A 70993-nucleotide genomic window follows, 5' to 3' on the forward strand; every position below is an offset into this window, starting at 1 on the left:
GGGAGGGTGCTGTACCATGGCCCCACTCAGCATGCCATGGAGTACTTCCAGTCTATTGGTGAGCATAACTAACAGCAGGGCCAACTGCAGCAGCATCTTTAGTTTGCACTAACCTGAATGAAATGCCAACAGCACTTGATCAGAATTGAACACTGTGTATTAGCAAGCAGCAATTTTAACAGGCTAAGCGTTTCTCTTGTTTCTCCTCTGGACCTGTATGTGCTTTTGGATGATAGGCCTGACCTCTAATCAGCTGTTCCTTGGCTTATCTTAATTAGACAAAGCCCAAGCTAGAGCTGAGAAGGGCACATTGCCAGCTATCACCTTCCTTTCACTGGTAGAGCTGTCCAGTAGTGCCATTCATCTCTTGGATAAGCACAGACCTTTTGAAGCCTGCAGTGCTTACAGTACAGGCTGCTCAACGGGCACAATAATGTGCCTGCGAAATGTCAATCTGCGCTTGCAGCCCAGAATGCCAACCATATGCTGGGCTACATCAAAAGGAGTGTGACCAGCAGGTTGAGGGAGGTGATCCTGCCTCCCTACTCTGCTCCCATGAGACCCTACCTGCAGTACTGCATCCAGCTCTGGGGAATCCAACATATGAAGGACATGGACCTGCTGGAGTGACTCCAGAGGAGGGCCATGATGATGCGCCAATGGCTGGAGCACCTCTCCTATGAAAACAGGAGGAGAGAGTTAGTCTTCTTGAGCCTGTAGAATAGAAGGCTCAGGGGAGACCTTACAGCAGCTTTCCAATACCTGAAGGGAGCATACAAGAAATCTGGAGAGTAACTTTTGATAAGAGCAAGTAGTGATAGGACAAGGAGTAATGGGTTTAAACTGAAAGAGGGTAGATTTAGATTAGATAGTGGGAAGAAATTCTTCACTGTGAGGCTGGTGAGATACTGGCGCAGGTTGCCCAAGGCAGTTGTGGCCTCCCCATCGCTGGCAGTGTTCAAGGCCAGGTTGGATAGGGCTTGGAGCAACCTGGTCTAGTAGAAGGTGTTGTTGCTCATGGCGGGGGGTTGGAACTGGATGAGCTTTAAAGTCCTTCCAACCCAAAGCATTCTATGATTCTATGATAGCTATGCACAACCTTCTGCCGGTCACACAACCACCACTTAAAGCTTGTAATGCTGTTACCACAGGCTATGAGTGTGAGCCATACAACAACCCCGCTGACTTTTTAATGGACATCATTAATGGAGACTTCACTGCAGTGGCACTGAGCAAGATCAATGAAACTGCCACAGGTATGAAACAGAGAGCTGAATGAAACTGTTGTCATATGTATTTTGTCAGAAGAAATCACTTGCAGGTGTCAACCAGTAACCATATTGTACAAGTGTATGATTGTTTGTATGCATGATAGTATCACATACTGATGATCCATGGTGCTTTGTAGGAAACCCCCCCATAGTACTCTTAAATCCTTTTTGTTTATGCATGAAAAATAATTAGCATAACCTGAAATAAGTACCAAATTCACATACAGTCCTACTACATAAAATATTCCTGTCTTGTGTGAGAATAGTTTGCCTTTCATAAACAGATATTTCGTAATTTATCATTGCTATCCATTTCTTCATACGTATACAGTGATCTGCATACTTTTGTGTCACACTCAAATAACAAGATGTTAAAGGTGAAAGAATATCTTTCTGCGTTGAAGGTACAATACATGGGAAAATAAACTATTTTGTTACTTCTCAACATGGATAAAGACCTTTCACCTTCGAGGCAAATGAACTGGAGTCCTGCAGGAGAGATGGTAAACCAAGAGAGTTGTTACAGTTAGGGACATAATTTGATGTGGTTCTGGCCTGTATTTTTTACCTAATGGAATAGTCTATCTGTTATGAAATTACTGTTTTCCTTCCTCAGAGTAGGGTGGGAAAGGAGGGAAGAGATAGGGGACCAGGGTTCTGATGCTGCTCTGAAGTTGTGGTAAGGCAGAAATGATCACCTATGTTCAATAGCATGTTTTTTCATCCTGTCATCTGTTGCTACTCATTAACAGCACACTCCTTTCACATGAATGAAAAGGGAAATGTAGTATGAAGTAATGAATATGCTCTGTGCCCAAACACAGATTTTCACTATATCTTTACCAAAGAAGCAACATTTTACAAAAATGCTGTCTGTGTTCAGGGTCTGACTAATGTTGTAGCTGCCAACACATTGTATTTGTCATTGGAAAAGCACACACTGTACTACAGTTGAGATTAAAAGGAGTCCAGCTAAAATTTCTTGGAGACTTGATAGACTCAAAGGTTTTACTGAAGCAGACACATGCAGGATTACCTGGATCTAAAAGTCTGGGAGGTGTAGGATTGTCTCATCAGATCTGCAAAACAGATCACTTACAGAAACCCAAGGGGGGTGGGAAATCACTTCTTGATGAAAAGTCAGACTGTTGCCAGTTTGAAACTTCGTTGGTGACAAGGGTTTACCTACAGTAGTCTGCTGCGGGACAGGTTGCACTGACAAACATAGAGGTTTGGTCTTGTTTATGCTGACTCTTCTGACTTGTATGCTATGAGACTGAGTGCAATGAAACACTGAAACTAAATGTACACATTAATCCTGCTTCATTAGTAACTCTCCCACCCCAACGTAACTCTCCTGGCTGAGCTCCCAACCAACCTTCCCATCCCTTACAGAAACAGTTGTATTTCTTTCAATTTTTTTTTCAGCAGAGAGCACTGAAGAACACACTGGATATGGTAAAACCTTGGCTGAGAAGTTAGCAGAAGAATACTTCAACTCTGCCTACTACCAAGAAACAAAAGCTGTATTAGAGAGTATTTCTTCGGGAAATAAAAATAAAACAAAAGCAGTTTTCCAGCGAATCACATATGCCAATTCCTTCCTTCATCAGCTGAAATGGGTGTCCAAGCGCACATTTAAAAACCTGGTAGGAAACCCTCAAGCTTCCATAGCTCAGGTAACACTATTTGTATATATCCTTTTGTGATTGATACACATTGCATTTATTCCACTCCTGTGTTAGATAATTCACTGGGACAGTTTTGACTCTTGATATTTTAAGCATCTGAAAGAAGAGTTTTCAAGGTCTGGAAATCTGATTCACTAGAAGATGTCCTAAATGCTTCCAAATGAGCAGCATGAGGGACTGTTCAGTAATCTGTTTTGGACTACTGAAAGGCTGGGAGGCAAGATCTTGTCCAGCAGGGTATTCTGCTGCTCTCCACCAGGAACAGGGTATCTCCCAAGTAGTTTCACACATTAACTCAAGAACATTCTTCAGACTCTACTTCAGGCGTGGCACTGTGGGGTTTGGCCTCAGATTTTCTTCCCTGCCAGGGAAAGTTAACAGACTACACTTGGATACCTAACTGAACTTCAGCACACAATGAAGTGCTGCAGTTTGCTCGAATGTAAAAGTATTTTCACAGTCTCAGAATGTGTGTGTCATTTGGTCATTTCACTGTTCCTAATGGCAATGATGTCTTTTGGAGAAGACATGATGAAGACTTCAGTAGAGACTAACACCTGCCAGTGAAGGCGAGTGTGTTCTAAATGACTGGCCCTCTTAGTGCTTTTCAGAAGAACCAACACCGAAAATGTTGATTTCTTGAAAGCTGCACATTGCCTTCAAAAACAAAGAATGCCTGGCTGCAGAATGACTAATCACCAGGAATCCCCTAATTCATGGGCCAAACTCTGTAGTCCCAGCACCATCTAAATTCACAATTCTAGAACAGCCAACAGAAAAATTGATCCCAAGCCAGGGATATAAATTATCTTCACCATGATTTATACAATGAGTGAACAAACATCCAATGTGGAGAAGAAATGAGCCCAGAATGCCTGAGGTTAAAAGGCTTTAAGTATGTGTGTGTGCCTGTATGTTGATACTATGAAGATCCTTACAAATTGCATTGTAAAAGCTTGACATTGTGACAAGAATTAGATTCTCAAGGATCTCATAATGCTCCAGGGTTAATGGTCCTGACTTGTTTCTCACGATCTCTTTTATCTCCCCTCCCTCATTAGGGATGGATTTTACAAGAATTCTTTTAAGAGAACATGGCTCATTAAGCCTTCTTTCAATAATCTGCTCCAAATTGGTCTTGATATGATCCCTGCTTTCCACTGCAATTGGTTTAGGAGCCAAATAATCCCTGACATTTGCTCCTTTCGGCAGGATCTTAGCCATAGGGTACCATGGATCAAATGCTTTATAGTGTTAAGACTCATGCATTGCTTGGGCTTAAAAATGTCAGAACTGCCTGATTCTGTCAGTCTTGCTGAGATTTTTGTCATTTGCATTTAGTGTGATGTACACACTTCCGTCTTTTCAATGACATCCTTGAGGCAGCTGGTGTCTTTGCTATTTAAATGGTGCGCCAGACTGCGAATACCAGGACACTTATAGCCTGATCGTGGTATCTTGCTCATGTTAAAAACAATCCCATGAATAAGATATGTGATAGAGCCTTGCAGTTACACACTGTGAAGCATGTAAATAAACTGTCATCCCCAACCCAGCAGTCAGGAAAGGCTTCTTTCAGTTATTGTTTGCCAAGATCAAAGTAGCATTGAGATGGCTCCAGAGAAACCCCTGCAGAAGCTCTTTACTGGAGCCACAGTCAGCCCTTGAGCTGAAGCAATCCTTATCACTGAAAACAGATGGGGAGTCACTGACTGTCCCAAGGAGGATGAATGATGGAGAGGATAAGCAGGGAGAGAGGAGTGGTGTAGCAGTACATCACCGATTAACTTAATCATGACATCCAAGAATGGCTGAAACAGTGGTGGTGGGAAAGAGCATGGCTGATGTTCCCCAGATGTGATGAGGGGTTCCTCAAAGGAAAGGTGCTATTATCTATTTCTAACCTGCCCCACCAAGCCTCTGCTATCATCCTCCTCCCATAGCTGATGCTAGCCACACTCACCCACTATGTATTTCAAACTACTGAAGCACTGAAAGCAATGAGACTAATACTTGTCTTCTATTTACGTTTAGCTGTGTGTTACGGCTTTCCTTGGCCTGGTTATAGGTGCTATTTTCTTTGGACTCAAAGAGGACTCTACTGGACTACAGAACAGGTTAGTCAGTTTAGGTAATGGATATTCAAAAATTTGAATCCCTCATCACTGTGATTGATAGGATAACAAATAGCTTGGAGGATGAGAAGGAACCCGTGAGCTCTTTATGAACTATATTTACCTCTCTAACGCAAATGCTTCCCTTCACACCAGTAGCTAAGGCCAAGCCTACATTAGTGACTTCAAAGTGAGGATGCCCTTCTGCCTCTAGGAAGGTCCCTGCAGAACTGACAGAGAGATGCAGTTCTGCCCTGTCCTGCCATGCTGTAACCTGGACAAGCAGCCCAAATGAAGTGAGTAATGCTACTTCTGTAGGTTGACATTTTTCAGTGCCAGTCAGATTGCTGAAAACACTGAACAGCAGACATCATATTAAAAAGGCTTAATTCAGCATGGCAGAATTTAAATTCTTTTCTGCAAAGATTTCCCCAAGATAAAAAGATTAAAGATTCAAGTATATAGATTTAGCTACATAACCTGGGTAATTAAAACTTTGCTCTTGCAACTACTTCTGTATATGCACTTGAGTTAACTGGCAACAAGTCAGAGGGTCCATCTAAAGCCAGATTCTGCAATTATTCTGGTCTGTGTATGATTTTGACAGCTGTATGTACATGATCTGAAAAATGGATTTGTAACTAAAGAAAGCTTTGGGTTCTTAGTCTTGGGACACTCCATAGCGTTTACTTTAAAATTGCCCAGTTTTAAATTGGATACGAAAGCCTTAAATTTTAGTGGAAAAGGTGAAAACAACTTCTCACATTGCTTACTCAGTTCCTCACAGTTTTCATCTGACAAATGCCTCACAGACTGAGAATTTTTAATGTGCCTTTTCCCACGGAATTCAGGGTGGGAAGTCACATACTGCTGAGCTCCAGGCACTACAGCTGGATTTACATACAATGCAGCAGAACACTACACTTACATCACATCTTTAATAACAGCTTGCTGGTTTGCTTTTTGTAGAGTGGGTGCAATGTTCTTTCTGACAACCAACCAGTGTTTCAGCAGCATCTCAGCTATTGAACTCTTTGTTGTGGAGAAAAAGATATTTATGTAAGTAAAACATACAAAAATGTTATCAGGGACTACTCTAGAGAGCTTGTTTGTTTGCCCTGCTGTAGCCAGTTGTCACTTTAAGTACACCTAGTGCAGTTTTCAAACGAATCCATTGTTAGTGCTCATTGCAAATGTACTCTTTTAGCCTACTAGTGAGTTACCTGCAAATCCCCCAAACAGTACTTATCATTGCAGACAGCTCAGAGTTTAAAATTATTAATATATGTGGCAAAAAATCCCTGAATACTCCATGTAGGTATTGATAAGTAAGTTTGTGATTAGCTAGTGAGGGCAGTAAATATTATCTAATTGGAATCTTGCAAGCTATGCAGATTACACTGTACAGAAAAGGAAAATTTTTTAAGCTGTACTCTCTCTGTTTCGAAAACATGACACATATGTTTACTAAAAATTATGTGCACAAGTATCCATATTCATTTGCATAGGAAAAGGGCATCATGGCTATAGTATGTGGCTTACTGGTCGTTTGCATTACAGTCCAACCATAAAGCAACTGATTTTTTTCCACTTTGGGTTAGAATAAGTCTTGCTATTTCTTAGTGATGAAATTTGTAATATGCTGTATGTTTGTTCCAGACATGAATATATCAGTGGATACTACAGAATATCTGCATACTTCATCTCAAAACTAATGGCTGATTTAATACCTATGAGGACTATACCAAGCATCATCTTCTCCTGTATAATTTACTTCATGTTAGGCAAGTATAGTCTCCCACAGACAATAAATCAATGAGGCATTAGCATTTTATATATGTGCATGTATACATGTATATTTAGATAGGCCAAAGTACTATACAAGCATGGCAGTGGTTACTTTGCTTGCTTTCATCATAACATGCGATTTACAGAAAAGACACACTTTCAAAGGTTTAAGCTTTCATGTCTGAATCTATGACATGTCTTATCTCTGCTGCCTCTAGAAGGAAGTGTGCCATTACTACATAGGTTTGGTTTACTCTTTTCATTTATGATCATCTTAGTTTCCAGTGACTTTTGCAAGATACTTTTTACATCCTTGCAAGAACACCTATCAAGGAAAAAACATTGTTTTAAGTTAATATTGTGTGATTTAATACTAGCTTGTTTCTGGTGAAATGCCTTCTGGTTAGCGAGCAGACTTTGCTATCAAAACTATAACCGCCCAAAAGCCACTGGGTCTGTTAGGAAAGCTTTCTGCTGGAAACAAATGAAGTGTTATACAGCTGCTGCTCATGGAAGTACACTAGAAATTCCTCCTTTGATAGACAACTTGAAGCCGCAGTAAAGGCTTTGCCTTAGTCAGACTGTGTGGAGTACAGTACTGTAATTTCTACCCATTCTGCTATCTCCAGTGCTACTGCAGTTGCAGACATACTACTTACTCATCCTGTCCTCTGTTGACAGGGCATGTTAGACAACATGCATTCTGTAGGCAGGACATACTACCTAAGCCAGAAGAGTATTCGGGTTGTGGTAGAGCTTTTGGCAGGATTATACTGAAACCATTCTTGTTCTGATCTTTAAGGTTTGAAACCAACAGTAGAAGCTTTCTTTACAATGTTGTTTACCCTCATGATGGTGTCCTACACAGCCACTTCTATGGCACTAGCTATTGCAGCAGGAGAGAGCGTGGACGCTGTAGCAAACCTGCTCATGACGATCACATTTGTTTTTATGACTGTGAGTAGCATTATTCAGTATTCTAGACTGCATTCCGACATCTAGCTATCCTGTCAGAACAGAGTTCAGCTGAATTCTGCAAAAAGACCATGGGGTGAAGCACGTCAAATACTTTTCAGATTTGAATATTTGGAGACTGTAGTGTTAGGTATTCTGATTTGTCCTTTTAATTAACAAGAACTGTAGGGATTGGGTGTGAGGGGGAGTGAGAGTGGTTCCTCTGCACTCTTCTCTGTGGTTCTGGCAGCCAGCATACTGCCTGAAGAACAGCAAAGCAGCCCAGAGCTGCATTTTGCTTACTCTCCTTTAGCTTTGCCAAAGGCAAATTTGGCTGGCTGAGGACATGACCCTGCTCTCTCTCAGGCAGTTGCTCTCCTCAGCTGCGGAGCTGACCATCAGTCTTGTTAGAACCAGACAACACACAAACAGGTACAGTTAGAAGACAGGCCTCACAAACAATGGGGCAATGCTGAACCAAGGGCTGAGACCCACATTGCCTCAGACTCAAGGCACACAAGCAAAACCAAGTGCACAAATTCAGCAGCTCCTTGCTATACCTGAGTCACAGCAGACAGTTCAATTGAACCCATGTGTGGCCCACAGATGGAAAGCATCTGGATTTGGTGCATATGTGAAAGCATTCCCCATTAAGCATTTCAGGAGAAGGACCACATAGGGTTATGGCCCAAAGCTGGGTAGCAGAAATGATTCCTACCCTTTCCCCTGTTCTTCCACTGGAAGAGCTTTTTCCTCTAGAAATGCCTTCCCATTGTTTTTGATCTGACAAAACAGAGTTAAGAGCTAGAGAAGAACACCAGATAACAGTATGTAATGTGTAACATGTTGTTGTTGTTATGGCTTTTTTGTAATCCTTGTATCTAGATTTTCTCTGGGTTGCTGGTCAACCTCAGAAGCATCCTGTCTTGGCTCTCGTGGCTCAAATACTTCAGCATCCCTCGATATGGAATGACAGTAAGTGCTGTATTTACCTGGGCACAGATTTGGAAAAGCTTTGTTAGAAAGGAATGTCTTTATTCATGGTAAAGAAAACCTCAAACTTTATGGGCTAATGAGCAAAGAGCAAGCTAGTTAAATACAGCAACCTCAGAACATAGGGCAGTGTCTTGAAACAAGAAGAAAGGCTTCTCATAAACCAGCACCCACTGCTGTTTAGAACTCATTTCTATTAACACCAAACACCCATTTTGGAAACACCTCACATGAGAGAGACACTAAACTACTACATCCATAGAATGCAGCTGGACAAAAACAGTACAGAGTAAAGAACAATGTTAACCCAAAAACCCAATTCTTCTCTGTTCCGTCAGTAAAACAAAAACTTGTTAAGCTAAAATTTTTCTCCTAATTCTTGATAATTTGAGGCAGGGTTATGTTTTGCAAAGGAATCTGGGCTTTGATATGCCTGTACAGAAATAGTCTAGCCTGAGGGAGGTGTTGAAGCCTGGCAATTGAATTATATCTCATGTTGTTAAAGTATCATTATGTACTAATTTCAATAGTCATTGTTTCTTTTCTTTTAAAAGGCTTTACAGATCAATGAATTGACTGGTCTGAACTTTTGCAGCAACATCAACAACACAAATTTAATCAGCAACAATAACTATCCACAGATGAGCCAGCGGTAAGTATTCTGGTACATTAAAATGAATCCCACCACTGGTAACTTACAGAGTCTTAGAGCGTTAGTCTGTGAGATACTCACTAATGACCAGCAGAATCCCTGAGGGTTTATGTGGAAAATGAAATTTTCACTGGTTTGTTTTTTTTTTTTTTTTTTTTTTTTTTTTTTTGCATTTTGTCTGCAGAGAATATTCTTCTTATAATTAGCATTGATAACACTAGAAAGATCTGGTGGTGTGCTTCTCACTTTAAACTGTGTTTTCCTGAAACACACACACACACACTGCAGCCTCACAAAATCCGTTTCAGCTTCCTACAGGAAATCATTGTAGCTAGAAGAAAAACAAATTTGCAAATAGAAAGTGAAATAGCAACATGTAGCTGGTGTTTGCCTGGCCTGCTATAGACATAAAACCACATTGCAACTTCTAGGGTTCTTCTTGGGTACTTCAAACTGACGAAGTTTACAAATGTGTGTGTATTTCCCATAGGTGGTGTTTTGGAGAGGAATATCTGAAAAATCAAGGCATTGATGCAAGTAGCTGGGGCCTGTGGCAGAACCACCTGGCTCTCGCCTGCATGACCATAATATTCCTTACCATCGCATACCTGAAACTGCACTTCATGAAGAAGTTTTCTTAAAACCAGAATAAAAACCACAGTCCCCACTGTTTAGTAGTCTGATAAACTGTGATCTGACTTGATTCTTTTTTAAGAGACCTTCCTTTGTACTGTTGTTTACGATTACACAAATCAACAACGTGAATGCCATCCTTGTATATTAAATACTTAGTATTAAAGTACTTTGCTGATGTGTAGCATTCCTCAGTTGTCTTTCCCAGAAAAAGGATACAACTATTCATTTCTTCAAGAGACTGCTCAGACTTTCTGCATGTTCTAGCTGTGAATTTGTTAAACAATGAAATTGATATTTAATGGCTTAACCTGAAAACCAAAACTAATGATTCATTCTTTCAATTAGCACCTACACTCACTGGCAAGCCAACTTTTACTTTGCTTTTACTTCATTTACGTCTCCAGATTCCTTTCAGAATAGTTTAATTTCGTCTTAGGGTCTTAGATATTTTTGCTGCAAGGGAGGATGCACATGGGCTCTCTGAATGATAAATGTACCTATGGATACGCAGCAGAGGTAAATACCTGTTTATGACCCCCAAGGGACATATTCTGCATTAAAATTAACTGAGTCATTTTATGGAGACTTGAACTCAGATGTCAAGTATTAAGCTTACTTTAATAAACGTCTGTAAACTCGTTTCCGTAGATCGGTATCTATATACAAATATGTATAGAATATCTTTACATATATTGATATATAGATAATTTACATACATGGAATTCTCCTATCTCACATCCCATAATTCCATGGAAAGGATTTGGTTTAGGCTTAAACAACACAGCATTTAGGACAGCCTGATTGGTTAGATACATCTTGAACATGTTGCCTATTTGCTTTTTCTAAAGTGTCTTTTCTGCTTGAGATCTGGGAGAACAGTCACAGTATTACTCTGTTCTGTGAGATGTGACCCTAACCAGCTTTGTCTCTGCTTTGTTTTTAGGATTTAGCCAATCTCTATTTTCACCTGCTTCACTTATATTGTTGTATTTTGTAAATAATATATGCGCTTTTTTAAATAAAGAGATCCCAAATATTTCTGGAAGGCAAAAAAACCTGAGGCTAAGCAGTAGTTTCAATGAGTCTTTCTTGGGACAATATTTATGATGCTATTTTAGCAATCAAACCATCAACAGGCTCAAGTTTATTTAGTTACTTGCCAGGAGAAGAATTTATCCTCAGGAAATATCATGTGAGCACTAAATCCCAACCTACTCTTTTGCTCAGATTTTACATAAGCATTTAAAGTCAATGGCAATATATTCATAAAGGCTATTTAAACATGGAAAAGGTCATCAGGATTCATACTGGTATGCTTCATACTACTCAGATTCGCATGCATGAGCGTTATTAATTATTCACAGCACGATTTTTCACAGAAGGGAGGGGAAGAAATGATAAATGCAGAAGTTGAATGACTGTTCTGTATTTTGTTTTACGTTCAGGATGGCGAGGCAAGGCAGGACCTGTCTCACTATTCCATATTCAGTGTTTGATAGGAAGCCAGGAGTACCACGGCCCTGCCCATAATATCTGGCAGTACTTCAGATAGATCAGTGAGCTTTCAACAATTGGGGGTTCTGGTCACAGTGACAGGCACTGACTAAAACCTTTCACCTTGCACCCTGTTGGTTGTGTTTATAATGAAATAAAATACTAGATTTTCATTAGAGCCCAAGTGGTTATGCAAGGTATCGCTTAAATGAGCTGTAGCTCCCTCTTACGGTGAGGTCTGAGGCGTTACACTGCTGTGTAAACTGCTGTTTGAAGACAAGACTTCCCCATACAGCTTTTCAGGAGTAGCTGCATTAAAATGAACCAGTAATTGGATTTAGATTCAGGTATTCTGGATTTAATTCAGATATTCCAGCTCTATTGTGAAATGGTTTGCAGGGAACAACTTACCTAAATATCCTGATACTCGCTCACTGATTCCTGCAGTGGGAAGGGTCTGGTGAATAGTGTTTTGCACTCAGAATGTCCTGCCTCCATCTTCAAGGTTTGGTAGGACAATCGTTAGAAGCACCTAAGTGAGTTGCAGCTATGTGGAGCAGATATATATAGGCATGTTATTTATTGTATGGATAGTTCTGTTTCTGAGTCAAAGGTGCATTTTAATACTACTTTTTTAAATCTATGGGGAATGTATTATCTCCAGCCTTATCTGAACTTGGCAATAACTCCACTGTCACTTTCCATATTTCTAATGCAATGAACCAACATGCTGGAACTATTAATAAATTTTAGATCCAATCCTGACCTGAAGGCTTGCCCTTTGCTATTTCTGGCAGTGCAAGGTTTGATGCTGAAACATGTACCTCCGAGAACGCACCATTGTTCCTGGTGGTAAAATTCTGATCGTAAAATGTAAATCTGTTTAACTTCATCTGTATTTTGTATTTACAGATTAGACTGACCTCTGGTTTCAACTCAGGGTTTATCTTTCCAGTGCTTAACTCTGTATTTTACCTTTCACTTCCATTTAAGTGCCCTGTGTCACCAGAGCAAATCCCAAGAGTTGTTGCCCAGGAAGAAACCTCTTCATCTCAATGAAAGGACAGACTATGCTACTCCTAAGTGCATCACTTTTTAGCCTATTTGCTCCCAGTGATTTTAATGAGTACCCATACACTAATGAACTGACGGCAGCACAATCTAGCCATCAAACTGTTAGTTGAGCTCTGCAACTCCACAATGAGATACATAAAATTCTATACCTTAGTTCCATGAGCAGAAGTTACAGTACTCATGTCACACTATGGGCTTTATATTAACATTTCCTCTTTTTATCCAGCATTCTACCTTCCATATATATATCTAATTGATATGACTAATAAACTGCATGAAGTTGATCACTTGTGGCAGACTACTTTCATGGTTTTCCCCTTTCATTTGGACACTGACTGGTACAATTAGACTTGCACAACCCAGGAGATACTTAATCTCTACATGCACTATAACATGTACCTTTATGAACAAGGAAAGCAGAAAAAAGGGGGGGGGCGGGGGGGGGGAAATGGTTAGTAGAAGGGAAATGAGTCCAGAATGACCAAGGTGAAAAGGCTTCAAGTACATGTGTGTGACTGTATGCTGATACTACAAAGATCCTTAATAATTGCATTGTAAAAGCTTGACCTTGTGACAAGAATTAGACTCTCCTAGTAACCCAGGGTTAATGGTCCTGACTTGTTTCTCACAATCTATCTCCCTTCCCTCATTAGGGATGGATTTTACAAGCATTCTTTTAAGAGAACATGGCTCATTAAGATTTTTTTCATTAATCTGCTCCAAATTGGTCTTGATATGATCCCTGCTTTCCACTGCAATTGGCTTAGGAGCCAAATAATCCCTGACATTTGTTCCTTTCGGCAGGATCTTAGCCATAGGGTACCATGGATCAAATGCTTTATAGTGTTAAGACTCATGCATTGCTTGGGCTTAAAAATATTGGAACTGCCTGATACCGTTTTTTTCCTGAGATTTTTGTCATTTGAACTTAGTCTTACACAATTGTGATGTACAGAACTTAATCATTCTGATCATATCACTAACACAGTTGAAAGTGTGGTTTTGTGTTTGAAAATCCCCGTTTCCATTTGCTTACATTTAATGTTTGCTTACATTTTTAATAAAAAGTCTAGGAAACTTTGAAAGACTTACATATATGTAAGTTTGATGTGAAATGATTCAATCTGGTTGAAGATTCTGCTTTTACATCCCATCTGAACTACTTTAGAATAATTAAAAATGGATCACAAGCTGAAGGTTGTTACTTTCTAAAGAGGTACTGTAATTCGTTTGAATTGATTAGTTAGAAGAAGCTTTACTATAACCTTACAAGCTACTGCTTTTAACTTTTATTGTTGTTAATACAGAAAGAAAGGGGTTTATTATATTTTCAGCCCCAGTAAGTGAAATTAATTCTTTGTTCCTTGTAAAGAATGCCCCATTTGCTGTAATTAACAGCATAGGCATTGCTAAATAGCAGGGGTCCTGTATATTTTACTGGCCCTTTTTCCTCCTCAGGGATATAGTAAGAAGTGTTTTTCCCCCCACATACCTACATATACCAGGTGAGGTATTCATTTCCGCTTGGTATGAACATTTGTTTCATTCATTGCCTAAATCACAACTCTTCCATTTGTTTGATCAGCTGTTACAATCTCTCAGCCATAAATTCTGTTACTAGCAAGCACCTTATGTTATTGGTATGTAAGAGGCAAGAACAGATACTAAACTGGCTAGATACAACCAATACCTCCAAGCATGCTGCCCCAGTGCTGCTTGGGAAGCAGCTTCCTCCTCTGTGACTTATTTTATGACAAGTAATTGACGGAGGTCCAGTTTTCAAAGTAATAAATAATTACAGGAAAAACATCCAATTCCAATTAGGATTTCTCATTTTTTTAACTTGAAAACTGCATCTTCTTAAGTGACTTCAAAGTACTAGTTGAAAACTGTGTGTGTTTCTCAATGAAGATGGGTTCAACATCCCAAGCCTTCTATCAGTTATTGCTTCCATTGCAGGCCCTGTTGTGGTTAAAGGGCAGGTGAAATTGCAGCACCTGCTAAAGAGATCACAAGTGACAGATTTGATATACAGTTCTCAACAGAATTATCATGTGATTCCATAGGGATCTAGCCTTGCCACTCACTCATCACAAGGTATAAATGGCCTTAATAAACCTTAAGATAATTTACAGAAGAAGTTTGCTGTGAATTTACATTTACAGTACTCCAAAGCTGGAACTGTGACTGTTAACCATTTTGCCATCTTTTGAGACTTCTGTGCTGGTAGATACAATAAAAACCTTGTAGGCCATATATTCACTATCTGGGAGGAAAAAGCATTTGTTTAATTCGGGTTTTCTGGGAGTCATCAAGGGAATTGTAGAGTAGAATCCTACTTAGAGAATGAAAGCCCATTCCACAAGGAATTTTGATGATAAGAGAGCAATAAAGATATTTCAGACATCCACTAGAGAATAAGGGATTAAGATAGCAACACGACAAAAATTAAATATTGTACGTCTATCTCTTTTCATCACAGAGACCAAACAGTTACAGATTAAAAGCTCAAAACAACACTTCCCTTACATGTGGGAACAGATGGGTAAGTTCAAGGGCAGTAGTCTCCACTTGGTATTGTCAGACATGTATCTTGAATAATGTATGGATTACTGCACTTCCAATTGCCATCCCTCTTTGCTCTTACTGCATATTCTATATAAGCAGGAAACAAAGCCCCATTGGTGCCTAAATGTATAAGTAACAATTGCTCACAGTGGTTTTATCATAACTTTAACTTTTTCCCTTTTTTCTTTTTTTTTTTTTCTTGTTTAGATTTACTGGAGTGGCGTATTTGAATACAGAAGGCATCCAAGTGATTCCCATGGGATATGGAAGAATTATGGGGCTCCTACCCCAAACATGCCTCTCAAACTGCAGTTCCTGAAGTTTTCAAAAGTCAGCAATGCTACGGCATACACACAGTATGAAATAAAAAGAGGTTCCCACTTTCCACATGCTGTGACTTCTATAACACACTAAGGGCTTGCTTAATTAGCTTAATCAACTCAGCATGTATATATTTCATTAAACACTAAGATGGATTTACATTAAGCACTCAATTTCATGAATAAGACTTTTGACCTGGTGAGACAGCTGCCCAGACAGAACTATGGGCCTGGGATTTCAAAGAACCATTCAGTTCTCCAGATGGTTAGGACTGCCTGAAACGAAGGGAAAAAATTAAGGGAAATAGAGAAAAAGAGAAGTTAATTTACACAGCAACTGTGATGTAATAAAGGGACGGAGTTACCAGCTGCTACCTGAAATGGCAGAAAATAGACCTGTGCGTTTGCACAAATGCACAAGAGAAATAAACTATTAAAAACTGCTTGGGCAATGAAGGAGCCGGATCAGCCCAGTCCCCTCTGTTCATTTACACCCTCTACTCCTGTTTTATGTGATTAGGTAATCTGAGAATAATGTATGAGACAGCAGTAACGCACACAAATAAAACATAGGATTCTTAACGTTCTGTTCTAAACAAACCAAGTGTTTGGCACAAAGATTGCTTCATAGATTATATAAAATGTTTATTAGGAAGTAAAGTGCTCAGTTTTACAGATCAATACAATCTTGATCATTGTAGAAGGCTTGCATAATTAACAGCTTCCTAGTAAGACCAAATACTGCACATTACTATGCAAAAACCTTCCCTTTGTAATATGTGACAAATGGCATTCTAATCTAAAGTGGAAAAATGAAATAATAAAATGTTTATAACATTTGTCAAGTGGCCATGCACTCACTGCAAGGCCACTGTCAACACACACGGGTACCCCATGAAAACTTACTGCACTTCAAGATGAAGTTTGTTATTAAGTAACGACACGTTACAGAAATATATCTCAACAAATACAGCTATGAATGCAAACACTTTCCGAATAAACATATACTACAAATAGAAGATTAACTGAATGAATTTACATTTTGAAAGATACACCTTTACAATAAACCTATTTAAAACCATACTGACAGGTTTAGTTTTGCTTTCTTTCCCCCATTAAGGCCCTGCCTCACCAATAGATGACCACCAGATCCCTGCTGCCATAAACCTCAGCATGCCACATGCCTTACTGGCTGCAGGCACAAACCCAAACACAGAGTATTCCAAGGAGGGCTCCTCCTGATTGCTGGACAACTCCAGCTGGGTCATTTGGCCAAAATCTTTGATTAAGTATATGATTATTAAATACTATTTTAGCATTTAGGTAACTCTGAACCCTAGAAACCCAATATTAATTACATGTTACACACATGTAATTAGTTAGCATGCCTCAAAGTTTAAACTGTAAGTCATGCTACACACCAAAGCACTATCCATTCTGGATATGAAGACTACGCATATTTAAATCGCTTTGTATTGTATTTTCTGTTTTCCTTGCACACCAGCTGGCCACGTGTTCAGCTAGTGTTCTTTGGTTGGTTTGTTTAAAGTTACACATGCCAGTTCAACACAGAAATGCTTTCTTCGGGAAGACTTCTAAGGTCCAAAATGTTTCAACTGAGGCAAGACAGAGCTTAGTCTAAGAGTCCTAACCACTGTGCTGTGCACGGTTTTGGGAAGCTGACAGGGTTTCTTGTGAAACAGTATGAATTTCTTCCTAGTACAGGAACCACGGAAAGAATAAACACTTCACCTGTGCTGTGAATCACAACTTGTTTTCCCACGCTGGTCTGTGCTCGAGCCAAAGCTACTTAGAAATCCCAGTCCCCGCAGTGAACTTCCTCCTGCACCACTTATATTCAGTTTCTGTGCATATGGTTTCTCATAAACTTAAAAACAGGGAAAGGAATTAAGTCTATTTAGTTCTGGCAAGTTCTCTGGTTAGAAAGAAAGAATTCTGAGTCACTGTACATCCAGGCAATGCAATTGTAAGATCATATGCAGGGCGTAAGCTTTGCCTAAGCAGCACTACCACAAGAATGAGGTGTTAACTTCTGGCAACAAATGCTTTTTGAAACAAAAAGCACCAACATAACATACATATGCAACTTATACTTTGTTAAATAGGCATTTTTCCCTCTATATACCCTGCTAACAGCTAAGATGTGTTTGATTGTGTAGCTTTCCATTTTCCTTTACAGCAACTCTAAGTCTTCAAATACAACTGCCATCTTCAGGAAAAAAAGCACAACTGAAACTCCCTCCTGAACCAGTATTGCTAGGCAAACCCACAAACACTATGCCCCAATGCTTTCTGTAGGAAACCAACCTAATTTCAGTGTCCTTTCATAAACAAAGCTTCTATGGCACAGAGGAAATTAAACACTAAAAATCAGTGATTATACTACAAACACCTTTCCAAAGGCATCATGTGTTGCACCTCAGCAGAGAAGCACATGTAGAAATATACCTAATAATATTACAAGCAGTTTTGTTAAATGTACATACAGACTACACAGTCGAGACATGGTTACAACTTGACACAGCACAAGATCAGACTTTCCATACTGTCAGCAACTTCTCTGCCCTCTTCCCTGTCACACCCATGGAAGAGTTGATGTTTCGCAATTTTGTGAGCTTTGAAAGAATGTATTTTCTGCAAAGTAACAGTATTTACCTAAGAATTGGTGGAATGTTTATCCCAGGAACACTTAGATCATGAAATCATGGCATTAAAAAACGGGCACTTTGCAACAAAGCCCAAAATTATTACTTTCATTGGGTGTGAAGAGGTGGCTCTCAAATAGTGCTTTTGAAATGCTAACGGAACACAAACCCATGCAATGTGTACATTTCTATTATGGAATACGTGATTTACAGTTGTACAAAGTGAGTGTACTTTCTTCTGTTTAAAGAAGCATAGTATTTCTCAAAAACAGGAAGAAATGAACATTTGAAGTTGATTAAAATGTTAGTAACACCAAGAATAACTCAGAAACATAGGCAGAAACAAAGTAAAAAAGTGCTATTTTATCTCTGAAAAGTGTCAGCTGTTAACAATGAATGAGGCAATAAATTGATGCCATCTTCTTTTAAAAATTGCTTTTAAAAGCATTGGGAAAAAATCCTACTTTCCAACAGAGAGCAAAATACTCGCAGCCTTTCAATGGAGAGTTTTTAGCCACAGCACATTATTTTGTCTGAAGCTTGATGCCCTTGTGGAAGTGTCCCCATAATACATGTATGGAATCAAACTTCTGGCCAGGTAGATTTTGTCACAACTGGTTTCCATTCTGCCTCCTGCACTTTCATTTCCAAGGCTGACAGTTTACTGTTGGCAACTTGAATGTGACACATGGCTTATGTAGGTCTGAAAATGCCTTTTGAAGAGAATATTTACTTTTGCCCATCCGCGAGAAATGTCCTTAGTGGTCTGATGAGGATGATCACCTCATGCTGGGAAACAGTGGAGTAGTGTATTTGCTGGCTTAACACTGACCTGAAACATTTAGAATCGCCTAACAAAGTTAATCCTTACACATGGATGTTATTACCCCCATTTCCTCCTCCCCCATCAATACCATCTGACTGGGAGGATGATGGCCGAGAGTTCCTTGAACGAGGCTGGCCATTCAGTCCAAGTGGTGTTCCCAACCGATGGCTCATTTGGGATGCCGTGTCATCCGATTCCCACCGCTCCAACTCCTCTCGCACAAGTCGCTCCATTTGTTCTCTATGGATTTCACTGTCACGACCCAGTCTTTCATCCTGAACAGATTAAAAGATGCAAGCTTGAAGCTCAGCTTCCAAACTACAGCCTAAGCAAATCCCTACACACACATGGAAAACTCTTATACCACTCAAGTATTTCCATAGGCTAGTAGAGAAACACTGCTACTACAGTAAATAGTTTTCTTTCCAGTGATGTAATGCTCAGGTTGTCACCTTCACTGATTTGTACACACAGTTTGTATTACTAGTTTTCTTACCTCTGTTACTCCATCTAACAGCCTTCCCAACACATCTCTCCTTTTTAGTTTGGCTCTCTCCATCGCTTCAAGCTTCACAATAACCGCATCAATCTTGGAGACAATACTGCCGATAGAATGCTCCATACGGTCCACCCGCCTCATGAGCCTGAGGGCGACAAGTGTGAGCTTCAGTAACCCTGTCTGAGTCAGTATCATTCTAGCATGCCAACACACAAAGCACATAAGGATGAGACAGCCTTTTAATTCAAGCATGCATCTGACTCTCCACAAATCAGTCCTAATGTCCAGGCAGGGACAAGGTACACAAGAGCAAAAGGATAACACAGAGGTAAAGCAGATGGGGAAAAAAAAACCCAAAACATATTCCACTCTGTTTCCCCTGCTTTTAGGGCATCCTCATGAAAATTTGTTGGTTCTAGTTACTGAAATCCTTCATTCAGCTAGTGTTGCTATAATTAATTAATATGGAGATCTATTATTTTAGACAAAATACACACTCACAACTAACTTAATCTTAGTAAAAACAACACCTGAAGTTCTCAGAAAACCTAAAACAACCTCAAGGTTTTACTTCTAAAAGACCTAGAAAAGTCTTCTGGCATTATTGTATCATTTTCCCTGTTCCCTACTGTATCATTTGACCATTTTCTCTGTCTTTTCAATGACCAGGTTTTAAAGACAGTTTTTTTTTTTTTGTTGCGTTTTTTGTTTGTTTGGTTTGGTTTTGTTTTTCTGTCTAATTCACATCAGCCTCTCTAAGTAATTCCAGTTCAGACACTAAAGAGTGACTTAAGTACCTTCAAAATACAGCATTTACTTTTATGAATAATTTGATTAATAGAGTTACAGGAGACTCTACTATAGAACTGAAAGAAAACCTACAAGGGAAAAAACCCCAAACGCCATGCAGATTTGTCCCCCTCAGAACAATAAACTTACACTTGGAACTCTTCATAGGAAACCCCACTAGAGCTGCTGCCCCTCCTCCTGGAGCTGTGTCCACTGTCTTCATCCTCATCCTCCTCAGAGTCGTCCAAGCTCCGAGGGAAACTGCGGCTGCTCAGAGGACGTGGAAGAGAGCTCCTGTCCAGGTCCAGATCCTCCTTGGTGAAAACACAAGACACAGACAAAGATAATGTAAAGATTTTCACCTGTACATGAGGGATAGGGGTGTCAAGGTCAAAGACCTCCATCAGCTCCTCCTTGCCTATTTACAGTCCTGCTCAGACAGGCAGGGATGAGAGCAAATGTGAAGGGAAACAAGAGGACTCTTCTGAGGCAGAATTGTTCAGCAACAAGCATGGGGAGAAGACTGGCAGATGGCAGTGGTGGCATATCACTCCTAATGCTGAGCTCACCCTCTCTTTCTCCAGGTCATCTCTCATCTGCTGATGTTCATGCTCTGTCAATTCCTGGTCCCCATCCTGGTCATATTTGGTAAATATTGCTTCAATCTCTGCATCCGTGTGCCCCTTCCTGAAAACAGAGTAAAAACAGTTCCCTTATTTCTCATTTTTTTGGATGCTAAGTGAACTTCAAGTATTAGAAAAACATTTCACTCCACCAGACCTTCATCCCCCAGCCAAAGATGACTCATCCTAGTGCTGCCTATAAATTCACAACACTGATAACAAACACCTCAGCCCTCACTTTTTATTAGTCAATAGCACAAATCTCCCCTAAACTGCACCCTGCTCCTTCATAACCAGCCCTTTTATACCTCTTTGATTTGTTCCCTTTCCTCGGACTCCTGTCTGTTCACAAACTCCTGCAGTGGCTCAGATAGAAATATTACCATTTCCTCAAATGCTTTAGATCTCTGCTTCCTAAGGCCCTTTCTACCCACAACAAGAGAATGCAGCGTTCTCTTGGTTCTCACAAAAGCATCAAAGACATGACATGTCTCTGGGATACTCTTCCAGGTAAGAAGTAACAGCTTTCTTACCCCTTCAGATCTTGCCGGAGCTCATCAAAATTTAACTTTCCCCCACCTTGCCTCAGGCTTTCTGAAATGTCATCAACAGTAGTCTTCTTCAATTTAAGTTTGATCATGGCTTTGTTGTAGCCCTAAAAGAAAGTGATATTTTGTGTTTTACTTGTCATGAAATGTTAACACTGGATTTTTAATAACTTTCTCATTATAAAAATCAGCTAGTGTGAACTATCATTCAGTGTGTTCCAAAAGTCCTGCAAAAATCTCTTTTCCTCCAGTTTATCCATCTTCTATATCAGCATTTAAATGGGCAACATATAAATACCTATGCAGCTAGAGTAAGGCCTTCATCCTTCAGTTTGCACTGCAGGTGGGCAGGAATGGAGTATTTTGTCTAGTAAGACCTTTAGCAGTCAGTTACTGACAGTTAAGTGACAGTTTTAAATAATGGTGACAACAGGTACAAATTCCTGCAGTTATTTTGCTTCTCTATCATGCTTCCATTGTAGAAATGACGTAAAATCTTCATCCCAAAAAGCAGCACTCTTCGTTTTTCTCTGCTCTGTTTTAATAACCAGTTTCCAAGTTTTAAACTCAGAGTTACTGGTCATGCTGAATATGTGGTTAGACATTTCTGACCACAGAACAGCACCGCATCCATGCCAGAGCATATGCATGTGCATAAGTTTCTCCTAAACTGGGATTCAGGTCAAGCTCCTAACTCTGCATTCAACAACCTTACTGGCAGTGGCCCTTGGAAGTTCCCAGCGCATTATCCAAGACTTGCCTGAATTTATTGCCCAAAATGAGGTAGCTCTGTGACCAAACCAAACAGCAGCTTAGCTTCATCAGTTCAGTATTTCTGTATGTACCTCGACAGTCAAATCTTATATTCAGCAGGCTGATCATTCAACACAAAGTCTCAGATGACTAAAATATGTTGTGATGGAAAGTTTTCATTCATTTAATTTACACTCAGCTCAGATTAATTTAACTAACAGATGCGTATATTCACCAGCTGCTGCCAGCTTCACCTTGTAGCGATTTATGGAGTGAGTTTAGATGTGAGGAATGTTAAAACAAACAAAATATTACTTTTACCTTTCTGATAAGGTCAGACAGTTCCATTTCTGCCTTCTGTTGTGCCATATCCGATTTGACTTCAGAGTACGTATCATTGATGATGGCCAAAAACATGTTCTGCTCATGAGAGAAATGAAAAAGCCCAATTGAAATTTCAACAAGCCTAAGCCCTGCTCCTACCACCTTCATGTGCAGACCTATACATGACTTTTAAAAAAAGGCCAGGAGAAAATGGTGAGCTTTTTCTAAAGCACTAACATCAAGAGCTTGAGATATTGAAATGGGATGCACTGCGGTGTAGCAACTTCTAGTCAAGACTACTGGTTATTAATGTAACTGGAGTATTACTTTCCAGAGACGGTTCATACCTACACAAAGCAGTGGCAATAAACCACGCTTATTTAACATTATATGTTTAAGTTTGACCTTTTATCTGCCAGGCCAAGCTTACACAGATAGCAACTATTAGTTAATCTAGACAACACAACAGAAGTGCCTGAGGAGTCAAGTCAACTATTCATCTCATAATAACCAGCACAAACATGAATTTCTTACCTAGTTACAGCTCTGCTTGAATTTCAGGCTAAGATAAAAACAAACCAGCTTACAATCAGACATTCGGCAGGTACACTACCAACTCTGAAAAGAGTTTGGTTGCTTGCCCAAATGAAAGAGAAAAATAAAGGTAGGTCTCACTAACCCTGTGCCATGCATATAGTTTACTTGAGACATTCTGTCATTACCGAAAGGGTCCTGCTGAACATGGAATAAATTTGACTGAATTGCAAGCTGGACATTCAAGTTGAAGAAGAATTACTTAATTCACTGGCACGTTCAATGTGCCACTCTCACAGAGAAAGGCAGTGTTAACCTCTATTTCCTTATGGACTTAAAAAATTGCTTTAGGATAACAATCCTCCAGTGCTGTACCTTTATGAATTATTGTCCAACACCAGAGAAGAGGTAACTTGACTATTGTATATTTGCTTTCAGCTACTCAAAATTAAGAGCTGGTGTTTTCTGGCCATCTTCCCTAACTTAAGTTTCCAGGTCTCAGGCTAATCTCAAGGAGCTTACAGCAACATTTAACTCCAACCAAATGATAGGATTGTTCAGGTGTGGATAGGCACAGAAATTATAGCGAGTATTTTGGATAACCTGGTCATGCCTTCACGCTCTAGTACTTTTCTGCTACCCCTTAAGAAAAAAACTAAACTTCTCTCCCTTGCTGAACACTAGCCTCTGTTCCTCTGCATCTTGTGAGGTGCTTCAAAACAAATATAAAACCTGCTTCATATACTTCTCAGGCCAAAGTGACCCATATGTTATTTTCTGTTTGACTACTGGTATATACCCTTCTGAACACTTAAGATTCAATGCTTCCTTACTAGCCAGGATGAAGTCTTCTCCCACAAATAATATCTGAATACCATTTCTCTTCATTTCAAAGATTAATAAAAAGCCTCATTAAGTACAAGGTTCATTAAATAACTCTAAGATTTATGATGATACAGGACTGCTGCACTGTTCCAGGTTAGTAAAATCCTGCTTTAATGCTTGCCATCTTATCAAATCCCCAAAAGATACACAGTTTGGGGAATCATCTGAGGGCTTCTTGTTCACATAACAGCTTCCATCTGGTGATACCATTAGAAACAAAATTACTACATATTAATGTTAGTACCAAACTAACTGAAAACTACATTTAAGTAGAAGATACTGGGGCTCTTATATCAAGATAAAAACTAATTTACCTGGTCTCCTAAGTTTTTAAGAGAGGGGCCTCCTCCCTTCAGTTACTACTATCAAAAAGACTAATATGGATTCAAAATTAGTATTAACAGAGAGTTTACAAAAGAGGTGTACTCACTCACAATGTACTCACTGTTTGAATTTATTTGTCAAACAATCATGTCTACATACTGCCTCTCATATAAGTTGAGCTTCTTGCAATACTGTTTGTCAGAAAGTGCACAGGTAATCTGCACTGGGAAGGTGAGAAAGACAGGGCCCAACTCTGCCCTGGAGAAGAAAAAGAGGATAGAAAAGAGGCCTTTGCAGGGAATCCTGCATATCTGACAACCACTGCACTGCTGATGAATTAGACTCTGCTAGCAGACAAGCTGTGTGTTGCACGCATAAACTAGACTGTTGTAAATACAACCAGCCACATGTTAGAGCACCTTTATAAACTAAGGATGTGTATGAAACATTACAGCTACTTTTCACTGGAAGATACGGGCTTGCTATGTATGTCAACCAGGCACTATTCAGCTTTTAGAAATATGTAATTTTATCATTATAAAGAATTATCTAAATTAGAAAGAAAAAAAAAAAAGGAAAGAAAAGAAAAAAATAAATGCACCCCACCAGAACATGGAGCACTGTATGGGAATGACAACAAACATACAATGCAAATTCATTTTAAATGAAGAAAAATTGAGGAGTGTAGTGACCAGCCATGGAACAGTCAGGCCCCTACATGGACTGCACACTCACCAATATCAAAAAAAGCCCCGAAGTAGCAGCAGAAATAAAAGAACAAGAGATGCAGAAATGGCCACCTATCCCCCCCCCAACAAAACTGTACATACCAAAAGAATGAAGAACATAAAGAACACAAATGTAGTGAAATAAATTGGTCCCAAAATTCGATTAGCTTCTTCAACCTCTGCAAAGTTGAAGTGTCCCAAAATGATGCGGAACTGAGTAAATCTTAAAAAACAAAACACATCCAGGTGTTGAACAAAAACACTTTTGGAGCTGTACAAGAATTCTAAAACTATTTTACCATAACGGTCTGACTGATGGGCAGCAGAGAGGTCTGCACTACTGTAATACTTTGTCAGGCACTGCAATAGCCAATTCCTCAAACCTACCTCTAGGCATAACCAAACTCGCAGTCAGATGTCACAAACAGAGCAAAACTGTGATGGATACTTCTGACTTTTGGTCATAACTGATAATGGGAACCACAGAGAGCAGAGCAAACCAATGGTTACCATTGTGAAGCTTTAAGACTCACTCCTGTCCCTGTCCTATCCCTTCTGCCTCTTGCATACAACCTCAATGCTCTCCACGTTGTCTGTACAGTGCCAAGGCAGGAAGAGCCTTGGCACTGCACGGCACTGCCATCATACTTCAAGTTCCTTCACCTCTCTACAAAGAAGTTTTTGCAACACTGCCCCAGTGTAAGGGAGGAGGGGAAAAATCAATAACTGAACATTACCCCCTTTAGAATCAAGCTATGTTGTACCAAATCAACTGATTACTGACCCTATATTAAAGTCCAATCTCTCTCTGGATTCCAGCAGATACTTACAAATTTACTAGTTGGCTGTCTAAGATGGAATCTGTGAGTCAAAGAACTACACATGCTACCAGGAACACAGTGTTATTACACATACAACATTTCCATAAGCATTAGAAATATAAGTAAGCATATAATGATTCAACTGCTGAAGACAGAGTTATTGCTTTATCTAGGAATGTGACTAACTGTTATAAAACCCATGTCACTTCCACCAATCAAAGCTTGCCATTTTTGGCTCACTGAGCAAACTATAGCACATTTTTAATCTCATAGCAAAGACAGTTTTTGAACTAAAAATGTTATTAAAAACATGCATCTGCTACTGAGTTACATCAACAGTGATATGTCTGCAGCTTATCTGTTTAGATGGATGTTATAGGATTTGTCTCTCATGAGGCAACCAAATCTATTTACCAACGAACTGAGAAATTCTTAACACTTTTGTACTTACATGCAGTCCTGGAAAGTGCTGAAGTCATCAATTTGAGTGCCAAAGACAAGATAGGCCAACTGAGCATATGCTAAGAAAATAATAAAAAACATAATAGCAAAGCCAACAACATCTTTGACGCAGCGAGACATGGTAGTGGATAACTGACTCATTGTTCTGTTGAAGTTAATGAATTTGAAAAGCTGTCAAAAGAAAATAAAACATAACAAAAAACACAACTGTAAAGACAAGGAAAACAACAATTTCTTAACACAACTGTTCTCCAGCCTTTTACATATTAGATGCTTTAATTTGACGGGAGACAAAGTCAGATAATTTACATTAAGAAATATACCCCTTCCTAAAAAACACTGAGGCTTGAAATGAGAAGAAAACTCTGTGAGAATGACATTTCTTGTCTAGCTGTAGGGTGTTGCTTGTTTTTCACTCCTGTATTTGTCAGCCAGGCTTCAGAGAAGCGTACCCAAAATGCTTCCTGTTTATTTTCAAAGAAGATGTTAGCTATGAAGTAGTAAAATGTGAGAAAAGCAGATCTCACAGCTGACCTAGCTCTGAGCAGGTGGACAGAGACTTCCTGAGGCCCCTCCACCCTGAATTACTCTATTACTCTGCAGTTTATCATTACTATAAGGAGCCACTTTATTCCTTAAACCATGACGCAAAATAGATGCAGCTTTGTATTATAAAATGGTAAGAGACAGCTAACTTACTTGATAAACTTAAGTATCAGTCTGGAGTATCATGGTTCAAATTCATTTATCATTGGTCTGGTATTTTCCTCTATGTATTAGTTTAGTAATTAAATGTTCCTCTGCAACATTATACATACAGAGGACACGAAATTAATATGGACTTGAAAAGAAATATCACTATAAAGAAGGCAGAAAACCAGAGAAATTAAGTTTAAAGTAATATATCTAGTTTTCAAATTGATTGGACTAGCTTTACCAACCCTCTAATGATTTAGAAGCTTTGGATAGAATTGGCACAGTTAAACCAGACTAGGAGAAAGCCGTATCCAGTAAGTTACTGACTTATTAAGTCAAGAATAATAAAAACATTTCTTTACATTTCTGCTGTGATAAAGCACTAGCGCTGACTACATCTTTGAGACTTAAGGCTGGCTAATACTTATGGCAGATTACAACCTTGCTTTCAGTCTGCAAGAAGTTACCCCTGCGCTCCGACTTTCCTGTGTGCCCAATTTTATGAAAAATGTAGAATCATATAATGGTTTGGAAGGGACCTTTGGAAGCTCATCCAGTTCCACCCCCCCCTGCCATGGGCAGGGAGACCTTTCACTACACCAGGTTGCTCAAAGCCCCATCCAGCCTGACCTTACATGACTAAATCTCAAATCATGTAATCACATGAAACTCAGAATACTGCTTACATTCTAATGTCAGAATAAGGATGTATATCTTGGAGTTACCTTAATCCAGACAAAAAAAACAGTGACTGCAGCTATATTGTTGAATTGCATTTGCCAATATGCCAAAGGTTCAAAATTGGGGAAAGAGTTCTGATCTTCCAGCAGCTTCTTCAGGAGCATATCAACAGTTGATGTTCTGTAGATGCTAATTCCTATAGCTGCCACAGAGAGCTGAGTACAAAAGAAACATACAAATTTACAAAAGGTGATTAGGGTTTTAAAACACTTTGCCATGTATACAGAGTCATAAAGTACATAATCCTAAAGTTAAACAATGTCCACCAGACCAGGTATAAACAAAGAGTTTTAACCCTTTGTGTGAACTGAATTTTATACTCGCACTATACACTTCACTGACTGTAACAGTAAAGCATCTTACTCCTGCCCCTGCCATTAAATATAAGGAACAGCACACAGTTCACGTAAACATCTCCCCAAACAGCCCTTCATACAAAAAGCACTGTGATACAAGTATGATTTCTCTAGAGCACCGGCTTCAAGACTTAAACCTCTGGTACATCCAAGCCTGAAGATACGAAACAAGAACGGGACTGGATCTCTTTCAGTATTCAGTATTGTTTACTTTGTATTCTTTTGGCAGGCACAGCTTGACAAAAATCCAGAGAGAATTATATATGTATTTTTAAATCAAAGCTCCCGATTTTCTGTTACACCAAGACTGTTGATGTGCAATGCTGTCCACTTAACCAAGAAAGCAGCCCTGACAGCTGCTAGAACTCTACAATTCAAGACACTTCTTCAAAGTTGGTATTAGCTGCTGAGTTTTTTAATACCATATTAAATCTCTTTGTGGCTTTCTGCAAACATATTCAAATCCCAGTCCCATTCCTCCAAACAAAAATCACTGCTTTAAAGCAGCTAATTTTCTTACTTGAAAGCCACTTCAATAGTCAATATGAGATCTGTAGAAGAGAAACCTGGGCAAGTTTGTTATCTCCCATAATGACTATGCCCTTGTAGACAAAAAGTGTGAGGAAGCACACTGGAGAAATACTCTAATTTTTCACCAGGATGTGAAGGTTGAAACCAACAAAGAGAGAACAAGCAAGTTTGCAAAACACATCAACATTACAATGCAGACTAAAACAGTCTTATTCAGATTGAATAGCCCATTAGACTATAAGTATCCTCCCTAATAATAGCCCTATCCCTTAAAGCAATACTGAGTCATTAATGTCACTCAAAAAGGGCATTTCAGAAAGTAATTTTAGCCTTATTATAAAGATCACTTACCACAATGATAAGAACATCAAGGCAATTCCAGAGACTTCTGAAGTAGTGCAGTCTATGAATGTGAATTTCTAAAATCTCTTCCACCATGTAATAAAGAACAAAGAGACAAAAAGCCATTTCACAGGCTGCCAGGAAAAAATCAAAAGTGGAGATGTAGTGAATCAGCCTCACTGGCTGAAACTGCCAAGACGTAACAAGGCCTCCAGTCGCTGGAAACTCCACTAACAACCTGCATCAAAACACAGAAAAAATGGCAAAGAATAAAAGATTTCATTTACACAACATTGATGAAAAGCACAGCAAAAATACATGGGTTTATTTCCATAATTATTTAAATAATGGAAACAGGCAAAAGCCCACATTTGATTCAGCAAAGACACTACACAGAACAGAAGGTGTAAACCTGACCACACTCAATTCTGACTAAAACCCAAAGCATTTCAGGAACAATGAGATAAACAGAGACAGAAAGACCTGTCTTCATCTGCATTTGTTTCATAGTGTTGAAAGACTGATGTTGTGTATCCACATATTAATAAGTCAACTCTCTAGAGAAGTTGCCCGCAAACTGCACCCAGGCCGCTGTAGCATCAGCAAAGCCAGAACTGTCTCCAGGCAACGAGTGCAGCTTCCATGTGGAGTCTCACTTCTTTGACATGGAGGCATCCCATTTCAGTTGTCTGTCTCCTTTATGCAAAACACACTTACCCATGTCCTGAAAACAAAGCAATCACAAGAAAACCCCAAGTCAACAACTGACACTGTGCAATTTGAACACTCTTATGGCTCTGTTCATACCTCACAATGCAGAATAGGTTGATGTTTGCATTGTATACGGAGAAATCAATGAAAGCTGCTCTGGTCCCTCTGTCCAGCCACAGGTTCTTCTTAAGGCTAGCAATCTGCACAGCTGTCACTTCTCTGTTCCTTGAGAGGTCTTGGTAATAACCAGCCCCACTGTATGTGGCAATCAAGCCCCAGTGGCTGCTCCCATTCAAATCCTTCTCATTGGTGTACGTCCAACTAGTTCAAAAGTAAAACATAGCACATTAGTCTTTCCATTTGCAACTTATAATTAAGAAAACAGACACCACCAAAACCTGACCAAAAAAACATATCTGTTACTTAAAGCTGTTTAAACTTAAGAGGTACTTGTAGAAAGTTTTGATGCACCCTGGAGAAAGATCTTGCAAAGTTCCTTTGACTAACACAACAAAATGAAGATAGAAAGATGGGTCACAAGTATATTAATTGCCAAAAAGAAAGTACATTTATCCAGTCACACAGAATTTGTCCTAAGGGAAAGAAAGAAAATTCTTTTCCACCTCCAAAACCTTTCACGATTAACTCACAAACTGTCCTCCAAGAGAGGCAGTGCTATTCCCATTTTTAGCCAGGAAAGACAACTCAGTGAAACCCGCTCCAGTAATACAATCTGGAATTACAGAACAGGTGCTCACGAGTTGTAGTGCTGCACTCGGACCACAGCGTGTCTCCCCTGCATAACAGTTAAAAATGGTACAATGGCAGCACCTCAACTCAAGTGGATAAGAGCACAGTGCTCTCCAAGTTTAGTAAGGTTTCTCCACTAGCAGAACTGGCAACTGCTCTTGTTTTACTGGGCTTTACAGACAGAACAGACAGTAAATGCAGACTTGTCTCTACCAAGTGACCTACTGTGTAATTCAGCATAACCCAGATCAGAAAAAAAAAAAAAAGCTATGTGAATACAGGAATACTACATACGCTGTTCCATTTCGAAGTCCAAAAGGAGCAGTATCTTCATTAGCTACAGAATAGACATCATAGCAGTCCTTGATTTCTTCCTTTAAATCTTCAGGTATTGAGCATGAACCATTTCTCACTTTCAGCTGCCGAATGCGAGGCACCCCTAGGAGCAGGTTCTCATAATAAATGAAGCTTTTGTTTTCTGCCATGGTTTTGTTGTTGTACCACATTTCCCAGTAGAGACCATCCAGCAAAGGGCCTTCTGTGAACTGGGGCATAAGACAGGATTTTAGTTTGCATGTTTCCAGCACTGTCCTTATAGACCTTCATTCCATGGATGTGTTAGAATTGCAGTGGTTAATTTTTCTGACATGAAGCCTTACCTGTCCTCCAAAAACATTCAATAACCTTACCCTACTCTGGCCCTCCAGCACTGCCTGGGTTCTAAACTTTCACGTATTACAGGCCAACTCTGTTCCACGGCTTTGACACATAGATCTGCATGCACAACCACTACCATATTAGAAAAAAGATCCTGGTAGGTTAAATATACAGCACGAGCATATCACAGCAAAAGAGAGATAAAAACTGGGGCTTAGATTACCTTCCAGAAGTCGTCCATTGTGGACAAAGTTTTGAAATCAGTTTTCTCCATTTTTGATACAGGTGTTTCCAGGAAGAGCTGTGACATGACCCTTGTGTAATAATACATACTGGAACTCACTGTCCCGTAAGTCACTGCAAAAGATTTAGTTAGGAATGAGAGGAAAAGGGTAGGGGAAAGATAAGAGGAAAAGAAAAGGAAAAGAAAAAAAAAAAGTACCTCACTTTTTTTGTTGAAATTTTATAGATTTTGCACCAAAAAGTTTAAGCTTCAGAGCAAAACAAAATCCACACCAAGCAGCATTTGTCTTTCAACTGTGAGTAAGATACAGAAAGCAGTGAAGAACAGACTGACCAATGAGTTTAAAATACCCAGCTCTCCTTCCAACAGCCCATTCTATTATTAATGTTTCTATAAAAACTAACTTCAGGGAAAAAAAACGCACGATTCATCAGCCTGAAGAGTGCCTTTTTAGGTGACTTGTACTATCCAAGGCATCATAGAGACCTGGCACAGATGGCATAAGACCTCAGGAAAACTATGTCCTACTTGAGCAGATAATAACAGTCAACCAGGATATTGTAGGGCACTGTGAATGACATCAGCTGCCTATGATTGACAATGAAACTCTGCCCAAGATATGCAGAGCTTCTAAGATAATCTCCCCACAGAAAATACATGAGTCTGTGTTACTCTTTTCCTGACACTGGGCAGAGCATTTGGCTAAGGATGCAGAGAATGCAATTATAAAATGATGTACAAAGGCAAGATAGCTTCAGAGAAAGGTCTCTGGCTCCAATAACATCACTGCTCATAAATACTTAAAACCATTTTGTGACAAGAGACTCAGAAAGGCCTGAAAGATTAATTCTACACCGAACAATCTCCATTTGTATTGACCATTTTATAGAAATTCTTTGTCTTAGTGAAGAAAATGTGAACAAGAACTATTTTCAACAGACTTCTGCTGTGCTCTCAGAGCCAGTCGAGCAATGTAGTTTTGCTTTTTCCTTTCCACTCCATGATTCTCTCTCACCTAAATAAAAACATCACCCCATTCTATCACAACTGATCATAAATGACAATTTAAGTGTCACTGACATTTCAGGCATTTAGAACAGAACTGCCCACACTAAAAACTGAATGCTTGAAACATACCAGCTTTACAAAGATACACTAACTTAATCCATACAGATTATTCTCCTAGTAACCAAATAAAACATCTATTTCACACTTCATCATAAGTTCTATTTTGCATCAACTTCTAATTTTTGTGCAAATATATGAACATGCCTCATTTCAAGTTCCCAAGGTGGCTGCTCTCAGAACCGTGACATTATACCATATCTATTATACATTATACCAACTGTTCACAGTGCTGTGTGAGGCTTGTGATAAATCTCTATCTCTGCACCAGCATCACTAAGGTTCTTCACCCTGAGAAAAGAACAGCAAACTCTGCTCAGGATACTTTCTTAAACTCCATTTAGGCCCAGGAATATCATTCTGTATGAGACTGGTGATCCATCAGGCTCCTCACTTCCGTACTAAGTCAGTATTTAGTAGAATCTGCTAATATTCAGTGTCGATTCTAGAGCACCTACTTTTAAGCAATCACCTACTTAAAAGCCAAAGAAAAAAAAAAAGTAGGTTGAATGTTACCCTGTTCTGTGTTCTATAGTGTTACAATACTTCATATGATATCATAGACATCAAAATAAATAACGCACTTATATAATGAAGTCTCCAGCTGTGATCCATACACACTTGAGTACATACAGGTTACAGATGCGTTCAGAATGTCCAGCATTATGCAAACACAAATTATTAAGTATTTCTAAGTAGCTGGCATTATCTCTGCCTTTCCAGCAACCGTCAAGAACTATTATTCTTAGAATGATCTGTACCTAAGCTTGGAGATAAATTCAAAACTCAGTAATTTAATTAGTTTTTAGTCCCAGATGATAACTCATACTCTTCACATTTAACAGTTCTGTCCAGTGATTTCAAAACGTGTAGCAGAACCATTACACTGCAGTGTGGTACTACATTAAAAAAAATACTCCTTAAAACCAAAGAATACTACCACCCTGCTTAAAGGTTCAAAACTTGTTAATTACAGAAAGTTGCAGTATTTTAAATCTCATGCAATAATCAATGTGCAGAAGAATTAATTCCCAGTATTTGCCTATACACCTGCCCATTAATTCTTCTCCCACATCACTGAAACAATCTTCATTCTGGAATTACAAACAGCAAGCAGTACAGAACTGGATACATATAATGCTGAATTGTACTTACAGACACACAAGACCACAAGGAAAACCATGTACGTAACCAACTCCCGTAAAACACTTTTCAGGTATCGCTCTCTGCTGGTGTTGCTTTCTTCCATGAGTCTTGTCCCCCACAGACCTTAAAAGGTAAACATATAATGATGCATACAGATGTACACATAAGCAATGTAATAAGATAAGTGGCTGTGAAAGCTTAACCTGTCATGTCTGCTCCAGGTTCTTCTATGGATTTTAAACCAATTTAAGCTCAAGCAAGAACTTCTTCCACAGACTGAACGGGGCCTGAGACAGCATTAGCTTTTCATGAGATACCATAATAATCTAGTAACAGCTAAGCAGAACTCTTAACAGATTCTGCTGAAGATTTGCCAGAAGTGCTGTCCCTTAAAACCACACGGCAGGAAAACAAATACAAGTATACAAAGACACACAAACAGAGTCATCCTTCAAGAAATTATTTGTTTGGGGTTTTCTTTGTGGTTTGCTTGGTTTTTAATATGAAGAGCATTGTTAGATGAATGAAAATGCATGATCGGTATTTAAATTTTATTAGGAAGCTTAACTAACTTTCTACCTGAAAGGGTATGTCCCTGCCCATGGTAGGGGGTTTGGAACTAGATGATCTTCAGGTCCTTTCCAACCCTGATTATTCTATAATTCTATGTCAGTCAAATGTATTTTTTACAGAACAAGTTGTAACGTTCCTCTCGTAGATAGTCAAGGCATGTCCAACAGAGACACAGGAGGGACCTTGGTAAGTATTTGTATATGATTTCTTTCCTTGCATATCAAAGGATTATCACAGAAACATCAAGAAGCAGCCTAAATGAGCAACCACTGCCTAGCTGTCAAACTGGGCAACCGCATTAGCTGAACTATTTCCTCCTGTTACTACTAGCTTCACATTTTCAAGAAGACAGTGTAATAGAAGTTACTGAACTTGTGTGATCCTGTCCAGAAGGGTTACAGAAAAGCAAAATAATCTTTTAAATGCAGTCTCTAAAAGCAACAATCATCTGAAAACAGGAATCAGTTAGTAACCACCATACTTATTTCCCGTGCCTAATACAGGACAGAAAAAAAGCTGGGAACAGCTGCTGATGCATAGACCAGAACTGCTACCTTCAAGGAACTTCTCTTCATTTAAGCCTAAATAAAGCAAGGTGATTTGACCTTAGTTTATGGTGAGAAAGTATATACAAATAAAAATTCATTGTACAGAAGCGCATCAAACTTCCACTCTTTTCTTTTGCAGCTATTTTAAACAGCCAACCTTTTAAAATGTCCCCTATGTTCTCAGTAGATGGAAATGAAGTAACCTCAAACTCCCTAGGAAAAAATCCTGGATCCATCAATCATACCACAGTAATTTTAAGTCAAATGGAACAGCAACAAGGGATAGCCAAAACACATTATAAAGCTCACAAAGAATCGAGAGTTCAGTTGCTTTGCAACCGCTGCTGTAAGACTAGACGGACAAAGGGCTCATCTGCCTGCTGCAAGAACATCATTTGCTAACAAAGAGACAGGAGCAAGGAAGCTCTTCCCTCTAACTGCAAATATGAGGTGTATTCAGGAAAAAAACCAAATGTGTCAGATGATTTTAGGAGCCTTTCAGCTACCACATTTTTAAGTTGTGACCTAACCACAAAGTCAACCAGGAAACTTCTCTTGCATAGGCACAGCAAGCACCAAGTCTAAGCATTAATTTCTCTTCACATTCCTTTAGCAACTTACAACCTTCTCTAGTGTCAGCCCCCAAAACAAGAGAGCCTTTTCAGAGCTGTTCCCTAAGCCTGGAAATTTACAGATAAAGACTGCGACTTTTCTACACAGAATGCCAAATCCTCACCATTAGGTCATTCTTGAAGACAGAAACACAAACCCAAGAACATTTAGAGAGTCACATAATAAAGAACTCAACAAATAGAGCCTTTAGCACAGCACTACGTTGCACTAGCAACCCTCATAATAAAGGCAGGAAAACATTACAGAAGAAAGAAAAGGCTGGAACAGGCAGCGAGTTAAGCTGGCGAGGGAGCCGAATCCCGGCTGTCAGCACATTACTCACCAATAAGAAATGTGGTGAGCAAAAAGTTTGCAAGCTCAAATTCTGTCTTATTAGAATATTGTTAGGACTCAGTCAGGAAGGAGCAGAAAGTTACATGTGAATAAAAGAACAAATCAAAACCCAGCACCAGAGATCATACAGTGAACTTCGAGTTAAACGAGCTCGGGATTTGTCTGTCAGGTACATTTTTAGAAGACACACATTGTTCTCCTATTGCATTATTAGAATATTGGTTTAGATGTATCAAGGACAGTGGTGGTAAGCAGTGCCGAATTTAAGTTGACATCTACTGCAAGCACCAAAACTACTTTGTTTCCAGCCTCGATTAATTATTTTCAGTCCATTCCTTATGTAACTTTGCTATTCATCAACTTTTTGATAAAATCTATGTACACTTTATCAAACAAACCTGAAACTAACAATTCTCTCACCCTCATTCTGTAGTCCAACTGGCTTACTCAAGGAGTATATGAACTCAGAAGAGTTGTAAAAAAATAACGATCAAATGAAAATAAAAAATAGATGAAATTTCAACTCACAATAAAGTCTAGCTCATTAGGTACACGGGAGATTAAAGTATTTCTGTTTATACATATATAAAGTGTTATATAAATATATACACACATACATATAATGTGTATGTACTTAAATATACACATAATCATAAAGCCAAGTTTGTAAGGTACAGAGTGCATATAAAATAATTCAGACTTGTGTGAAAGTTAAGTTCTGAAAGCAACCAAACCAAAATACATATCACTCATCTGCCTACACATAAATTCAGATGTTGCGGAAACAATGGGATTAGGGGAAGGAGAGGAAGGTGACCATCAGGCAAAGATGCTTTGCCCCCAGACAACAACAAAATACAGTCTCAAATTCCTTAGTAAGGTATAGTCGGAGCCTACACTAGTTCAAGTCAGTAAAAATGTCATAATGCATTCTTTGTGAAAGTAACAATTAAAGACTGACTGGAAATATCTGATGCTTCCATTGAGCAATAATTAAGAAAACCTTTCAAGAAATATCCCGCATACGCTCCTTAGTATTGACACACATGAGGACATAGTAGCACTGGGTGACCAAGTACAACTCTGAGGGGCAGACCTTTCCAGGTTGGCTCTGGAAATGGACTTTGCTCTTACCCATCGAAACTTTGAATGGCCTTCTCCTTAACAGAACTGAATAGTTATCACCTCCTCTCCTCTCAGCATCTGGGGTGTTTGCTGAAGAGATCTGCAAAACTAGGGGGGCTAAAGCTAAAGAGTTAGAATCTGAAAAGAACCCACAAAGAGAAAAACCTAAGACACAGGTAGTCTGAAGTAGCTTTCTCTTCACTTAGGAACGCATGTTAGATATCTCCCCTGTAGCTGCAATTACCAAAAATCCCATCATCTTAACCCTCTCTGCATTTTTATTTCACAACTGACAGCAAGAAAAGTGTAAGCTGTCATTCAATATCCTTCAGTTCATGAGTGGCAATTTGTTTAGCCATGGTAACTCTTATCACTTATGATATCCAAAGGATTAATCCCTCTGGCTGAATTCTGTCTAATGAAATGGAATTTCATTAAATAAATCCATGTTAACTTCCCTTTAGCCATCTTGAAATAAAACTGAATACCAAGTATGCCCCTTTCTAGTCTTCAAAGATGAAGATGAAGTCTTCAAAGATGAAATATCTAAATAACTACTGAGTGCTCTCTCCAGTATTAAAACCTCTCTTATCCTTTAAGTTCCCTATATTAATTTCAGGCTTGAAATAAGCCCTTTCACTGTGTAGCCTACAGCAATAGCATTCTTCAGAGAAGGTTAGTTACCTATGCAGCAGGCAAGTATAGCAACCTGCAGTACCCCCACAGCAATAAAGTCACACCTAGCCATTTACAGTTCCTGTGAATTAATGGCAACATTCTCATGAAGGAGCCAGAAAAGAATCTGTCTACTACGGTAACTTTGGTTACACTTCCCTAAACACAAAATGTAGGCAGGTCAGGAATCAACAGAAACTGTGGATAGTAACCGCAGAGATAAATCCACTCCTAACATTCCTAGAACATGAACCCAAGCCTTTTCATTTTACAGCTAAAAATAGCATACTACCAGTGTATGCTGTCTCCAACAGCAAGAGGCAGCTTGGTCCACGGCCATTACTGAAAATACTGGTTTTCTTACACTGCAAGAAAGTGTAACTTTGCACCACTCTCCACACATCGCCCACTTGATTAATCAGCCCACACTCAGTAGTGTAAAAACAAAAACACTAGTTGAAAGGATGCATACCGTTACCAAGTCAAGGGTGGTTCTCATCTTTCAGAGCTCAAGCTATGGACATGCATCAGCTCCAAAGTGATTAATCTAGTCCCAGATGCATTGCTTTTAGGCAGCAGGACAGGTCCCTGTCAGTGCAGGGCCAAGTATCTTCTCTGGCAACCTCTGCCTGATGCTGATGAAGGCTCATTCTGCCCAGCACAGCATACAGCTTCACCAAAAGCTGATTCCTCTTTGTTCTGATGCACAACTGAACAAGGTTGGAACAAGGTTGACACAAGGTGAAAATACATACACAGCCTTAAAACAAATAAAAAGCTACAAAAAAGCATACTAAAAAAACCCCATCTTTCCTTCACCCTAAACCACCCCTAAGTGCAGATGAACTAACAAATCATTTTACAAGGCCTTTGTCAAAATTACATCTCATGGTGGGGGGGATGGATTTTCCTTCCATCTGCAAATACTCTGACCTTACACAGATCACATGTTATTAAGCTCTGCCTTCAGGTTCAAAATGGCTCAGAAACCAACATCAAGATCAGTCCTAGTGCGGATGATCTGTTTTGAGCATTGCTGCAGAAACCATGACGGAGATGAAACAGGAGTACCTCATGACAGGTCATCAAGAAGCCACTCTCACCTCATGTTCAAACACCACTACTTTTCACAACAGTTAAAAGCATATACAGGAGGCTCCTTCTTGGCAACAACCAGTACGAAGGGAGAATCTGAAAAGTCTACTTTGGTAAGAATTTTCACGAAAGGACTTCCCTTTTCCATGCTAAGCAGCTCCTTTGCTAGGCATTTACGTATCTCAGTGACAGACAAAATTAAACACACCTCCGAAAACTCCAGAGCAGTGCCATTCCATGCATAACACATAAAACCATTCTAAAACTGACATTTATTCCCCAGCCATTCCGGTCTCTTATTATGAGGAGACTTAGTTCATTGAACACTCTCCCAATACAATCTGCTGAAACCATGCTTTATTCCACAGTCTCCGTAAATCTGACCTGCATCCAAGTAAAACACTGCAATGATCAAGACAGACTTACTTTGGTGAAAGACTAAGGCAGAGAAATCATTATAGCAAATGATATCTGAATGCACATGAAAAACCAAAGTGAAGCATACAGGACATGCAACAGCCTAATTTACAAAGCCCTGCTTAAAATCAAGTTCATATTAACACCTCTGCTGATGCTGTGCCAAGCAGTAACAGTACAACCACTTCAGAAAACTCGCATTTTAGAAGAAAACTTATTTCCTAAATATGGCTTACTTTTCCTGCAGCTTTATATAGATTTTGTCTGATGCTTACGCAAATCCTACATTTAAAACCTTCACGATTTGATGCTGGCATTTTAAGCTGCTCTAAAAAAGCAGCCAGGACTAGGACCTGGGAGGCAGAGCTCTATGCTCCAGAGGAAAGCGAGGAGAAAGGGGTGTGTGTATTTGGGACGGGAGAGGGGGGCATAACCAGGACAGAGATGAGAATACACATGTGCATAAAGCGGGGACGCAAACACGGATGGACTGACGGGAGACGGGAAAAGAACAGGGGCAGAGGGAAAACAGGACAGGCGGCAAAGGGGTGGGTGAAGGAAAAGGCACGGGGCACCACAAACAACCCATGAATGCTCCCCTCGGAGACAGTCCGCAGTAACGGGCAGCCCAGCAAGACCCGGAGCCCCGCTCGGGCAGGAAGGGCCAAAGGCTCTCACCTCGCAGCCGCCGCGCCAGCCGCTTGGCCCAGGCCGCCCGGCGGGGCGCGGCGCCCTCGGGTGGCACCTGGTGGCGGCTCGGCACCTCCGTTCCGCCGCGCCCCGCGGGGATCCGCCGCTGCCGCCGCCCGCCGCCGCCGCCGCCGCCCGGGCCCGCCGCGCCGCTGCCCAACGACGACGAAGCGCCGGCCGCGGGGCTGCCCCACTCCACGTCCATCTCCAGCACCGGCCCCGCCGCCGTCGCCGCTGCCTCCTCCTCCGGCTCGAAGCCCGGGTTATCCCGGCTCCAGGCCTGCCGCGAGCAGGCGGAGAGCGGCGGCGACGGCGGGCAGGAGGCGGCCCGCGCCGCCTCGCCCAGCCGCTCCAGCTCCAGCTGCTCCCTCCCGCGCCGGCAGCCCCCACGGCCCGCCATCGGCCCGCCGCCACCGCCCGGGGCGGGGCACCGCCGTCTCCGCCCCTTGCCCGCCCGGCAGGCCCGGGGTACGGAGGGAGATGTAGTTGCGCGGCCTCCTTCCCTCACGGGGGGCGCGGCCATCGGGCCGGGCCGGGAGGTGGGATCCCGAAGGCGTGGGGCGCTTCAGTGGAAGCGGTGCAAGGGCCGGCAGCAGCACGCCGCTCACCGTCGGTAAAGCTCCACGGAGGGGTTTTATCTACTTAATAAATAAAATACCAGCTATTTAATTCGAAGGAGAGGGGTTAAAACTCCTCACGTGGCCGGGAAGCTGCCCCCTGACCCAACCCAGGAAACAGTAACGCAGCCCACAGCTACAGGGTTTTGTGTGTTTATTTAAATCCAGTTACAGCAAAATACAGGCTGGCAGTACATACAGCAGCATGCCACAGAGGTAACGCTCGTTCTGTGCGCCTGACAGCATCGGTCTCGCTTCCTCATGCACCTGCGGCCAAGGGGAGGCCACCGCGTAAAAGAAGTTGCCCCGAACTCCAGAAGTCACCATGCGCTCTACATTTACAAACAGTTACCCGACACGAAGCCACCCCCCCCCCTCCTCTTAGGTAGGAACTGGAAGAGAAGGGAAACGTTACATCTGCCTCCCTTTAAAGAGTGACTTCGTTGTTTTCGATGCTTTGACGGTCTCGAGCTTCCTCGGCACTCTCCAATGTTTGGTTGCTGTTATCGTCAGGGAGCTCGGCTGAAACACGGACCTGGCTCTCCCTGCTTTCCATGCTGTGGTGGCTATCCTCTCTGACACTGGCCTTGCTATCATCATCTGCCTCATGGCTATCGAACTTCTGCCGGCTGTCATTTTCCAGGCTCCGGTCACGCTGCTTGCTGTCCAGCTCGCTGCTGTCCTGCTCGTGGCTCTTGTCAGCCCATTCCCTGCTGATGTGTTTCACCAGGGAGCGGCGGGCACCAGGATGCTCCTGGGAGAGGCCCACTTGTTGGCTGTCTGCGTCCAGGGCACTCTCATCCTCCTCGGTGGCATCAAAGGCAATGAGCTGTGTTAGAGACCAAAACAAGGAAGAGCCATTGTCACTCCTGAGAAACTGACCTGTCAACAGGTGCTGCCGTCCTGGACCAAAGCAAACTGCATAGGGTACTGGAACACTTAAAGCCTGCATGATGCACCTCTGCCTGGAGACACTGTGTTCTTTTACGGAGTTACATGAACCTTTCACATAACAAGAAATTCCAATTTGAACTTGCCCTCAGATTTCATGTGTGCAAGTAGAGCGTGATAGTGCAAATGGTAGTATTGCATAGCTTGCAGCAACGGGCTACACTCCTACCTCAGCATACCAACAGCCATCAGTAGGCCCTGATTTGGGGTATCTAGAGAAAGGAAATACATTTCTTCACTTGTGCCTACCTTCCCCTCACCAATCCTTTTCAAAACTGACATAACTATCCGTTATCAAAACGGATAGTTCAAGTTCACTATCTGTTTTCCAAACTCTGGGTACCAATGCTCACCACTATTTACCTTCTTTACAGCTTTGCGGAGTTTGCTAGATTTCACCACTGTGGCTTTTGCCTTCATTCTGTAGGCCACGCTGTCGCCTCTGCCAGCGTTGTCTCCCCTGGTGAAGGGGAAAGGTGGGAATGGTGCAGTTACTGGAATGTCTGTGGGAAAACTTGTGACAACCTCATCGGATTCATCTGTGTCATTGGAATCATTATCATCATCATCATCATCATCCACATCTTCATGGCTCTTGCTTGACACATCAGGGAACTGCTGGAAAACATTTATTATGCATCAGGCAAATGAACACTTATGTGGGATGTGCAGACTGGTATCTATTCTGCTCACCCAGAGCTTATGCAGTGTTGAGGAGCTATTCCCCTCACCCTCCCTGAAGCTCTGGGGCTTTTTTTTAGAGAGAGATGTTATCACAAGAACCATGTCTGATTGAGGAAAATGAGTGTTGCTACACACTGGCTGTCCTGCAGCACTCAACTGATGTTTTACTGTTCAAAATACTTACTTCTTCTGGGACATCCACGCTTTCCTCTGAAGAGTAGAGAGTCTGAAAACAACATAAAACTCACTATTAGCACACAAAGACATGTACAGTAGAGCTGATCAGTATGTTAAATATTCTTTAAGCACATAATCCTAAATTGAACAATGCTCTGCTTTCTCTTCCAGTCAGTTGCCTGTACCTGCTGAGGTGATGCCAGGTCATTCTGTGGCTGTTGCAGACTCTCCCAAGACTGAGAATTCACGTGGTGGTATCTGCGTGAATGATGTCCCTTGGGGTCCTTCAAGAGACAAAGAAAAGGGGGGTTAAATCCACAAAGAAGCATACAGGAGCAGGCAGAGTTGCCTGCATCACAATCTCTGTTTTCAGGCAGATGTGGCATCTACAATACATACTCCTGCACAGGATGTGTCCTCAGCAATTCACTGCAGTAGGAAGAGGACTCAAACAATATAATACAGATGTGCCTCTCCCACTGGCAGACTCTGGGGTACTTCAAATCAGTTTCCCTGGCTCCCTTTCACTGAGTGAAATTTGGAGCTATTTCTAATGACCATAATTTCTTCCAATTCTCATGTCTTTTTCCGAAGAATGATTTATCTCTCACATCAAGAAGACTTGAAACTAAATGCAGTAGCCAATTCTCCAAACAAAAGAATGATTTTACATGGATAGTAGCTAGCAGTGGAGTATAAATCAAACAGCTACATATAAGATTAATACAACTCACGCTGCTCAAAAAAAATAATGGGAATTAGGTTAAAGTCTTGTATTGGTGTCTCCCAACACCAAATATTGTCATCTGATCCACAGTAATGAATGTGGGTTATAATAGTTGTGCCATGTTGTAGACCTTTTTGCTTTTTAACTGACAGCTTTCACATTTTTCATTAAGAGAAAAGGTTTCCAGTGCTGGTCCAGAGACTGACAGAAGTCCACAGCCAGGACGCCTAACATGGCAAAACTCTACTGAGATTGGTGGCTCTCCTCTTTGGCTGCCTGAGGAACTGGCTTATAACAGCTAGGTGAGGACAAGTTCTGCAAGCAGCTACAATCATAAAACAAGCATCAGGCAATGTGTATTAGGGGAGAAAGATATATAAAAGGATTTGTTAAAAAAAATGAATAGATAGACAAAAGGAGCTTACGTATTTTTCTTCGGAGCTTGCAGAAATGGTGTGCTGCTTGGTTTTACTCACCTTCAAGGGAGAGAGGAAAAAAGCATTTGTCAGTATTAATTTCTTGCTGACATACAAAGAAAATACACAAGGGTTTGCTGATATGCATTTGTGATTTACTTACTGGCCATGCAGCAGTGATGCTGATAAGGCATAAACACAGAACTGCCACCTTCATTGTGATGTTTTACCTACAAAATATTTTGGAACAGTGAGTCAACAAGGTAAAATATCACAGAAATACCATAGGTGTTTTCTCCTTTCTGGTGTACTTCACTGTGCTGAGACCAGGTCTCTGCTAAGGATTCAACCTGTCCATTGCTGATCTTATTCCTCTGTCCTCCATCACCACCCCACACCCAGTTGGTTTTGTAATGAGTTAGAAACTCAGAAGCTACAAGGATTTTAAAACCAGGTACTGGGAAGTGCCGAGCAGTGGTGAGAGTAGCCACAGAAGGTGAGGAGTCTCCTTCTGTCATCTACTGACTTGAACTGGCAAAGGAAAAGCTTTGTGAAAAACAAAGTGCTATGAAGATAGCTTTGGGTTATCTTTGTTCATTTAACATCATTTTGCCAAAAGAGACAGGACAAGACAAACTCAGCTTGGATTCTCTTTTTAGTTATTTTAAACCTAGTTTTCAGGGTTATTAACTGGAGCTGCTGTGAGTAAACTCAGTCTATATGAACATAAACTGCTTTTATTGATGGACCTTTATTTCCCCTTCTAGAAGTCTGAGCAGAATCATCTGTGTTTCCAAGCAAGAGATGAAATGAAATATCTGCTCACATTGCAGTTTTAACAATTTAATAAATGAGTGATTCATGCTGAAATTAGGAGAGTGCTGAGCTACAGTAAATTCCAGTGCTGACAGACCAATTCCCAGGATAAGGAACATCCCCAAGAAATTAAGCTGATTTATTGATGAACAAGAGGCATTCAAAACTTCAGTAAATCATAGTGGGAAAGAAAGGCTACTAAGGGCACATTTAAAATACATTAGTAAGGCTGCTCGTGAGACAGGACACTCGATCACAGGTATTGCAATTTCAAGAGTTAAACAGAGAAGGGTGTGTGTCCCAACCATTCAGTAGTGTGCAGCACAAGCTGCAAGCCTGCCAAGAGAAACAGGGGCACTGCCAGGCAGTGGTTACACAAGGAAGGAAGCTTTCTGTGTTCAAGTATCAGCTTTGAGCTTCCAGCACTTGATTCAGTGGCAAGGTTTTCAGTTATCTCCTCCCAACATCTATCAGCACTCAAGTTTAAATTGCTATTATGTATAATACCTTCATCACTAAAGCAACCTTGCTCCTATAAAAGCACACCTTTTTCCATAGAGAAACATCAAACATCCCTGACCAGTGAAGCAGTTTTCTAAGATCGCCTGCCCAATGCTTCCTTGACTAAAGTTGCAGACAAAATGGCACGTATCAGGTAAAAAGAGAAAAAAAAATATTACCTTTTGTGGTGCCAGAGGAGTCAACTGCAACAAGAGCACTCTTAGTGATCCCAGCAGCAGCTCCAGCCAGTTGGCTCTCAGCAGCTTAGACTTTCTCCCCTTGTCCCCTGTCTGCCTAACATCTCTGACCTCGGGGAATTTAAACCCTGTTCCAGGCACAGCCACCAATCACTGTGAGGCGGAAACAGATGAGGTCATGAGGTTCCTGGCCACGGTCCTGCCCACGTTCTCCTACACTTCCTCTTTGGCTTTGTGGCTTTTGAAGCAAACAAAAACTGCTCTATGGTTAAAACATTACTTATGGGCAAGATCATTAACCAGCAGGTCTGTTGAATGCACAGCATTTGGTTGGTATCGTGTAGAAGGACTTCAGGGCACATCTGTCCTCTTGTTAAAAGGCAGAGCCCAGTTTCCCAGAAACCTTTCATGCCCTGTTCTATAGGGGGTAGGAATATGTAATGTAGGAAAAAAAGAGATCTGAACATAAAATTCACCCAAAAGGTGTTAATGCTTCCACAAAGTTGTAGACTTGCTCTCTAGGGTATACATGTTGCAATGTGAATTCCAAAGACAGGGTGCAGACTTTTTGGTCTGACCTGAGTCTCTCAGGTGGTTTGGTTGAGTCATCTGCTATAGCTGCCTGCTGCACCAAACCTGCTCCCAAACCCTTTTCAGGGACTAGTTGCCAGATATTTTTCAAGATAAAAAAAGAAAAAGAGGTGGGGAAGGAAGCTGTAGCTCTAGTATGGGGAGTGCCATGTTAGCACTGGGAAGCAACAGACTTCATGGGATGAAATTCCGTATCTGCTGCAGAGCAGTGAATCGGCCCTGCTGATGGACAACAGCTCTTCTGGCAGTGCCTCACCTGAATGACCATAAAAGCTATGGTTAGATTCTGCCTCATCTGTGATGTGCTATAAGACTCTGAGACTCTCTTCCATTCAGTGTTTCTGTAAAATGACAATGAGGTGTCATTCAAACACAGGAAAGCATACCAAACAGCCCTTCTAGACGGCAGAATATTTATAACTGTTTCAAAGCAGTTACATAGAATTATAGAATAATTAGGGTTGGAAAGGACCTTAAGATCATCAAGTTCCACCCCCCCTGCTACAGGCAGGGACACCTCACAATAAACCACGTTACCCAAGGCTCTGTCCAACCTGGCCTTGAACACTGCCAGGGATGGAGCATTCACAGCTTCCTTGGGCAACCCATTCCAGTGCCTCACCACCCTTACAGTAAAGAACTTCTTCCTTATATCCAGTCTAAACTTCCCTTGTTTAAGTTTTAACCCACTACCCCTTGTCCTGTCACTACAGTCTCTAATGACGAGTCCCTCCCCACCGTCCTTATAGGCCCCTTCAGATACTGGAAGGCTGCTATGAGGTCTCCACGCAGCCTTCTCTTCTTCAAGCTGAGCAGCCCCACTTTCTCAGCCTGTCTTCATACGGGAGGTGCTCCAGTGTCCTGATCATCCTCGTGGCCTCCTCTGGGCTTGTTCCAACCGTTCCATGTTGTTTTTATGTTGAGGACACCAGCACTGCACACAATACTCCAAGTGAGGTCTCACAAAAGCAGAGTAGAGGGGTAGGATCACCTCCTTCGACCTGCTGGTCACGCTGCTTTTGATGCAGCCCAGGATACGGTTGGCTTTCTGGGCTGCGAGCGCACACTGAAGCCAACTCACGTTCAGTTCCTCATCAACCAACACCCTCAAGTCCTTCTCCGCAGGGCTGCTCTGAATCTCTTCTCTGCCCAGCCTGTAGCTGTGCCTGGGATTGCTCCAACCCAGGTGTAGGACCTTGCACTTGGCATGGTTGAACTTCATAAGGTTGGCATCAGCCCACCTCACAAACATGTCAAGGTCCCTCTGGATGGCATCCCTTCCCTCCAGTGTATCGACTGAACCACACAGCTTGGTGTCATCAGCAAACTTGCTAAGGGTGCACTCAATCCCGCTGTCCATGTCACCGACAAAGATGTTGAATGAGACCAGTCCCAACACTGATCCCTGAGGGACACCACTCGTTACTGGTCTCCAGACGGCCATTGAGCCATTGACCACAACTCTTTGCGTGTGGCCATCCAGCCAGTTCTTTACCCACCAAGTGGTCCACCTATCAAATTGATGTCTCTCCAATTTAGAGACAAGGATGCCGTGTGGGACAGTTGAACGCTTTGCACAAGTCCAGGTAGATGACATCAACTGCTCTACCCAAGTCCATCAGTTCCATAGCCCCATCATAGAAGGCCACCAAATTGATCAGGCAGGATTTCCCCTTAGTGAAGCCATGCTGGCTGTCACCAAGCACCTTGTTGTTTTTCATGGGCCTTAGCATGCCTTCCAGGAGAATGTGCTCCAAGATTTTGCCAGGCACAGAGGTGAGACTGACTGGTCTGTAATTCCCCGGGTCTTCCATTTTCCCCTTCTTGAAAATGGGGGTTATATTTCCCATTTTCCACTCATCGGGAACTTCACCTGACTGCCATGATTTTTCAAATATGATGGACAGTGGCTTAGCAAATTCATTTGCCAGCTCCTCATTTCTGATACCCAGCTAATGTTTGATGTGTCCTTCATCAAGGAGCAACAAAATAGACAGCTTGTTTTCCCAGCCTATGTTTCCAATTATCCTGTGATTACTAATTCTTCTGTGACATGTTTAGAAACACCATGAGGAACATACCCAAGTTAGCTCGATAACTGCCCATCACACAGACCTATCATAATTATATTTTTGAGCTGATGTGAGCAACAGCTAGAAGCTTAACTTAATCTGCTTAATAGAGTATTCTAATACCCTAGGAGGAGAACTGGATAAAAAGATAGTATATCGTTACTAATCCTGCATGTCCATAAACCCATGTATGCATCCACCTGAATGAGGATTATCCTAGCTTCTAGTTTTGAAGCTACATGAACATTATTATTTACTAACTCAGGAAAGACTTTTCAAGCAAAAAAGCTCCCAACAACTAGGATTTCAGCAGCATGATCTGCAGACTTAGATAGCTTATATCATCTCCTATTGTATCTGCAGCTCAGAGCTTCTGGAAACCAGTTAGTTTACAGAAGCCATTGAATGCAGATGCAGGACTCAAGCTGTAAATGGATGCTATCTATAAGTTTTGGCTTGAGCACTATGTAGTAGCTCATACACCCAGATTACAATACATCACTATTACTTAGTAACTAGGACTGCTTCAAAAGGCCACTGTTTTTGACTCCAGGGAACCCCAAACCAGCCCCTTAGGTAGCCAAATACCTTTGATCCCCAAAACTGATACAAACGAGCAGTGCAACTTGCAGCTCCCCTGGCTGGTAAGAAAGAACTATTTCCCTTTGATAGAACTGACAAGAAACTGAGACAGAGAGCAGCTTGGTGGCTCACACCAGTGAATGTGGGACTGGGTATGCTGGCTCATGCTTTCTTGTACACGCTCAAATTTTAAGTCTGCAAAACCCTACTTTCTCTAACAGCCATTCATCAAGAGACACAGAAACAAAAACCAAAGTTATACTGAAAGATCCGCTAGAGCTGTTGTTTGGCCAAAACAAGAGCCTTCCAGCTCCTGCAGTCTGCATAATGGCATATTATTGTCCATCAGACTTTCAGGAAAATACCTATTGTGTCAGGATTCGTAAACAACCTGTTTCACCAAGTTCAGCCGCAGTTATCAGTCATGCTGATGGAGAGCTCAGAGCCATTAGAAACATAGTCTTACTGCAGTTTGTGAAGACCTTCCTGTACAGGTCAATTGTTTTTGTGGCTTTTCAAGGCAAATGTTTTCAAAGTACCTAGGATGCTTGTCTCCCACCAGAGACACTATGTGACCCCCAGGGAGCTGGTTTTGGCAGACAACTGGTATTTCCAATGTGCTGGGAGATGGCAGAGTTTCTGAGCACTATTGCCAAAGCTATATGGTTGATTTTGTAAGAACTAAGGAATAACAGTGATGTTTTGCAGTAATCCAGAAGCAGGACGTGAAGCGACAGTTGTTACTAAATAGCTTCATTTTATGCAAGATCAGCTGGTACAGAGCTGTAGTAAATTTAGCATTTGCCTCATGCCTGTCATTATGTGGTTATTCATCTGTAAATCATTTTGTCTGGCTGAGAAGTCCTTTGCCTTGGTAGTGCTTCTCATCCTCTCAGAGATAAGGAACAAGCAGGGCAAAATGGGAGCAACTTTCACCTTTTTCACTTCCCACACTAAAATGCCTAATTCTGGAAAGAACATTTGGCTGGCAGTGTAACAGTGGCACAGCAGAAGCAGTGCCCGCATTTGTACAAGTGGGAGTGTACATGATTTCACATTTCGGGAGCTGTCAGGGTCTGTGCAGAGCACAGCTATGACAGGCTGTAATTTGTTGCATGTAGGTGACATTTTCTATTTGGCTATCCTGTCAAACAAAGTGTTTGACCACAGTTTCTTCCATCTTGGGCTGCATTAGGAACATGTGGTTAGCTTGCTGTTTCATGTAGCTGAGAAGCGCTATCAGTGCCTCCCTGTGCAACCTCCAACACATAGCTAAGATCCTGAGCTGAGACATCAGCACAATGCCTGGTGATATGTCTGGCTGGTGTGGGAAATCCCAGTCTGCCTGCAGTGACCTGTTATGATCAGCCTTTGAGGAGAGCTGGCTTTCATTTAGATTTGTTCACCAAAAAACAAGTCCTGGGGGAGATGAGAGCAGTATCTTGGTGGCGAAGATTAAGACTGGAAGAGAGAGATTAATTTCTTCAGCAGCATTAAGAATGCTATGAAGTAAAAGCTCAAAGAAACCCCGTCCTGGCAGTGTTCTTAGAAACAACTGTTCTGCAACTAGAATGTCCCAAAGAAAAGCGGAGCTAGTAAATAGTGGTGCCTGTGGAAAACATGGAAAGTAAGCCTTCTTTGCATTGCTACCATAAAATAATCCAGAAAAGTGCCTTGGAAACTCAGCATGTCAACCAGTGTAGTCCTTATATTTTCCCAATTAAAGCTTCAAAAGTGGGGAAAAGCTTACATTCAGCAGTTATTAGGCTTCAAAAAAATCTTCTGCCTCTTAAATAGTGTTTGTGTCCAGGCCTAGGAGCCTACTTGGTATGGACAAGGGATACAGGTGTCAGATCTGTTCACTAAAGAAATTACAGGAGGTTTGCACGTGAGCAGGACACCTCATTAACACATGCTGTGCAGCACAACTGTGTATCTTCTGCTTTGCACCATGCTCTTCCAGTCTTCCTGCCACTTCTGATCTGCAGTGCAGCTCAGATAACTAATTGGCAAAGGCAAGCTCTATTTAACCCTCATCCAGGACATAAAAGGCGCTATGTAATCTTACTTTCCCAGAGTCAACCCTAGCTGTTCCTGTTCCTGCTTGCAGAACTAGGCACAGCACTGACCTAGAGCTGTAGTAGGCGATCAGTCAGAGCAGAACAGAGACTTTCTGGGAACAGAGACTTCTTTCCACCACCGTAATGTCCAGCATATTAGAAAGTGCCACTGTCTGACAGTCGTTTGGGCTGCCCTTATCCCTCTCTGCATATAAAGAGACCCCACTCGCTTGCCTCTGACTCCTGAGACTAGTTGCTACCTGTTGACATTTCCAAATGCCTTTTTAGGAATGGCTTTGGAAGCTAAGGAGAAAAAATAAACATTTGAGAAACTGCCATACAGCTGTGGCCCACAAATCCTGGAGCCTCAACAGCCTCAGTCAGATCCCGGCTTTCATAGAGGCAAGTGGCTGCATCTACTTGCAGCATAAATACAGTCCAGCTGTCTGTAGCTTCCTAAAATGGAGCCCTACTGATATTTCTTCCCTTGGTTTTCATGGCCAGCTGGGAAAAACAAATTTTCCAGATTTTTTTTTCTTGTTGGAATTAATGTATTTTAATTCTGAAGTCCATGGAGCAGCAGCAGCAGGAATTAAACCAGCACAGAAACATTAGGTTATTATCAGGTCATCACAGTTACCAGCATGAAGAGCGAAATACCACATAATCCAGTGCTGGTTTTGTGGCTGTGTTTCAGCTCTGAATTGGTAGGAAAGGAACTGCATTAGTTTCAATTTGAAAATTTAATAAACACAATAATAATCTGAGCTACTAGTAGAAACAAGAGCAACCTGTGAAAGTATATATGGTATAGGTCATGTTTTCACTACTGTGCCCTTTTGTGATGAATGTAACCCTCAAAAAGCAATTGTTTGAGAACAGGAGGATGAGACTTTTGGTACCTCAATGGAGCTGAGCTCAATCCACTCTCTAAAGATCCTGGCTCTGAAGCCCTAACACTACTGCAGAGTCAACACTCCACAATGAAAGAAAGCATGTAAGATGCCTGTGCTTGAATCGTTTATATGCTCATAAGAAAGTAACCATCAGTTTGCCAGCTCAGGGATCACAGTTTGAGTACTGAGGGGAATTTGATGGCAGGAAATAGCTTCACAGAAGATTCTTTTTGGGCAAGCATTGCAAAATCTTTGTGACAAATTGTTTCCCTCTCTTTCCCTCTGCTCAGTTCCCTGTTTCCTATCCTACTGCAAATTTTTCTTCTAGAGAGAAAGGGCACTAATGGAAACATCTGAATATGCAGAACGGGTATGGAAAGAACAGCATCTTCTTGCTCTGCATTGTGAAACTTTTGGAAAGTCACAAGATGCCTGTTCCACTGAGTGCAGGGGCTTTTTGCAGGGCACCACAGGAATGATTCTGCACCCCTCAGCTTGCATCTTCACTAAGCACCACCGGCAAAGCACGAAGAGCCACCTCCTTGCTGCAAGAAACAGGACAGATGACACCGCAGCACAACAGGGAAGGTGATGGGCCAACTCCTGCTCCACAGTCACCCATTCACTACTTTTGTGCATAACTGAGATAAGCACTGCAACCCTATCTATACTGCCTGATAGAGTCCTAACTCTGTCCTGGCAATCCTTATCACACAGCAACCTTGATTTTGGATTCCGCATATACCACATTGAGCTTATGGCTTGTTTCCAACACAACCACACAGAGTTCACAACATGAGGAGCAGGGAGTCCAGAAAAGGTTGCTGCCAGTCCCAGGTACAAGCCTTTTACAAGGCACACTTTCTGAGTGCATCCTGGAAGGGGTCAGCACAAAACATAATTTGGAGAGGCACCAGGCATTACGCAATGCAGGATTTCAGCCTGCATATCTGTGGTTATTGGTACACAAAACATCTTTTCTGCAGCCTGCCCTAACTTCTCTATCAGGGAGTCTGGGTCTGGGGAAGATGAAGCATGTGCTGTACAAGTACTGCAGGATTGCTAAGACAGGTTGTGACCCTGTCAGTAAACCTGACCTCAGACTCAGGCTGGGCTACACACCAGAAACCCTTCGGATTTCACATGGCTTCAGGTTTTGTTGTGAGCAGCTTTCTTAACTCTCGGTCTCGGGCTGCTGTGGTCTGAGGTGGGACGGATACAGAACTGAGTCAGTGTGAAAGCAAACATCTCCCACTGGGTGTGGAGCCCTTGCTGGTGGAGTGGGAGGCAAAACCAATCTGTGGGCCTGATGAAGGGAAATTAAAGAGTTGGGGACTGGATCTGGGGAGGAAGCTGTTTGGCTGAGAAGCTGATTTGATTTTGTGGGGGAACAAGAAACCAGCAGCCCAGGGTCAAGGCCTCTGCCGTCTAGACTGAGTCATGGAGAGATTCCCCACAGTTTGCTCAAACTCAGAGGTGAGGCTGTTTTCCCTCGAAGCCTATCCAGGCAGGAGCCCTGCAGGAACCAGGCTTCACTGCCACAATGGACCATTTTGATTCTGGCTTGGAAAGCTGGGAAAACTCCTGCATGTCAGGATACTTCATCTTAATTGGTACTGGGGTAGCCACCTCTTGTCCAACAAGCCATCAGTGTGCCAACCGAGAACATCACTCAGACCCAGCAATTTCTCCTTGTGTTTTGCATACTAGAACTGTATTAATCCTTTCAGTTTTCAAAAATTGGGGTTTGTTTTGGATGGAATGGGAAGTAGTAACACACCTGACGGGTGACATCAGTGAGTCAAAGGAGATACTCATTTTCCTATTTGAGTAATTTCTCAAGTAAATAGGATAAAGTGATACACGGAATAGCTCAGATGATGGGTAATACAAGTGCCTGGGGAAAAGTAAAAAGGTTTCTTTTCATTAGAGAGGTACCTTCCTGCCCCTCTCCCCCTGCCTTCATACATGTTCAGTGAATTTCCTTTTCCTTCCTGGCCTCCTTTTTAGCAGGACTGGAATGCAAAAATGCCTTGTTTTGAAAGGTACCTGTGAACTATCTGCTGAACTGGCAGCTCATGTGCACAGGGCGGGTGCACTTCCTCCCCACAGTTCTCACCTCCTAGACCAGCCAGTGCAGGACTCTGCCCAGCACTGAGGATCAGGAGAGCCCAGCAGCCCGTGGTAAGATGGAACTGCAGGGAGGCCCATTGAGCTTGGCTAGCCAGGAGGGCAGACAGCCTGCTAGGTGTGGGAGCAGAGCAGCGCAAACACTTGGCAAGCCCCTGCTCTCCCTCCTGGCTTACCAGCTCTCTTTGGAAGGGAGAAGCATTTTTGGAAATACGCAGTTGAGAGATAATCACATCCAGACTTAGGAAATAACATTTTGCACATAATTCATACTGGCTACCTAGACAGATTATTGGTTGAGCATGTAGCTACAAATTTGGCAGAATAAATGGCAAACTGTGGTTGGCATATGGATGCAAAGCAGGAAACAAACTGCAGCTATACATTAACTAGAGCAAAGGGAAGCCTAAGAAACTGAGTTAACCAACAGGCTCTGAAGAAAACAATAAGAAGGGGCAGCTGACTGGACAACTAGATCTTGAGAAGCATATGCAGCATCAGGGCTCTTTGCATTAGGAAGAACATTACCAGTTGGTAAATAACAAACCAGAACTGCTGTTTGGCTCACTGAATCTTGTTTATCACAAAGAAGTCAAGTGACTTCTCCTCACCCATGGAAAATGTGAACACAGAGAATGACAAGCAATTTTGGGAAGCAACATCTGTTCTGTATGGAGAAACTTGATCTGCTGTACCCAAAATAGCTGATGTTGAAACACAGACTAAATCTCATCTAAGCAATTGATTAGACAAAATGGGGAAGTACAACTGCATGTTAGAACTGTGCTGGTCTCACCTCAAGCAGCAGGGCAGTAGCAGGGGAGAGACACATGGGCTGGGACAGATCGGAAAGTACAGATCTGAGGAGGTAGGTTGTCAACAGATAACCCTGTGCCCTCAGCAGGGCTGAAAAGCGTTTGTTGTGGCACCCTATCCCTGAAAGAAGAACTATAGAAACTCTGGCACTTGTACCTTCCTTGGCAGTGACACAGTCACAGGTTCCCAATGGAATCTGTCTGAGCCATGCAGGACCACATTGCTGCCCACATCTCTGATACTTTCTACTCCTGCACTACCCTAATGGAGCAGGCAACTGCGTATCAGCCCAGCACAAGGCTTCCTGGGTGTGCTAAACAGAGAAAAAGAAATAGTGTGCTCTCTACAGCGAAACCCAGAGCTGGTTTCAGGTCAGTGTGCAGCTAGCAAAGCTGCTTAGACAAATGACTTGTGCAGAATGCACAAGGTGCTTCTGTATGCACTTTTTGCAAAAAGCCCCAGGACAGGCTTTGGTACAGAGAGACCCCTCAGTGTTTGCCTCCACACACAAGGTGGCTGGAATTTTGCAGACTGAAAATTAGAGGCATAATTACATCCTGGGCTGAAAGTCTGATCAGAGCAGGCTTCCTGCCACACACAGATGCTCATATGTAACAACATACATATGCATATATAGTTAACATTTTAAATTCCACCCTCTGGACCAAATGAAATTCTGGCATTGCAAATCACATGGAAGTAACAGAAAAATACCCCCAAAATCAGCAGCAAAAGAGAGTGCCATACTACAGCAAGTCCCCGTGAGAACAGTCTGAGCTTCCCGGCTCAGGCTTGGGTAAAGATGGAGGGCTTAATTTCAAGAAATACCACCTCAGGCCTCCTTTGCCTCTGCCCCAGGCAAAGAAGTCAGGCTGACACACTGGGCATTTTTAGGTATACTTCCAATCATTCAGATCAGTCGATTCATTTATCCCACCTCTTTGCTAGGTGGCTGCTGTCATGAATCAGAGCTGTGTAGCACAGCAGCAGTCTCATTGACAGACACCTACAACAGGAAATGCAGCACTGAGTCTCAGAGCAAGGGTGAGAGGAGGTGGGCTGTCCTGGGAATACTCACCATGGCTTTTTTGGCCAGTGCCATATAACACCGCTGCTTTTACAGTCAAGTTACAATGCATGCTTGCTGGCTTAAGTTCTTCAGATGATGCAATAATACAGATTTTCCAATGATAACTAAAGAAAAACCCAGTAGCATCAAAATAATAAGAAATGCAAACTACCATGGCAAGATTTTTCTGACATAGCTTTTCATTTAACTTCATGTCTACTACACCTGCCCATCCCACACTGATGTTTTAGCATGTGACTTACATAATTTTCAGCAAAAATAATAATCATTATGGCTCTGATATTGCAAAGCTACTGTGTGAGCACAAGCTTGTTGTTATTGATCATGCAGTTACAGTATCATAGAATACCAGGTTGGAAGGGACCTCAAGGATCATCTGCCTTGGCAAAACATGACCTAGACTAGATGTCTCAGCACCCTATCCAGCTGAATCTCAGCAGTGTTCAGTATTGAGGAATTCATCACTTCCTGGGGAGGTTATTCCAACGGCTGATGGGTCTCATTGTGAAAAGTTTTCCTCTTGTGTCCAATCAGAATCTCCCCAGGAGTAACTTGTACCCATTACCCTCATCTTTTGATGTGGCTCCTTCTAAAAAGGGAACCTCCATCTTCTTTGCAGCCGCCTTGTAAATGCTGGAACATGGCGATAAGGTCCCCCTGGAGCCTTCTTTTCTCAAGGCTGAACAAACCCAGCTCTCTCAGCCTTTCCTCACACAACAGGCTTCCCAGTCCTTGGATCATCTTTGTGGCCCTTCTCTGGATCCTCTCCAGCCTGTCCACATCTTTTCCACGTAGCAGGGAGCAAAACTGAGCACAGACTCTAGGCGTGGCCTGAGAAGAGCCAAGTACAGTGGATAAATGACGTCTTTATTTCTGCTGGTGCTGCCCATGTTGGTGCATCGCAGCATCCTGTTGGCTTTCTTTGCTACAGCGGCACACTTCACTCACATTGAGCTGCTTATCCAGCAGGACCCCCAGGTCCCTTTCCACAGAGCTGCTCCCCAGCCAGGCAGATCCCAGCCTGTGCTGCAGTCCTGGATTATGTTTTCCGGGTGCAAGACCTTCCACTTGTCCTTGTTGAACTTCATAAGGTTTTTGTTAGCCCCCTCTTCCAGCCTATCCTCACCCTTCCAAAGCATCCACTTCCCCTCTCAGTTTGGTATCATCATCAAACTTCATCAGGGTACACTTGATCCCATTTCCAGATCACTTATTAAGACACTGAACAGCTCTGGGCCCAATACTGATCCCTGGGGGACCCCACTAATGACAGGTCATCAGTCTGAAAAGGAGCCATTCCCCACCACCCTCTGGTGTATGCTGTCAGCCAGTTCCCACCGCTGCACACACCATAACATATCAGCTTCTCTAGGAGGAGGCTGTGGGAAATGGCACTGAAAGGCTTGGTGAAATCCAGGTAGACAATGTCCAGCTCTTGCCCTACACCAACCAAGCAGGTTTCTTTGTCATGGAAGGCCATCAGGTTTGTCAAGCATGATTTGCCCCTGGTGAATCCATGCTGGCTTTTCCCAGTCAAGTGCTTGATTTTGTCCAGTTATTGGGTAAAGACTACTAAGTATAGTTAAAAAAGGAAGCAACTATGAGACTCGATGCAAATAGAATTTCCCCATTTTCTTTATCGACTCCTGGCTTGAAACCACACACACATCAGATGCTCTGAACTCGCAGTTATGTTAGCATTTATCTTAACACACTGATTTCCCATCACTATTGTCATGGAAAGCAAGGAACAACACAGAGGCAAAATAGGGAAAAAATAATCTGGCCAAATAATTGCATTCTTTGGCAGTAGGTTTAAAATGTCTTTCTTTAACAGGAAGTCTTCCCCATAGGCTTCAGTGGAAAACAGCTATGTCTGCATATATACAGATTGTGCATTGGAGTCAGGGAAAGAGGGCAGCTATTTTTTTATTACGTGGGCTACACAAACTGCAAATTGAAGCTTAAGACAGCAGGGCTGCTCCTGTTTCACCATGATATGGCCTGCTGACAATTAGCCTGTCTACTTGGGCTGCTCTTCTTCCCTATCCCATCCCTGCATAGCAATTAACAGGGGTGAAAGCAAGCCTGTGCACTCCATTGTTACATGTTGGACTGCTGCTTGGGCTATCCAGGGGCCCAGGTCAATACCTAGAAGATCTTTCCTGGAAGGCCAATGATTCTGCCAGGCTTGAATTTGTAGTACAGACAGACTAGAGGAGTCCATTACCACCATGTACAGATAGTACATAACAGAGAGTGAGGATTTGTGGATTCTTAAAGCTAAAAGAGACCATCTTCCACTTTGACCCCCTGCACAAATCAGACTAAAGGACCAACTCCAGATACTACTGAGCTTAACAGCCTGCAGTTAACCAAACACAGTTATTCCTCCTGAAATCAGGTTACTCTCCAGTACTGGTATTAGCAAGTGATACTCTGGTTTTAACAGAGATAACCCTGATGGCAATGTTGGTGAGGTTTTTCCTTCTGCTCACAGCTGAGAAGGCCTCCCTAGAGCACTGGCTTCTCACCCTGCTCCATTTTCAGACTTCGCCACCCAAGAAGTCTTTGCTTTACTTATGATGAGTAGGTCTGTGCTCTCCTGCAAAACAGGAGCTCCCCCAACACCATTAGGCTGCATGAACATCTCCTGACTTTCCAAAAATAAGATTTCTCTTCCCAGTGATCAACTCTGGAAGGCAGCAAGATGATCAAAGTAGCTGAGCTACTGATGGAAAAGGGATCAGAAACACATAGGTATTAAAAACCCCTTGAAATTAGTTCTGGAAGTGACCAGTGACAATGTCTCTCCATTCTTCTCTCAATGCAGTGCAAACTCCATTGTCCACTGTGTTTTTATCCTACTCCAAGTTTTTGTCATAGAAATCCAGAGGAATAACTTTTCTGGATTCAATGGAATTGAAGCAGAAGTGTGAAGGACATCCCCAAGTGGAGGATCCTTCCTGCCTGATACCTGTTCAGCATCTCTGTACATAGGAAGCAATGCTACAGCTTTTCAGGTTACACAGCGTGGTTTAACCCAACCACTCTGTGTGAGGTACCCACCTCAGTGGGATCTCATCCATGTACATGCTCCCTCTCAGTGAGGCACTGGTAGGGTCAGCATCTCTTATGCTGGAGCTACCAACACTTCTGTACATTGTCATGATGCAGGGCCTGTGCCCAGCAGGAGCAATTCTTTGTGCAGGTTATTCAGCTATTACTCTCCAGGAAATGGCTTCATCGGCATAGGCCCTACTCTGATGAGCAGCAGGGCAGAAACTAGGCTCTCCAATGAAAACAGCCATTGGTTTATTTGTTTTCTTATTTCAACATAGCAGTCTCCCTACAGAACGTTCTAGGAAAGGACATGAGAAATGTTTCTTCTGTGAAATGTACACAGTTTTCTTCCAGTTGCAAAGCATAATTGAAATATAAACCAAAGCACAAGAATGGGGTTATTTTGGGCGATGGTTTGTGCATCAAAATACTGTGAACAGTTTGGTTTGTCAAATTGAAGACAGGGTAGACGTCTCTCTCCCTTCCTGTTTAAGTCAGTGGTCTGGGAAGGGCGGCCATAACCTATAATGATGGTTAGCTCATCGAGAGCAACTTGTTTCCCCCAATCTATAAATGCAGTTTTCCAAAGATTGAACATATGCCACAACATGCACATGCTTTGTGATCCTGTTTGACATGGCAAACCCTGGTCTGATTTCAAGTAATATTAAAATCTACACAAAAAAATACTCAGTTCTGACAAACCTGACACATACACTTTCTCACATACACAGCTCACACGAAGATGGGGGATAGTCCTTCAAAGTCAAAGAAATGAGTCAAACTTCTCTGCAAAAGCAGTTCCTAACTATGGAAGAACTTCACCAAACATGGGACCATGGGACATTTCACTGTGTATTTGCAATTGCTTTTGAGGTGGCAAAGCACTTGAACACATACACAACAGAGCCCCAGGAGCTGTTGAGAGAAGTGGACAGCAGCATGATGTGGCTGCAACATTGCAGCCTAGGAAAGCAGTGGTGAGGCACCTCCTGGCCAAAGAGCATTTTATCCAGATGGGTAATTCCCTGCAACGTGTCCCTGCATGCAAAACGTATAATCCAAGACGGAAACAGAGGACTGAAATAACAAATGGTTTAGTTTCTCCTGCTCTCCGAACAAGGTCAATCATTAAGCAAAAATGAAAACATTCTGTCAGTGGAAAGCCCCACTAGTAGGTATAACACACTTACTGAACTTGTTTGGATCTGGGCTCAATGGTCTTTTTGAGCCAACCTTAAAAAATATCAGCTGCTTCCTACCTTATTTTCTTAAGTCACTGCAGGAATTTACAAGTAAATACTCCAGCCTCCATCCGTAGGAAAACACACTGTAGCAAAGCGTCATGGCTGAATAAACCGCTGGGCAAAAGCAGGCAAAACCAACACAGAAGCGAACTTGTCACACTGTATGTGGCTCAGGTGAAGTGAAACAAGGCTGATCTGGCAGGGACCACATGGGAGCAATACCCTTTTCCTCAAAAGCTGCTGTCTCCTGACACTCGAACACAGGAGTGCACTGCTCTGGCCCTCTTCTCTCCCGGCAGGCTCTGTCTGTCTGTCCCTCTGTGCTGTCAGGGGCTGGGGGCTGAAGGCAGACTCGCACATCTTGGTAAGAAATGTGCTGAGCATCACCGCCTCTGCCCAGGGAGGTGGCAAAGTGACCAAGGGACATCAAGGGGTGCTTCTCCCAGCAGTCAAGATGTGTGTTAGAAGGCTACAGGCACATGACTGAGCAGAAGTGGTACATGCACGTAACATATAATTTTAAACTTAATTTCCTGCTATCGGAAGATGCCGAGGTATCCATTAGAAGCTGTCCCCATCCTACTGGGAAGGTGTTTGTCAAGATCTAAACCACATCTTTCAAGACAAGAGGAGCAACACAGGAGGAAGAAAGGAACGTGGAAAGAAGATGAAATATTTTGATTTCCAGGTAATTGCACAAAGGCCACTAGACAAAACCTGAAGAGCTTCTTGAATCAAATTCATGCTGAAAGCCAGGAACCTGAAAGGTGTCCCCTCACATCTGTTTTACAATGTTTTGGCTCATTCAGTTTGGCAACTTACTGTCAAACACAACATTGTCAGCTATGGCTCAAGCAAGGGTACTCCCAGAGACCTGACACTTACAGTGAGCGTTTAGCAACAGATTACTCTTCTAGCTCTGTTTTGGAACCTGTGACAGGTCTAGCATTATGTCAGGAGCCAATGTCAAGGACAGAGGTGCTAAGACTGCTTCTTCTCACAGCCAATATTAGCAGCAGCAAGCTATGTGCCACACTTCATCCCTGAACATCCTGTTTGTTTAAAGGCATGAATGCAATCTGAGGGTTCATGGCTAACTAGAAAATCGGATTAAGTTAACAATGCATGCATTATGACACCAGTGAGATTAAGTCTCTGGGGTTTTAATGACAAATAAAATACTTCTGCCTCATGCTACAAAAGCTGTGTGAATAGCTGATGTTGGCTTCTGTTTCCCTCCTGTTCAAAGAGGGAAACTTTACCAACTCTACCCTCCCAAAGCACCATCAGGGTGCTGCTGCGAGCAGCTGCCCTCCTGTCCACCTATGGCTGGTCAAGTGCCAGCTAGCTGCGTGCATCACCTGAGGCATCAGACACAGAATCACAGAATCACAGAATCCCAAGGGTTGGAAGGGACATTTCACTCTTGTCTGGCAGCACAACCCAGCAAGGAAAATCCAATCACAAGCACATATCACTTCTTTCCTTAGCCACATACACGAGGCACCAAATCCTAAACCAGCCCCAACACTTGGTAAGGTTTCAAGGTCCTGCAGTGTTTTGCACTGACTTTTGCCACCTGACCATCGGGAAGAGATGAGGTCCAAATTGCCCCTTTGTATATCAAACACAAAGAAATACAAATTAACTCTGAGCACCTCCAGAGGTGTGACAAACTGCTTTGTTTCAGTAACATGTAAAGCTTTTAAACTGGGATTTTCCATCACCCCCCAGTGCCAGGCTGGTGGCTTATGAATCACATTTTACTTATCACATCAGCAAGATGTGTCAATTCTTGCAGCAAAGAGGTTTAAAACTCTCTGTTGCTTACCCTCATGAGAGCAGGCTCCAGGCTGAGCAGTGTTTTACTTCCTTTACAGTAGGCACAGAACATCTTCCAGCACGAGCTTTGCCTTCCTGGGGGGTCTTTAATGACAGCATGCCATTACAAGACAAGAGCAACCCCAAGTAAAAGTCTCTGAAGCACACAAACACTGAATACCCAGCAGTGTTAGGAAAACATGAGTAGCTATCAGTAGGCACTTGTACATGAACTGAATTACAGCAGCACTCTGCTACCTACACCACAAACTAATTCCTTTATGGTTACTGCAAGAAGAAGAGGTAAAAGGACCATGCCATGCTCCATACTATGAGAAAAACTTTCCCCTTGTGCCTGGCATGCTGACTGGCCACTGACCCTTGCTAAGGGTCAGAGCCTGTGGCAGGCTTTGGGAATACAGATCCTATGTGCAGATAGGACAAGAAACATGCAACATCACCACTCCCTTTCTGATAGAAACTACACCAAGGAACTGGTTGCTTCAGTGGAGGATCAAAGAGAAAGAAAACAAGTAAGATTTCTTTTTCCTTTTCCCAGTTTTCTCATGTCCTGGGAAAGCACATCATGGTGCTGCTCTAGGTCTCTAGGTACTTGCATTGGCTTTATCTCCCCTTTAAGAGGTTAGCTTTTAAGTTGCACCTGCTACATCTCTGAGCCCTTAAAAACCTTTTCCATGGTCCTCATGGCTATTGGAAATCCCCTGCAAACTCTGAGAAGCAGAATAGCTGTTTCAAAAACAGCCTGATAGAGCAAGTCCATGCCAGAACATGCACAGCTCTGCCTCCCAAGTCCAGCATCCCTGGGAAGGGGGCCCCTTGCTTCCCCCTTTGTAGTACCACGGATAAGACATGAAGTTGTGTACTAGACACTTTGTCCCTGAGAGCATGCTCTTTGAACAGGAGGGAAACAGAAGCCAACATCAGCTATTCACACAGCTTTTGTAGCATGAGGCAGAAGTATTTTATTTGTCATTAAAACCCCAGAAACTTAATCTCACTGGTGTCACAATGCATGCATTGTTAACTTAATCCGATTTTCTAGTTAGCCATGAACCCTCAGATCGCATTCATGCCTTTAGACAAACAGGATGTTCAGGGATGAAGCGTGGCACATAGCTTGCTGCTGCTAAACCCAGCCAGAACCTTCCCCTCCCTTTAGGTGTGCCACAGCAGACTGCCCAGACAGCACCCCCCAGGAGAGTGCCTGGCTACAGAGCTCAGTCGCTGTGGAATCAGCACCTCAGTTTCCCCACTGAGAAGTGAATGAGTGGCCATGGGTTGCTGCAGAGGGGATGAAAGCTTCTTCCTTGCCACAAAACCCTGCTGGATGACACAGACACCCCCCACTTCCCTTCCACATCCTCAAGTGGAGAAACAGAAGCCCCCACCCCAACAAATGCCTCCACCTACTAACTCGGGAGAGGTTTCTCTAGCTCTGAAACCCCAGGCCTGGGCAGTGTTTGAGCCGGATGGAGCAAGGGACCAGTTTTGTTTTTACAGTGACCATAGCGATGCTCTGCTCTTTTCTGGGGTCTGGCCTTTTGTTTTGTGTGGCCCAGAGCCAGGCAGCACTAGTTAAGCAATAGCAAAACAGCTCTGGTCTAGCACAGCCCGTGTTAAAATCTTACTCCTGGCTCAGCAAACAGGAAGCTAAAAATTAACCACCTCCCTCGAGCATACCTTCACAAAAGCCCCTTTTGTAGAGCACACCAGTGAGGGCAAGCAGGACAACATGGGAGCAGGGAAGCATTGCGGGCTGTGGATGACAACAGGGAGCAGAGACATCCTCCTGAGCAGGGAGCTGGGAGAAGGCGAGAATATGTTAGACCTCGTGTCAGCATCTCGCCTTAGACACATTTGGTACCCACCACAGCCATGGCTGGTGACAAGGTGGGGAGTATTCATAGGGACAGAGGTCACTTTTCACCCCAGGAGAAAGGCAGTTTCCCTACACCCATTTCCAGGATGCCTTACTCATTGCTGGGAAGTGCTGAGAGCAGCAGCTGTTGCCCAGTTCTTGCACAGCAAATCCCATCTTGCCCCCAGGCATGTGTCAGAGCTGGTTTCCAGCCACCAAAGGAAGCCCACGCAAGTCAGGAGGCAGCAGGAGGTCACTAGGTCCAAACGAGGTGATAAAACCATCAGCTGCTTGTGACTCACCTCAAGCAACTTTGCCTTGGGCTGTTACTTTGGAAACCAACATACCTGCCTGTCAGTGATTTACATTCTTCTACCCTAACCGCCATGCATGGGAGCTGTCTGTGAAACCCAGGAAGCCCATGCAGACAAACCCAGCCTCAGAGGTCCCTGGTTATCTGCAGCCCAAGCCTCCACCTTCTAAGTGGAGATAGGACCTATGCAAAATAACCTACAGGTCTTCGACATCTGATTTCTCTTATCACCAGTATAACAGTTAGCTACTGTTCTACGGATGACTGCTTCAAAGCAAGAGCCATTCCTTTGCACTAATGATCTTCATTCAGACACATTAATAATAAACAGGAATAAAAGCAAAGACTTTCCAGGCAGCAAATAAGACTCTGAGGAGGTCTGCAGACCACAGCAGCAGTGGGTTTCTTGAGTGTCCCCTATAGCATCTTCCTTTCACCCCTGTTCTGGCTCATTTCAAAAAGCAGAAGATGAAGCTTAGAAGCACAGATACAATGAATAAGCAGGAGACTATTCCACAAAACTGACACCTAAGGAATTACATTAAGGAATTCTTTGACCTCCATCTGGCTGGGGATTTTGGACAGTCAGAGTAAAAAGTCAGCACCAGTTTACTGAGGGTGGGGCAGAAGAAGTGAGCACTGGGAGAGGGCAGAGCGGAGAGAAATGAAACACCAGGGTGGAAATGCATAGCGGAAAAGGCAAGGATGGAGAAACAGGAGTGGAAAAAAGGCCTAAGGGGAAAAATGGAAATCAAGTAGTTAGAATGCTGGCAGGGGAGAAGGCCTGAAGCACAGGTAGCTGAGGAAACTGAACTGGAAAGGGGGGAGGGAAAGCAAAATAAGGAAAAGGGATCCATTCCAAAAGGCAGAGCTCATTAGTCAGAGGCAGAGCTGAAGCAGAGGGAAAGAGCAAGGCCCAGGCTATGCAGTTCCCACCAGCACTGCACAGCCTTCTGCCCAAGTCTGTGGTAATGGTCCCTGCTGGACCATAGGTCTGCCAGCACCTATACTCCTGCATCAGCTCCAGTTTCATGAGACTGATCACTTACTTATATGTTATCCTCAGGGAATCAGCTTGCAAGCTCTGCCTCAGAGCCCAGAGTGATCTGCATTGAAAGTTTGGAGTGTAAACTTAGCTACCATTTCTGGCACAAACCTTGGTGCTAACACAGCGCTCTGAATTCTCATAGCTTACCTAAAGGTGCCCCTGCTATTACTGGCATGTACAGCATACATTGTCAGCAGGACTCCACTCAACAATGCTGCCAACTGCAACCATTTAATCCAATTTCTCCCAGGTGCTTCCCATATATACCAGCACCCTGATCCTGGTCCTCTGCCATATGCTAGCAAAGCTTGTGCTGGAGCATCACCCCATATCTGCACAGGCTCTTAGGAGCATGGCACCTCGTGCTAGCTCTCCTAGGTACCTCCAGTTACCCTCACCTGCCTGCAGGAATGCAGCCCAGTCCCATTTTGCTCAGGACACAGCTGCCATTGTGTATGCATTCAGCTGCTCTAATAGAAAATAAACATGGAAAAGTCAAAAGCCAGTTTGTTCCTTAGCTGTGTGACTGATGCTTCCCAAGCATAAGCATCTCCTTTTCAGCCAAGTCTCTATTTCCAGCCCTGCAGATTTAACCCCCTCTTTACTTTCAATTGAGCAAGTTGCTTTCTAAGCTGCTGTTTAGCACTGCTGAATTTTGGTCTTTAAGAATTAACACTCCGTCTAAAATCCGAATTTAATATGTATTCCCAAAGCATGGGACTGAAGTTAGGTGTTTAATACAGGAATTAGTGGCTGCAGACATGTCAATGCATTATGTCACAGCCAGCAACACTAAATCCACTGTTCATAACTTTTGGCTACAGGTGTGGTAAAGCAGGTGACAGAAGTATCATAGAATACCAGGTTGGAAGGGACCTTTGTTTAACTTCATAAGGTCCTTGTTAGCTCCCTCTTCCAGCCTATCCAGGTCTTCCTGCAGGGTGGCTCTCCCTTCCAAAATACCCGCTTCCCTTCTCAGTTTGGTATCATCATCAAACTTCATCAGGGTACACCTGATCCCATTTCCAGATCACTTATGAAGACATTGAACAGCGCTGGGCCCAATACTGATCCCTGGGGGACCCCACTAATGACAGGTCATCAGTCTGAAAAGGAGCCATTCCCCACCACCCTCCGGTGTATGCTGTCAGCCAGTTCCCACCACTGCACACACTTCTCCAGACCATAACATATCAGCTTCTCTAGGAGGAGGCTGGGGGAAACAGCACTGAAAGCCTTGGAGAAATCCAGGTAGACAATATCCAGCTCTTGCCCTACATCAGCCAAGCAGGTTTCTTTGTCATGGAAAGCCATCAGGCTTGTCAAGCATGATTTGCCCCTGGTGGATCTGGTGGTCTTTTCCCAATCACGTGCTTGATTTGACTTGTGATAGACCCCAGGAGTATCTGTTCCATAACCTTCCTGGGGACTGAAGCACAAGTGACAGGACTATAGTTTCCTGGATCCCCCTTTAAGCCCTTCTTGTAGATGGGGGGTGACATTTGCCTTCTTCCAGGCTTCTGGGATGTCCCCCAGTCTCCATGACTTATCAAAGATTATGGAGAACGGCCTCAAAAACACATCAGCTAGCTCTGTAACACCCTTGGTTGGATACTGCCGGGGCCCATCGATCTGTAGGGATCAAGCTCCTGTAGCAGTTCACAGACCAACTCTTCTTTCCCTGACAGGGAGTCTGTGTTTGCATCAGCCGGGATTGTTGATCCCTGAGGCCCAACAGTGCTGGTAAAGAATGAGGTGAAGAAAGTGTTGAGAACCTCTGCCTTTTCAGTGTTGCTGGTGATTAATTCACTTCTACTGCTTAATAGTGGGCAAATATTTTCCTTCTGTGCCTGCTTGTAGTTTACCTACCTGAAGCACCCTTCCTTGTAGTTTTTGCCATCTCTGGCCAATTTCAGTTTGAGCTGAGCTTTTGCTTTTCTAAATGCACCTCTGCAGTTTTAGCAGTAGGAAGAAGAGATGCTCCTCTGCAAGGATGTGGGATTATGACCTGACCAAAACAAACTATGTCTAACATGTGATGTCTGATCCACATCACTGCTTCCCGCAGCAGCATCCCTCGGTCCCTGCCAGACAACCATTACGTGCTTTTGTTAGATTTCTATATATTCTCTTTTCTGTAAATTTAAAGAGGACCTTCCCTTCCAGTAAATTACAGCTTTCATTTGGCTTTCAGGCCAGCGTGCAGCTCATATTTTCATACAGTCCGAGCTGCTCACATTTGGCTTTCCTGAGGCGCTGACTGTGGAGAAGGTTAAGCAGTTTAGTGGTTGAGTCACTGGCACAAAAACAAACCTACAGATTTCTGATGCAGAACACACACCAAAACAACATGCTTTAGAGAAGCAGCCCAGCTGGAGCCAAGTATACGTGCTATCACACTGCACGCGCCCAGTGTTTATTTACAAAGCAAGCCAAGTAGAACTGCCCTCCTTCCAGGTTTCCTTAAATGTGTACTTTTCGTGCCCAGAAGCTGTCCCTGGATCAGGTTTTTGGTGGGTGGGGGACAGTAAAGCAGCCATGAGTGCAGGATCTGCAGACAGCAGGCTTCTCCAGCACAGCAACCTGCCCTAGTGGAAGGTGTCCCTACCCATGGCAGGGGGATTGGGATGTTAAGGACCTTTCCAACCCAAACTGTTCTGTGACTGTGATCCACCAGGAGATGAGGTGCAGGTGTGCAGGGAGGGCTTGTCCACAGCTGCTCCCATGTGGGCTCTGAGATTCCAGAGATAACAATGGGTTTTCCACACCTTCCCTGTGGCATTCCTGCCAGAGAGCACACCCATTGTCCCACTCAGGAGACCTCAGTTGTCACCGCAGATGAAAACACCTTTCCAGGGACTGCAGCTTCACACAGCCGCCCTGCACGTTGCAGTCCACAAGCCTTGTGAGCACTAGCAACAGGCAGAAATTGCTGGCAAAAATATTTGGGAAAGGGGAATTTCCCCCTAAAGGCCTGGGGACTTAACCCTGTTACCTGGAGCTGCACACTCAAGCCTCTGCTAGCTTTTTACAGTTTTTTCTGTATTCCACACTGATGCAAAAAGCACTTCCCCGTTTCCCCTCCCAAGAGACGGGATGGTTGAATTCTCACTTCAGCAGGGCTATACAAGTCACAAGGTAAGGCAGATGAAAGCCCTTCAATTTATAAAAATGCCTCTGTATCCTCTAAAAGCTGAAACAGGCTGCACGTTAATGCCCGTTTTCCAAAACCCCACTGACATTCATTTGCCCTATTTGACCAAGGCTTCAAGGTCCTCTAGACCTATGGCTCCATGGCAAGAGGCTCCTAATTACGAAGGTTACAACATCATCACTGCTAGATTAACAAAGCACTGGGAGGTGACTAAGGCCAGGTTTCAGACCATGGTGGTGAGGAAAGGTGATAATTGAACTGGCTTGCCCAGGGATCCAAGGATGGCTGTGAAGTGCCCACAAGCCCATGGCCACTCAAGGTCCAGCTGCAGCGTAATAAACACACACGTGGCAGAGCAGCTCACTTCATGATATAAGCCCTGATGCAGCCACAAGGCATAGAGCCACAAAGAGTAATTACAAAGAGAACTACTTTTAAGACATATAGCAATGGTTTAGTGCATTTCTTTGTTGCTCCCCTTAACAGCAAAGGTGCTGTGGAGTCAGCCAGGTTCCCAGTCCCTCACCTGCCCAGGTAAAAGCCTGCCCTTGGCAGGAATGCTCAGGAAAAGCAGAGCAGGGCAAGCTGACCCTTGCTTCCCCTTTGCCAGCAAACCCAGGGTGACACAGCCCCTCTGACACCTCACTGCTGGTGTTGATACCTGCAGTGCTGTCAGCCCCACAGCCAGGAACACGAGATGCTGCTCCCATCCTGCTTTGACAACCTTGGCACCAGCGGCTCTCCTCCAAGGGCTGGGTTTGCTAAAGGGCTGGTTCCAGTGCCTAGAGACAAGAAGCAGCCCACAGCCAGCTGCTGCCCTCCTGGAGAAGGTGAGGAGGCTTCCCAAGGGACTGTATACCCAAGGTCTGGCTTCAGCAGTTTTTCTTAATGAGAATGCTGCTCCAAGGTATATCACTGGGAAACCTTTGTGCGCTTTGGGGAAAGGACCTCACCAGAGCCTTGCCCAGCTGGCGTGCTGTGACAATCCCCAGTTAGGGGTCATGGCTCACCCGACCCTTATCTGGCTTGTGGAACCACTTTTCACCCAGCACCAGCTTTTCCCAGTACTGCTGCCTGTACCAGCCCACTTGAAAAACCAACATGAACGAAATCCACCTTTGCAAAACCTGAGGGGTTCCCCGCTGCCACAGCTGCTGAAGAAACCCCTCTGCGCCTCATGTGAGAGGGCTTTTAGCCTCTATAAATTAGTGATAGCCCACAATAGCAGATGTTTCCTCTAAGCATGACATTCACCTGGATAAACAGCCATACTCACCTGGACACATCCTCACAACTAGGATTTGTAAAGCAAGCTGGGATTTTGTAGCTCATCAGCACTCATCAGACCAGCCCTCGCTGCAAGGAAAAAGCAGCTCCCCAGTTTGCTCCAGTACTCCAGGAAAACCCTTTCCTCAGGAAACTAGCACTTTGCCCATTCAGTGGTCTCTTGTGCTATTTGGCAAGAGAGTTTTGGAAGAGCAGAGGCACCACAGTGGTGGTGAGGAGGGGACTTGGAGTGAGCACTCCAGGATGCCATGTGCCCCAGGATGCAGCGCCAGTCACCGCACGAAAATTCCAGGTGCTTTAACAGCAGCTGTGCAAGGAGGTAGCGCTGGTTTATAAATGCGTGCCGTTTACACACGAACTAGAGAGTTTTACACGGGACCTTGCCGCTCAGGCAGGGCTCCCCCGGGGGAGCAGGAGGGAAGCAGTGCCTATCCCGGCACCAGGCAGCGGGGGGCGGCATTCAGCAGGCACAGAACGTTCCCAGCAGGGGCTCTTTACTCCGCTAGATGGTGCCCACACCTTTCTTAGGGATGTCGCTTAATGGAGTAGACAAGGATGAGCTCCTGACTGGTAAAGGAGGCGGCCGGGCACTGCGCTGGGGTCTCCGTGGGGCTGCAAAGCCACCAGTCCCAGCCCTGACAGCGGTGAGACCCCAGAAAGCATCCCCTTCCTTTGCCATGCAAATGAAACATACATTGAGCCCCAGCCCTCTGGAGCATCGCTGTGGCCCATCAGCTGCGAAGTGTGACATGCCGTGGCAATTCTGGATGCAAGTTTCCAGCCCAGGCTGCCAGCAGCCCTGTATCCCTTTTCACTCTGACCCGGGTGGGCCGACACAGGAGGTCCCAGAGCCTTTGGGGGTCTTGTGGATGCTGCCCCACACCTGGGAAGCGGCAGGCAAGCTCCTGCCCCAGACTGCTAAAACCTTAAACCAGGCTGCTTGGCACACCTTCCCTGGGGCCACTGAAGCCTGATCCCCTGGTGTGGGGCATAGTGGGCACATGCAGGTTTTGCCCCTTTCTGGCAAGGCAGAGCTCTGACAGTTGGTACTACTGGTAGCACCAGAGACATGCGATGTTGTCCTTGATCTGGTGGTCTCAGCATCACTCACCCATGCATGATGCCCAGGAACCAAGTCTATGGCCTGAAACAGGACGTGCCACTTCACCACATGTGGCCATGCAGAGGACAGGGCAGCAGATGTTCTACTGTACATTGCTAGCATCGAGGCTGCTCCCACATCCTCTCTCTGCGCCTGTGGGGAGTCTCCTCCTGCTAGTGCTGAGAGTGGTACCTATCGAGCTAGGCTTGAACGCTGCTCCCAGTGTGCAGTTCGCTGCTGATCACACCCATTTTAACAGCTTCTCAGACAGAAAAAGCAACCTGCAATTGCATAAACAGTGATTAACTCTGGGCACTGGCAGCACGGCTCCAGCGTGACAAAGCCCAGCCTGGCTCACGTGCTGGGGACAGCACTGGGAATGGCGGCAGCATGGACAGGGCATTATAGTGGTGCTAGAAGAGTGGCAGAGCTGGCGAGTGCCCTGGCAGGGTGCTGGAGGGTGTGATGGGGAGTTCTTGCTGCAGGAGGTGGATGAGCCGAGGGGTGGGTGATGCTCTGTGTGGCTCACCAGCAAGGACAAACTGTTCCCCTCAGTTTGGAGTGTTGGATGAGGATGGATGTGTGGGGCTAGTTGGCCAAATTGCTGCCCCAGAAGTGATAGGTGGGTGAAGGGATGTGCTGGGGCTAGAAATCCCCTTGTGCCAAGCATCAGACCCCTCGCATCATGCAGCTGGTGGCAAAGCATTTGCCTGAAGTCCTGCTGCAAACACCAAAGTCATCAGAGCCTTAGTTACAGAAAGGCCTTTATTTCTCCATTAGGCTGGAAATGAAACCGTGAGGACAGAGGCTTTTTCTCACCGTTTATTAACTTGCTTCGCATCAGTGCACGAACAACGCTACCCTATGCCGTGTAGCATGATTGCTGTTACATGGCTGTCTAGCACAGCAAACCCATACATTGCTGTCGCAGCGCTGGACGCAGCCCCCCTCCAATTAACAGCAGGATTGCATGAACCAGTGATTTTTTGCTCCTGGACTGTGAAGCACCACACAGCGACGTGCAGGGTGCC

The 70993-nt window shown here is 43.0% G+C and overlaps 3 protein-coding genes across 8 annotated transcripts in view; 1 reads left to right on the top strand and 2 right to left on the bottom strand.

Annotated features, from left to right (window-relative positions):
* The window catches only part of ABCG2 (ATP binding cassette subfamily G member 2 (JR blood group)), a 22471-nt gene extending 11674 nt beyond the window's left edge, over positions 1–10797 (top strand). For 2 of the 4 annotated variants that reach the window (XM_065688767.1, XM_065688792.1), the window contains 10 exons: positions 1–58; positions 1152–1256; positions 2700–2950; positions 4997–5079; positions 6046–6135; positions 6736–6860; positions 7667–7821; positions 8704–8793; positions 9366–9463; positions 9954–10797. The exon at positions 1–58 is cut by the window's left edge and continues 94 nt beyond it. In XM_065688767.1, coding sequence (XP_065544839.1) covers positions 1–58; positions 1152–1256; positions 2700–2950; positions 4997–5079; positions 6046–6135; positions 6736–6860; positions 7667–7821; positions 8704–8793; positions 9366–9463; positions 9954–10104 — 1206 coding nt within the window. In that variant the 3' untranslated portion in view covers positions 10105–10797. The remainder of the gene's footprint in view (positions 59–1151; positions 1257–2699; positions 2951–4996; positions 5080–6045; positions 6136–6735; positions 6861–7666; positions 7822–8703; positions 8794–9365; positions 9464–9953) is intronic. The other 2 variants (XM_065688783.1, XM_065688775.1) reach the window with 2 other exon arrangements.
* A 7767-nt stretch (positions 10798–18564) lies between these two features.
* Positions 18565–40149, bottom strand: PKD2 (polycystin 2, transient receptor potential cation channel). Of its 2 annotated transcripts, none has more exons than XM_065688803.1 (15): positions 39714–40149; positions 33646–33759; positions 31345–31478; positions 30759–31009; positions 29811–30035; positions 29013–29241; positions 27759–27929; positions 26327–26508; positions 25157–25277; positions 22581–22679; positions 21492–21613; positions 20905–21022; positions 20486–20649; positions 19544–19691; positions 18565–19322 (listed from the first exon to the last, which is right to left on the bottom strand). In XM_065688803.1, the coding sequence occupies exons 1-15, from the start codon at positions 40123–40125 to the stop codon at positions 19089–19091; spliced, it is 2724 nt and encodes a 907-aa protein (XP_065544875.1). In that variant the 5' UTR covers positions 40126–40149; the 3' UTR covers positions 18565–19088. The 2 variants fall into 2 exon arrangements, with proteins under 2 accessions (XP_065544875.1, XP_065544883.1); XM_065688811.1 differs by having other exon boundaries at positions 20486–20646; positions 39714–39790.
* Positions 40150–40479: 330 nt separating this feature from the next.
* SPP1 (secreted phosphoprotein 1) lies at positions 40480–44922 on the bottom strand. 2 transcript variants are annotated; one of them, XM_065688829.1, is made up of 7 exons: positions 44794–44922; positions 43461–43527; positions 43307–43357; positions 42340–42438; positions 42162–42203; positions 41657–41908; positions 40480–41171 (listed from the first exon to the last, which is right to left on the bottom strand). In XM_065688829.1, exons 2-7 carry the CDS (start codon positions 43512–43514, stop codon positions 40770–40772), a joined length of 900 nt encoding a protein of 299 aa, XP_065544901.1. In that variant the 5' UTR covers positions 43515–43527; positions 44794–44922; the 3' UTR covers positions 40480–40769. The 2 variants fall into 2 exon arrangements, with proteins under 2 accessions (XP_065544901.1, XP_065544893.1); XM_065688821.1 differs by having other exon boundaries at positions 41657–41911.
* Positions 44923–70993: the final 26071 nt, after the last annotated feature.

The sequence above is a fragment of the Lathamus discolor genome, chromosome 1 (assembly GCF_037157495.1).
Source record: "Lathamus discolor isolate bLatDis1 chromosome 1, bLatDis1.hap1, whole genome shotgun sequence".
Lineage (NCBI taxonomy): Eukaryota > Metazoa > Chordata > Aves > Psittaciformes > Psittacidae > Lathamus > Lathamus discolor.

Bases quoted from the DNA above. Each gene is read 5' to 3' on its own strand.
- PKD2 (XM_065688803.1), bottom strand. From the start codon at position 40,125: ATGGCGGGCCGTGGGGGCTGCCGGCGCGGGAGGGAGCAGCTGGAGCTG. The intron at 31,010-31,344 runs GTAATCTAAGCC...CTTATGCCCCAG, and splicing joins CAATGGACGACTTCTGGAAG to TTCACAGAAGGCCCTTTGCT. The intron at 19,692-20,485 runs GTAAGTTTATTG...TGTCGCCCTCAG, and splicing joins TCCTATGAAGAGTTCCAAGT to GCTCATGAGGCGGGTGGACC.
- SPP1 (XM_065688821.1), bottom strand. From the start codon at position 43,514: ATGAAGGTGGCAGTTCTGTGTTTATGCCTTATCAGCATCACTGCTGCA. The intron at 43,358-43,460 runs GTAAGTAAATCA...TCTCCCTTGAAG, and splicing joins GCATCACTGCTGCATGGCCA to GTGAGTAAAACCAAGCAGCA. The intron at 42,204-42,339 runs GTACAGGCAACT...TGTTGTTTTCAG, and splicing joins ACCTGGCATCACCTCAGCAG to ACTCTCTACTCTTCAGAGGA.